At 45.4% G+C, this 71,093-nt stretch overlaps 3 protein-coding genes and 1 long non-coding RNA gene across 5 annotated transcripts; all 4 read left to right on the top strand.

The window, feature by feature from the left end:
- The first annotated feature begins 39,903 nt into the window (after positions 1–39,903).
- Positions 39,904–46,856, top strand: LOC120707743 (ABC transporter B family member 9-like). Of its 2 annotated transcripts, XM_039992741.1 has the most exons (12): positions 39,904–40,235; positions 41,034–41,088; positions 41,570–41,745; positions 41,836–42,057; positions 42,168–42,406; positions 42,494–43,019; positions 43,112–43,385; positions 43,487–44,126; positions 44,223–44,451; positions 45,178–45,444; positions 45,527–45,790; positions 45,887–46,856. In XM_039992741.1, exons 1-12 carry the CDS (start codon positions 39,954–39,956, stop codon positions 46,529–46,531), a joined length of 3,819 nt encoding a protein of 1,272 aa, XP_039848675.1. In that variant the 5' UTR covers positions 39,904–39,953; the 3' UTR covers positions 46,532–46,856. The 2 variants fall into 2 exon arrangements, with proteins under 2 accessions (XP_039848675.1, XP_039848676.1); XM_039992742.1 differs by having other exon boundaries at positions 43,487–44,451.
- Positions 46,857–55,562: 8,706 nt separating this feature from the next.
- LOC120710151 (geraniol 8-hydroxylase-like) lies at positions 55,563–64,325 on the top strand. Its single transcript, XM_039995814.1, has 4 exons — positions 55,563–55,695; positions 58,238–58,357; positions 62,733–63,616; positions 63,687–64,325. The coding sequence occupies exons 1-4, from the start codon at positions 55,563–55,565 to the stop codon at positions 64,323–64,325; spliced, it is 1,776 nt and encodes a 591-aa protein (XP_039851748.1).
- Positions 59,519–62,637, top strand: LOC120707742. Its single transcript, XR_005689080.1, has 3 exons — positions 59,519–60,959; positions 62,217–62,259; positions 62,366–62,637. It is a non-coding gene; the product is annotated as an uncharacterized LOC120707742 (long non-coding RNA).
- A 4,025-nt stretch (positions 64,326–68,350) lies between the features above and the next one.
- On the top strand, positions 68,351–70,879 carry LOC120710702 (probable methyltransferase TCM_000336). Its single transcript, XM_039996297.1, has 4 exons — positions 68,351–68,412; positions 69,370–69,522; positions 69,606–70,274; positions 70,376–70,879. The coding sequence occupies exons 2-4, from the start codon at positions 69,406–69,408 to the stop codon at positions 70,709–70,711; spliced, it is 1,122 nt and encodes a 373-aa protein (XP_039852231.1). The 5' UTR covers positions 68,351–68,412; positions 69,370–69,405; the 3' UTR covers positions 70,712–70,879.
- The last annotated feature ends 214 nt before the right edge of the window (positions 70,880–71,093 follow it).

Here is a 71,093-nt window from a genome sequence, read left to right as displayed (position 1 = left end):
GTCAGAGGAGCAGCGAGGATAATCATATCATGGGCGTTTAAAAACTCATTCAATATTACTCCACAACTCTTACCTTTAGCCGGCAACTCGAATATCGACAACACTTTCTTTTCTTGCCATCCTTGGAGGTTTTTCTCTCTTTTTTTATTTAAGAAACAAAATACCCTACAACAATGGTTAGACCAAAAATTCTTGCACAAGTCCTTTCATGTCTCTCAATATAAGTGGCTATCCTATTTTTATTTGCAAGCTCTCATCTCCCGAAAGTCTCTCAAGTATAAAGTGGGGCTATAGGTGAGGCTTAGCAAAGTTTATACATATATTGTCAAATTAAGAAAACCTTCTAATGATTGCTTACCTTCCGTGCCAATGATCATGAGAGTTTCTTAATAATGTAAAGGGTTCAAGGGTAAGAAGATTTAGAATGGTGGACATGTGCAAAGGCATAAAAAGATTGACTTCAAGGCACAAGCATCGTCCTCGTTGTCGGATTGCACATGGTTGGAATTGAGGATATTGCTCTCAAACAATAAGGTGATATCTCTTTGCACTTCTCCAATCATAGAATCCCTTCATTTATTTGTTTCTTCTCATACATTTTTTTTCTTTCTTTCTTTCTCCCGAATTTTCTTTCTCTTCTCTGAACCTTTTCATAGGACACTTTCTATAAAACATAAATAGGCAAATCTCCAAAGTGGCTCCCTAAATTTTTAGAGCCCGAACCGAGACCAGAGAGGCCTAGGCCGGCCGGCTCAATTGGTGTAGGCCGGCCGGCCTGGGGCTTTCCCAGGTCGGATTCGGTCCATCTTTTGAATACTCCTTCCTTTCTTCATCCCAAAATTATGTTTTATACAAATCATGCGCAGAAACAGAACGTATCCTCATAATTGGGTTGTGGTCAAGGAAGACGATAATAAACAAGATAATCTCGGGTTCGGGTTTTGGAATCCGGTAGATCTCATGAGTTGTTCCAATGAGGAATTCTTATTACCGAATATTGACGTGGCTAGCAATTCAGAGATGAAAAATACGGACATGATCATTGCTCGAAATTAAAACTCCCAAGAGAAAGAAATCCTAACTCAACTCAATGTACATCCAATACTTATGGTGGAACGAATATAGCTTTTGGATGATAGGATTTTTACTCTCAACTTGCCAAGAACTTGATCAACCTTATGTTTGTAGGGGTTTTATTATTTTTATGAAATTAAAGTCCTCCAAATCATGCCTTACTCGCAAGCGTAATCAAAACCAAGCGCTAGATCAAAGCTCAAGTGTGGGTATTAACATGGACGAATAATCTACTAAGCTCCACAAATACGAAATAATTTTCATGACAACGCTCGTGAACAATTGCTTTAAAGAAAATAAATTAAAACTCAATGCATAAATAAAATTGCACGATCCAACAAAAACAAAGACTCTTTTTATTTTGATTTCATGACTCAACACTAATTTAAGACTCACTCTCACACATGCGAAAAATAAAGCACACAACGCTAGACTATGACTCTCACACATGCGAAAAATAAAGCACACTCACACGACGAACTTTCGAGTAAACAAAGACCAAAATTCAATCTACGAGTCGTCACACCTTCCCCCCCATGCTTAGATTATGTGGCGTCCTCGTCGCAATGATATAAAAGACAGGTGTGACGCTCGTCGGTGTTCTCAATGGCACCTCGGGCAATTGCATCTTGGACGCCCTCCTCCTTGCTTTTGTAGATTTCCGACCATCCCGAATAACTTCCTTATGTTGTGGAGAAGGAAGTTGTAATCTCTTTCGGCCAAGCTCTCGATGTCGTCCATCCTTCTATCCATTGCCATAATTCGATCATGGCACCTATCAATGGTGGCATGGAGGTCTACGATTTCATTACGGCACTTGTCACAGCACCCGGAGTGATGCCCGCCGCGGTTGGGGCTGTCATCTTCGGGCTCGTCGTCGTCCTTCTTCTTCTTGCCGCTATCACCTCCGGAGGGGTCGTCTTCTTCCCTTCTCTCCTCTTCGGGCCACCCCGGCCAATCATCATCGTAGTCACGACCAGTGGCACCCCATGAACTGGGGCTCATGATGCTCCCCCAATCACTGTCTCCAGCATAGTCCTTCGGCTCTGGGGTGTGCTCGATGTAGTTCTTTCTTTTAACTCCGAGGAGGCGCAAGGAACGCCTAGGTGCGGGTGGCTTTTTGTCTTGTCGCTTCTCGCCTTCGTCTTCATCGCTGTTGATGACGATGACCACCCTTTGGGCTTGAGCTAGCTTCTCATTGCACCATTAAAGGCCCTTCCCTCCGACGCTCATCCCTGCCTAAGTATTGAATTTCTTCGGAGGGGCTTTCGCTTCACATCGCTTTGCTTCGACAAGGAGGGGCTGCGCACCGGTTTCCGAGATGGGGCTAGGTGTCTTTGGCGTGGGGGTGTCAGGCGTCCAACCCCTCTCCTCGATCTCCATTGCTGCAATCATGGCTCTTGCGCTCGCTGGACCGGCCATTGTCGAAGTCTCTCACGAGGTGGTGGTGTAGATTGAAAAGTATGAGAGAATATATCTAACCCGTGCCTCTATTTATATCCCGAAAAGACATGGACGAGAAGTCCAAAATATCTTCGGTTTTGGCATGCGTAATCTATAAGGCACAGGTTTGAAATTTCCTTATCTCGCACCTACCAAAAATCGAGACCAAAATGCACACGAAGTGGCTTAGGCCGGCCGGCCTAGGGGTGTTGGGCCGGCCGGCCCAGGGGGTTTTTCAGCCCCCTGGACTCCAACTTTTTTCGAGGTGCACACCAATAAATTAGAAGTCTATGTTTTACTCAAAGTTCATCCAGAATAGAAATAAAACTATGAAAATAAAATCTAAAAGAGAATATTTACAAACTTACCTTGCTTAACATCATTAGGCTTGACGTTCCGGTTCCACATCCATGGTGTATATGTCGATGTAATGAAGGGGCACGACGTCGGGCTCCAAGAATACCTTTAGTCGCTGTCCGTTCACCACATATTGGTCGCCTTTCGCATCCATGATTGTCACCGCTCCTGTGGGTGAAACTGAGTGTACGACGTATGGTCCATCCCATTTGCTTTGTAATTTTCCTTTGCAAAGAGTTTGAATCTTGAATTGTAGAGTAGGACCTTGTCTCCTTCTTTGAATTCCTTGTTTTGTAATCGTTTGTCGTACCATCTCTTCATCCTTTCTTTGTAAATTGATGCACTATTGTACGCTTTCAATCTTAACTCCTCCAATTCGTTTATTTGGATTATCCTTTTAATCCCAGCGGATTCCGCATCAAAGTTCATTTCCTTCATTGCCCAATATGCCTTATGTTCTAGCTCAACCGGCAAGTGGCATGTTTTTCCATAAACAAATTGATAAGGAGTCATACCAATCGGGGTTTTATGTGCCGTACGATATGCCCATAGTGCATCATCTAGTCTCTTTGACCAATCTTTTCCTCCTTTTACCACGGTCTTCTTTAAAATGTCCTTCAATTGCTTGTTCGAAGTTTCCGCTTGTCCGTTTGTTTGGGGATGATAAGCCGTGGACACTCTATGTTCAATTCCCAATTTCTTCAAGCATTTACAAAAGTCTTTGCCCGTGAAGTGTGTTTCTCCATCGCTTATCAAGATTCTTGGGACGCCATATCGAGGGAAGATTACCGATTTAATCATGTTTATGGACTCCTCCGTTGATGCCTTCCGACATGGCATAGCTTCAACCCACTTTGAAACATAGTCCACCATCACCAATATATGCTCAAATCCATGTGAGTTCACGAATGGTCCCATGAAATCGATTCCCCAGACATCAAATAGATCTATTTGCAAATTGTAGTTCAATGGCATGGCATTCCTTTGCGAGATATTCCCCACTCTTTGGCATTCCGGACAAGTCGAAACAAATCTTTTCGCGTCTTCATGCATCTCGGGCCAATAGAATCCACTAGCCCATACCTTAGCTTGAGTTCTAAAGTGCCCATAATGTCATCCATATCCCGACGAGTGACACTTTCTTAGAACTTCTTCACGTTCCTCCCTCGGTACGCATCTTCTTAGGACCCCATCTTCTCCATATCTATATAAGTATGGTGGATCCCAATAGTATTTTTTTCTTTCCGCGATCACTCTTTTCTTTGCATTCTTGTCCAAGTGATCCAAGGGCATCCCTTTTATTGCCCTTATTATTTCATTCATCCAACTATCTTTGTCGAGAATTCTATATAGGTGATCATCTCTCATTTGATCCTCGATAGGTTCTTTTTCATCATCTCCATGGTTCATCCTTGATAGGTGGTCGGCCACAACATTTTCTGCCCCTTTCTTGTCCCTTATCTCCACATCGAATTCTTGTAGCAATAGGATCCATCGAATCAAGCATGGTTTAGCATCTTTCTTGGACAAGAGATACTTGATTGCCGCATGGTCGGTATAAACTATCACCTTTGAATTTACTATGTATGATATGAATTTTTCGAAGGCGAATACCACGGCAAGCAATTCTTTCTCCGTTGTTGCATAATTAAATTGGGCTTCATTGAGAGTCTTGCTTGCGTAGTAGATAGCATTTACCTTTCCCTCTTTCCTTTGTCCAAGAACGGCTCCTACGGCGTAGTCGCTTGCATCACACATGATTTCAAAAGGTAGATTCCAATCCGGAGGTTGCATGATAGGAGCACTTATGAGGGATTGCTTGAGTGTTCGAAATGCGTGAAGACAATCACTATCGAAGATGTATTCCACATCTTTTTGGAGAAGTTGTGTCAATGACTTGGTGATTTTTGAAAAATCCTTTATGAACCTCCTATAAAATCCGGCATGACCGAGGAAGCTCCTCAAAGACTTGATGTCCATAGGTGGTGGCAACTTCTCCACGGTTTCTATTTTTGCTCTGTCCACCTCTATCCCTCTCTCGGAGATAACATGACCGAGAACAATTCCTTCTTTCACCATGAAATGACACTTCTCCCAATTAAGCACAAGATCAACCTCTCCACATCTTTTAAGAACTTTCTCCAAATTTCCTAAGCAATTATCAAAGCTAGTACCATGCACCGAGAAATTATCCATGAATACCTCCATAATCTCTTCTATGAAATCTGAAAATATAGCCATCATGCACCTTTGAAAAGAAGCGGGCGCATTGCACAATCCAAAAGGCATCCTTCGATATGCAAAAGTTCCGTACGGGCAAGTAAATGTGGTCTTATGTTGATCATCCGAATGAATAGGTATCTGGAAGAATCCCGAGTATCCATCAAGGTAACAAAAGTGTGAATGCTTTGCCAACCTTTCTAGCATCTCGTCGATGAATGGTAGTGGAAAATGATCTTTCCTCGTTGCCTTATTCAATTTTCTATAATTGATGCACATCCTCCATCCCGTGATGGTTCTTTGCGGTATCAATTGCTCCTTCTCATTTTTCACAACCGTGAGTCCTCCTTTCTTCGGAACGCAATGCACGGGGCTTACCCATTCACAATGTGGCACGGGGTATATTATTCCGGCATTCAACAATTTGATAACCTCCTTCTTCACCACATCACACATAGCATGGCTCAACCTTCTTTGATGCTCTACGACCGGCTTGTATTGCTCCTCGAGTTGTATACGATGTGTGCAAAAAGCGGGGCTAATACCTTTCAAGTCGTTGATCGAGTAGCCGATCACCTTTTTGTGCTTCTTCAATAAATTCAGCAACTTCTCCATCTCTTCCGGGCTCAATTCGTCGCTAATAATCACCGGAAAAGTCTTGCCATCTCCCAAAAATTCATATTTCAATCCCTTGGGGAGTGGCTTCATCTCAACGTCGGGCGCACCATCCTCTTCTTGATCTAACTCTCCAATGTCTTCAAATTTTTCTTCCTCCAAATTCCCGTATTGCGGCTTCAACTCTTCCACTGTTTCCACTAGTTCTCCGTCTTGATCGTCTTGAGCGTCTCCATTCTCCAAAGCGCGTTGGAGAGGATTCCTGAAAGAATCGATGGAACAAATGCTCTCTTCCTCTTCGTTATCAAGAGGTAGAGGTGAAGCAAAAGACGGTTTTGAATGAAATTCGAATGAGCGCTTCTCTCCAACATCTAGAACAACATTTACTGATTTGAGAAAGGGTTTTCCAAGGATTATGCCTTCATGCTCATCATCACTAGTATTAATCACAAAAAAGTCGGTAGGAATTTTTTTACCCGCTATGGCAACATTTAGATTTCTAAGCACTCCTAGCGGTTTGATTAATCTACCATCTCCCATGATCAATTTAATAATTGTGGCATCTAGGTTTGATGTTTCGTTAAAAAGCTCAACATAAACTTTGGAACTCATCACACTAACATGGGCGCCAACGTCACATAAAACATTGCAACATTTTATTCCTTCTATTATGCAATCAACACGAGGTGTGGGTGATGGGTTACCTTCGCCTTGATCGCTTCCAATCGCATATACTTGGGCTATGTGCGCATGGGGTGACGATTCCGAGTTCACTCGTAGGGTCCTTTTGATCTCCAGCACTTCGTCCAAGTCAATCTCTTCCTCTTTTTATTCAAAAAGTTTCTGAATAATATCACCGGCCGATTCCTTGCCAAATGTATATCCCGTGTGATTATCTGGCGGGAAGTCTTCTGCTATCACTTTCGCCATTCCTCGTTGATTTGGATGCGGTCTTGCTTTGTCGAACAATCTTCCGAAGTCAATTGGTATCCAATCCATTTGCTCGAATTCCCTTAGCGATTTGGCGGTGCCCATGGTTCTTCCTTTCTTTTCCGGGTCGTCTTTCGTTGCACTCCGGATTGATGCTTCTTCATCGTGGTTTGTCTCTATGACTTTCCCATGCTTCGGTTGTTCTTCTCTCACTTCCCATGTCTCTTTTCTGAAAATTCCAGCAAGCACCCGCACTTGAGATTCTTCCTCGGAGCTTGCCGAACATCGTTTTTCCCAATCTCTTCGCATGGCCGCACCCTTGCTGATTTTTTGTAGGAGTTGGGCGGCTTCCGTGAGTGTTTTCTCCATAAGATCTCCTCCTGCACACATTTGAACAAACTGCATGCACTCGGGGGTTAGGGAAAAGTAAAAGGTATGCAAGAGTACTTCACCGGAAAATCCGAGCTTCGGTCCTTGTTCAATCAATCCATTGAATCTATCCCATGCTTGATCTATCCCTTCTTCTTCTCCTTGCGCGAAGTTGATCACTTTCTTCCGAATATGTTGAACCTTGCTTAATGGAAAGAACCGCTCACAAAATTTCTTCATCAAGTCATCCCAATTTCCTTTTACCTCGAAGGATGCAAGTGCAAACCATCTTCTCGCTTCTTCCGCAAGTGAGTATGGGAAAAGATTCCATCTAAACCAAGCTAACGGAACTCCGTCTTGTTGTATCGTGTTGCATAGCATTGTGAACCACTTGATATGTCTATATGGGTTGTCCGTCTCATCTCCTCTAAAGGGGTTTGCCGCCGCCATCTTGATGATTTGAGGCTTGATCTCGTACTTGGTGGCTCGCAACACCGAATCTGATTTTTGCATGTCGAAGTCCTCCGATCGCGGGCTTGCATAATCCCTTAGTGATTTTTCTCCTTCCTCCATGTGTTGAATGAGATGGCCCATCTAGACAATCAAAACAAAAACAAGAAAACAAAAAAAATTTAGGGAAAAAGGTTAGGTGTTAGTAACCAACAAAATTAATACAAAGTTAAACGTAACAAAATAGCTTGTTCCCCGGCAATGGCGCCAGAAAAGCTTGTTGACGCTTCTTAAAGCGCCAATTTACGTACCGCAAGCACACGGATGGTGTAGCTTTTCCCTTAGAGTATTCCCCCAAGGTTTATCAATCCACGGAACAAGTATATTACTATGCTTAACTAAGCACTAATAATGTTGGTAAAAGATCTATATTGAGTGACTGAGTATGAAATAGATCTAATCTAACCAATCTAATCTAATCTAGACTAGTGAGCAACGATAGATGTGTGCACAAGATATGAAGAGCATTTTCCATAGGGTCTAGGATCACTAGAGATGTAATCGCCAAGCAACGAAGAACGGATATAATCTACCAAAGGTGTGTTCCAAGATCAAAACCTTTCCCTCCAGCATACTGTCACTACACGAGGATAATCGGTAACGAATCAACAAGAACACGATAGTTGATGTAATCTAAGTAAACCATGCAAGAGCAAAGCAAACCCAAAGCCAAGTCGCGAACTATTAGGCATCAAAACATCATCAACAAGAATTGTGATAGATCAATCTCATAAAGGATTCGGCAATTACAACTCAAGATCTCCTTACAACCCCATGAACAAACGAGGACTTTACCCCATGAAGCTAAGCGAAGCGTAGTCGATCATGGTGACGAAATCTCCGGCAAGGGATGGATCCCTTGCTGTCCTCCAACTTGCAGCGGCGCCGAGGGACGATGAGGCCTCCGGTGTCGCCTTTCTCTTGTGTCTAACTCGAATGTAACTCTGGATGCTCTTTCTCTGCGATCTCTGCGATCTCCCTGGATGCTCCTCTTTGACGGCAGCTTCAGGGTATTTATAGGCAGATATAGTCGGCGGTTTTGGTAAAACACAGATTAGGGTTGACGCATACTTCACGCTGAAGAAAACCGAGATCGATTGGACTCCGAAAATTGCTAGGCCGGCCGGCCCAAGGACTCTAGGCCGGCCAGCCTGGGCCCTTTCTGGTCCCTTTTGGTCCCATCTTTTGCGTGTTGAATCTTCCTCTTATTCCTCATCTTAGCCCAGTTGTAACTATGCGTCAAAACATCTCCGAAATTGTCCAATTTCCTGTCAAAATGCAACATGCTCCAAAATCCAGGACAAAATCAAAAACGGTCAAGTTCGGGTGCCAAGTGGTGGGTTAGTTCATGAATCATCCCGAAGAATTTACCAAAACAACTCCTAATTGTATAATAAAATGGGTACTTAAAGAGCGCCAACAGGCAGTTGCTATTGCCGGTCCTTATCTGATGAAGGAACGTGATTCTTTTGAAGCTATTTACTCCGAGAGGATCAGGGTGAACCGGAGTTTTCTGAAGATGGGCATTGTGTATGGCCCCTGCGAAGCTCCTCATGAGAGGAAAATGGGGGCAAATACTTCTGCGCCCTCCGTGAGGTTGTCCGAAGGTCCGACCGCCAAAAGGCCAAGAAGGCCGAGGCCGTTGTTGCTCAGTCTGCGAAGGCTCCGAAAGTAGTCGCTGAGAAACCTTCGCACACCTCCATGATCAAGCCTGCTGCGGGTGCGGTGAAAGAGTCAAGGGGGAAGGTATCTTTCCTTGCGGTTACTCTTTTCATATTGCTAGAGAGGATTTGGGTAGCGATGCTTTTATGCGGGAGCTTCGCGCTACGGAGAGTAGCGTTCCCTGGCGCTCACGCACTGGTGAAAGGGTTCACCTTTATCTTGATCAATTTGGTTCGTTCCGTGCAGAGCCAGACACTATAGGTGCTGTCTTGACGGCAGTGCAAAAGGGGGTCAAATCTTCCCTTCGGGTTGTGAATCTTCTGAACGAGGAAAGTGACGAGGAAGCACCTTCGGTTCTCGCGAAGAATCAGCCTGAGAGAGGGGTGGAGCACCCCCCCCCCCAGCTCTTGCTTGAAGAGTTGTCATCCCCAGAGAAGGATGATGACATGGAGAGGGGGAAGGAGGTTCCCACTGGAAGATCCAAGGGTGCTGACGGGAAGGATGATTTCATGGGAGCCCCGAGTGATTCGATTGCTTTACAGACCGGTGAAGATGACAAAGCCCAAGGGACCGCGGGGGTTGACGGCCATTTGATTGAAGCGAAAGATCGGTTTTCTGAACTAGATACCTTCTCGATCTCTAGACGCCTTGCTTTCCAAGGGCCTGACATTGACCCTTATCTTCAGTACCCCCTTCAAGTAGATGTTGCAAGCGTGATGAAGGAGGTCGGGGATTTGCTGGGACTGGAGCCTTTGCAGGCTGAGACTGTTGGAGTCGTGTCGAGGAACCATCCTGCTCTCCTCGGGGACGTCGAGAATTTTGATGCTGAGGGTACGGCGCTCTGGCCTTATTTTCTTTTAGATCTTGTGTTTTGTGCAGTTTTGTCATGTGTTTTGGTCTGTGTAGGTTTTATGAAGAGTTTGGGAGTTTACGGGCCCGGAAATCTTGGCGGGATCACGGCGTCATTATGCGTGAAGGTTCGTGCTGTTTGTTCTTGAGTTGTCTTTGATTGGCGGTGTTGGTTTTGAGCCTAGTTTTCTTTCAGGCTTTGCTTGCCAGTCGTGCAGCTATGGGTAGTGCGAGGAAGGATGAGCAAGATTTTCTGGTTCACTCTGCTGAGAAGGCTCGCCTGATGGAGCGGATTAGCACTTTGGAGAAAGAAAATGAAGCCTTGGAGAACCTTCGTGGTTCTTTGACGTCGGAGAACGAGCTCTTGAAGGGGAGGGTATCGGAACAGGAAGAGACCATTGCGAAGATGCAGGAGAAAATAAGCCTTGACGAAGGTGTTCTTGAGAAACTTCGAAGTGTGGTAGAGAAAGATGCTGCGAAGGTTATTAACCTTCAAACGGAGGTTCGCCAACTCAAGCCGATGTTGAGAGAAAAAATGACAAGATCTCAGAGCTTGAGAAGGAGGTTGAGGAGGACCACGCGATGTGGGAGCCCGCCTCGCAGGACATCTTAAGCAAGAGCGCGGCCATCCGCGAGGAATACCGCAAGGCTTTGGCATCTTTCGGTGCTGAGCCCTCGCCTTTCCCGGAGGACTCCGAAGGTGGCGCGTCAGGGCTGCTCGATTGGCTATTGGGTGAGTTCGAGGATCTAGGTTAGATTTTGGCTAGCATGTCGGACAACACTACAGTCATGACTTGTGAAAGCGTCATGGCAGTCTTGGCTTGCGAAGGTTGTCGAGAGCTAGAAACAATTGGCGCGCGGGACTATGCCTTTCCAGATTATGCTGAGCTTGAGGATGAGATTGCGAAGGTTCAGACTGTTAAAAAGGCTTTCCTTCATAAATTTTGGAAGCTTTCTGGTCGGCAAGTGGTTCAGGAGGCTGCGCGACGGAGACTAGAAGAGGTTTGTTTTTCCTTTTCCCTTCTGCCTTCCTTTGGGGAATAAGTTTTTTTTAACTTGGATATGCTGTTGACTGTTTCGATCCTTCTTCGCAGGCAAGGCATGCTCGCGAAGCCGCGAAGGGTGTTGTGGAGGAGGGTGCTCGTCTTGAGGACATCGCGGGAGGGTCCGTGGCTGGCAGGGGCTCCGGGGCTCCAACCGAGAGTGATGCTTCTCAGGTTTAGAGCCACGACAACTTTGGTTAGGGGGTTTTGTGTGGTGGGGGGAGATCCGGCCTTGTATAGTAACTCACTCGTTGTTTCTTGATTAGGCAATCGTGCCTGCCAACCATGCTCTTTATGCTCGACCGCTGCATATCCATGGCGGAGGTGTTATTGTGAGTGGGACGGATTGGGAACGCTTTAGTTTTGCTAATCCAGGTGCTAGTGTCGCTGAATTCTTGAGGTGGTCTGATGGGAGCCTCGGGTAGCACTTGAATTCGTGGATGCCTGACTTTATATTGGATCCGATTCATCCTTTGAGATGGCTTTAGTTTATATGTGTTCCATCCTTCGTGGTGGCTCTTGTTTTGGAACTGTTCCATCCTTCGAGATGGCTTTTGTTTTAGAACTGTTCCATCCTTCGAGGTGGCTTAGCTTTGGAATTATTCCATCCTTCGAGGTGGCATTGCAGATCTCCGGAGGGATAAGAGCTTTTTATTTTAAAAGCGCCTCCCCCCTCCCAAGCTCTTGTTTCTCCGGAGGTTGGGTATTTTTTGAAAGCATCCCCATCCTTTCTTTGAAAGGTTGTGCCGGGGTTTCTTTGTTTTGATGTGACGAAGTCTTTGGGAGGAAGGCTACAATATTGTGCGAAAGCGTCTCCCCCTCCCTTGCAGTCTTGCTCTGAAGACTTTGGTAGTGTGTACTTCGTTTTAGCCGAAGGCTTCTTGGCTGTGACTCATTTTTGGGATCGTCGGTATCTTGGCATCCTAGTGTCTGAGACGCACTTTCATTTTTGGCCGAAGGTTTTCTGGCTTCGACTCATGTTTTGAGTGGATAGCCCCTTGGCTTGTTTAGTATGCACTTTAATTTTTAGCCAAAGGTTTCTTGGCTTCGACTCGTGTTTCAAGTCGACAGCCCCTTGGCTTTCTTAATGTATAGCGTACACTTTGATTTGTAGCCGAAGGTTTCTTGGCTTTGACTCGTGTTTCGAGTCGACAGCCCCTTGGCTTTCTTAGTGTATAGCATACACTTTAATTTGTAGCCGAAGGTTTCTTGGCTTCGACTCGTGTTTCGAGTCGACAGCCCCTTGGCTTTCTTAATGTATAGCATACACTTTAATTTGTAGCCGAAGGTTTCTTGGCTTCGTGTTTCGAGTCGACAGCCCCTTGGCTTTCTTAGTGTATAGCATACACTTTAATTTGTAGTCGAAGATTTCTTGGCTTCGACTCGAGTTTCGAGTCGACAGCCCCTTGGCTTTCTTAGTGTATAGCATAGACTTTAATTTGTAGCCGAAGGTTTCTTGGCTTCGACTCGAGTTTCGAGTCGACAGCCCCTTGGCTTTCTTAGTGTATAGCATACACTTTAATTTGTAGCCGAAGGTTTCTTTGCTTCGACTCGAGTTTCGAGTCGACAGCCCCTTGGCTTTCTTAGTGTATAGCATACACTTTAATTTGTAGCCGAAGGTTTCTTGGCTTCGACTCGTGTTTCGAGTCGACAGCCCCTTGTCTTTCTTAGTGTATAGCATACACTTTAAGATAAGTATGTACAGCTTGTTACGGTTACGAGTTGTACTGACTTAGTTATTTTCAGCCTTGGTGCAAATGTGAAGGTCGATGTTTGCGACCCTGTGGTTGATTTGACATGAGATATTTTCCTGAAGGGAATTATTCATATATTTTGGGGAATTTACATAGGAACCGCCTCATCAAAAACCTCACCTCCGAATTGGAGTTCCCTTTCGTGAGGAAAAGAGTACGGTCCTAGACTCAAAAGAAAGGGAAAATGACGCGAAGGTATGAGCGTGCTTATTTGCCGCTCATCCTTTTACAACTTTTACTCTAGACATGATACTTTTTGAGACTGTCAGCATTCCAGGAATGCTGCAGCTCGTTTCCTTCGATGTCCGCCAAGTGGTAAGATCCTGGCCTGTTGGAGTATAACACAATGTAAGGTCCATCCCACTTGGATTGAAGCTTGCCGATAGTTTCGGCGTTTGGCTTTCTTCTTAGAACCCAGTCTCCTTCGGCGATTTCTCTGTTGACTACTTTTTTGTTTCGCCATTTCCTTGTTTCTTCTTGGTATGCTTCTAAATTTTCCGAAGCTTGCAGGATGTCGAGTTCTGTGAGATCTGCTTCTATCGAAGGTTCGATGTTGTTTAGAACTCTGGCACTTTTGTGTTTGAGTTCTTCTGGGCTCATGGCCTCGGCTCCATACAACAATCTGAATGGGGTAAATTTTGTTGCTCTGCATTCAGTTGTGTTGTGGGACCAGATGACCTTTGGTAGTTCGTCTGCCCATTTACCCTTTTTCAGTCCGAATAGGCATTTTTTGATGGCGTTGAAAATTAAGCCGTTGGCTCTTTCCACGGCACCATTGGACTGAGGGTGATAAACTGATGCGAACATGACCTTTGTTCCTACCGAGTGGCAGAATTCTCTGAACAGTTGAGAATCGAATTGCTTTCCGTTATCAACGGTTAGTTCTTTTGGTACTCCGAACCTGCAGATTACGTTTTGCCAGAAAAATTTTCTGACGGCTTCGGAACTAATGTTCACTAGTGGTTTTGCCTCTATCCATTTTGTGAAGTATTCCACTGCAACCACAACGTATTTGTAGTTGCCTTGAGCTGTTGGTAGGGGACCGACCAAGTCCATGCCCCATCTTTGGAGTGGCCACGCCGGAGGTATAAGTTGTATTGGTTGCGAAGGTCTATTTGATTTAGGTGCCATCATTTGGTATCCTTCACAGGTTTTGACTATCTGCTCGGCATCTTTCAATGCAGATGGCCAAAAGAAACCATGCCTGAAGGCTTTGGCGACTAGAGGTCTTATGCCAATGTGTGATCCGCAAAGTCCGGAGTGTATTTCCTTCAATAGTTCCTGGACTTCGGCCGTTGTTATGCACTTGAGCCAGGGGGCAACCACTCCAGACTTGTAGAGTTCACCTTCGGACAAGGTGTAGCTTCTTGCCCTTTGGAACATTCGTTTTCCTTCCTTTTCATCTGTAGGCTCGAAGTGTCCCCGAAGGTATGCCGTGATTGGTGATCGCCAATCTTCGCTTGCTATGACGTTGACTTGTTTTGCTTTTTCTTGTTTTGTGGAGGGTTTTGTGATTTTCTCGTAGAAAACGTCCGGAGGTAGTGGTTCTTTGCGAGCAGCGGCCTTTGCTAGCTTATCAGCTTCGTCGTTCTGGCTTCTTGGTATGTGATTGGTAGTGAAGCCTTTGAAATATTTTTCCATAGCTCTTACTGCATCTAGGTACATTTTCATTTCTGACTTCTTCGCTTCTGACTCTTTTTCCACGTGGTCGGTGATGACCTTTGAGTCGGATTTGATGACGAAGTTTGGATGACCCAAGGCCTTCATTTTCCTGAGGCCTAGCAGCAGTGCTTCGTACTGTGTGGTGTTGTTTGTGCAGGGGTCCGGATCACTGAATTTGAGGCGCGTGGCGTATCTTAGTTTCGAACCCGAAGGTGACTGAATGATTGCCGCGACGCCGACTCCTTCGTTACACCATGCACCATCACAGTGTACTGCCCAAGGTTCAATTGGGGCTTCTGTCTCGAAGGTTGGCGAGGTCCAATCCACCACGAAGTCTGCCAAGACCTGGGATTTAATGGCTGTTCTTTTCTCGAAGTCAATGTAATGTTCCAAAAGTTCCGAAGCCCACTTGCTTATTCTTGCCGAAGCTTCTCTATTATGGAAAAGGTCATGCAGTGGTTGGTCAGTAATTGCTACTATTTTATGACCTTCGAAGTAGTGTCTCAATTTTCTTGATTCCATGACAACGGCATAGGCAATTTTCTCTAGCTCAGAATAGAATAACTTTGAACCGGAGAGTGCCTCTGAGGCGAATTATACAGGCAGCTGTTTTTGCCGACCTTCGATTATTCTTTCCACCACCAGGGCTATGCTAACGGCTGTTTGTGAAGCAGATGTATAGAGCAGAAGAGTTTCTTCGGGGTTGGTGTAACATCTCAAAAATTTACCATGTTAAATCACGCGCTAAAATTTTTCTTTTCATCGTGAGCTCATTTAACCCTAACTTTAATTCCTTTCCCAGAAAATTCCGTTGTCCCGATCATCGTTCCATCTTTTCTTCTCCTTTTTCCGCCAACCGTACCCTCCCTCTCTTTCCTCGCCGCCGTCCCATCCCGCGTCGCGCGGCTGCCGGTCTTTTTCTTTTTCTTCTTTTTCCTTTTTCTTTTTCTTTTTCCCTCTCCCTCTATCTCCTTCCTCCCTCTCCCCTACCACGCGCGCCGAGCGCCGCTCGGCTCACCGCCTGCCCGCGCGCACGCCTCCCCTGGCCCACGCACCCCGCCCAGCCCGGCCGCCTGCCCACGTGCACGCGCCTCCCCCTGGGCCGTGCACATGCGCGCACGCGCCGCCGCTGCAGCCCTCTGCTCGCGCCGCGTGCGCCGCTCCCGCACTCACGCCAAGCCGCGCACGCCGCGCCGACCCCGTGCCGCGCACTCGCGCGCACCCTGCCACCCCACGCGCGTCGCTCCACGCGCGCGCGTCCACGCACACCGCGTGGCCGCACTGCCCGCCGCACCGCTCGTCGCTGCACTGCTCCACTGCAGCGCCAATGCACGCCCGCGCACGCCCCACCGCACCGGCCCCACCGCCATTAAAACCGGCCGCGACGCTCGCCGGCCGCCGCCACCACCACGCCCCTCCTCCACCGCCTTATCCCGCCTATAAAAGGCCTCCTCGCGCAGCCCGCAAGCACCACAAACCACCACCGCCGCCCTAGCTCCTCCCCTGCTTCCCTAATGCCGCCGCACCGAGCTACACCGCCGGCCTCCGCCTGCACCCGTGGAGCCGCCACCACAAGGCACCTCGGCCCGAGGTGAGGCCAGGAATCAGTTCCCCGCAGCTCCCTCTTCCTTTTCCCCTAGGTCCAACCGCCGCCTTGCCCCCAGGGCCGCCGGACCAGCGCCGCGGCGCCCTCCCCTGCCTTTCCTCTGTCCGTGGCGAGAGGAGGAAGAAAGGGGGGCGATTTTGCCCCCAGCCCCCTCCTTTCCCCGCCTATTTGGTTAAGAGCCCCCCCTTGTATGCCAGTTTTGCAGAAAGGCCCCCTCACTTTTATTTATTCAGGGAACTAGCCTCCACCATATACACTTAATATTAAATAGGCCCCTACACCTTTCTAGCATGCCCCAAATATTTCTAGAAATTACAACTAAGTCTTTTTCTATTCCAGAACTATTTACAAATGAGCCCCTGGATCCTTGTTTAACCCTAAACCCCTCTTCGGCCTATCATTTCATGCACCAAACAATCCCCGATCGACCTGAAACTTCATCACACCATTTCTAACATAGTTTTGGCCATGCCATTAGAAAACCTCACAAAAATATTACTCCTATCTCCATATCTTAATTGTTTCCGATTCGAGCTCAACGATAAAACTTTTATTTCTTTTCTTGATTGTGTGTTGGTTTGTATGCGTCGTAGATCACGGTGCGAAAGAGAGAGAACCCGTCGACGAGCAGTACTGTGAGCAAGCGAACAAGGGCCAGTTCCGCGACCCCGAGCCCGAAGGACAGTACTTCGACCAGGACCTCCCGGAAGGCTTCGAAGACGGCAAGTTCAATCTCATCCTTTGATGCATGTTTTGTCCTAATTTTTATAAACACAACCTATTGGCCTGTTTTATAAAATTGCATAGGTTTTGACTGCTGAAAACATGGTTGGATAGCCACCCCTTGATTTGTTATAACCATTCCTTGACCACCTAGATTAATGTATGAATGTGTTTGGATGTTAATCGCTGCTAGAACGCTTAGGACCTAAAACACAATACAATTTGTTTTATAAAAGGAAAATGTGTGAGTATGTGGGAAGGGAAAAATGTGAAATTTTCGAAAGATAAGTTTAGACGGGATGGATGGCACTTCTGTGTGATTTGCCGATTGGTGTGCTTGTACCTGTGTGGTAGAGCAAGGAAGGGAGATATCCATCTTGTCACAACTAAGGACCGAGTTGGTGTGTCATCTCACCTAACTCTATTACTGTGCAAACCACTCGACCATTGAATGGGCAACGGCTTAGCATAAACCCCACTGGTTAGTCTGATAGCCATCAGGAGAGCTGAGAGCAACGGGTGATCAAGGAGAAGGGATTAGCTCTGTGTGACTTATGCCCCGATTACAACCTCTGTGATAGGTCAATGACCCCTTGGTGGATCCCGTGATGGCTAGTCAGGTCTAGCTAAGGTGGGTAATGGCTTTGTTGGGATCTACACTGACACTACGGTGTTCGAGCTGTGGTACCCCGCTTGTGGGTAAAGTTGCACACCTCTGCAGAGTTAAAATCTATTCGAATAGCCGTGCCCACGGTACTGGGCGAGTTATGGTGTGGTCACATAACTAGTGTTTATTTTGGGATGGGTTGGCGTGAGTTGTTTTGGGAATGTGTCCGGCAGTTGTGCCGTGTGCTACGGTGGATGAGGAGTCCGGTAGCAGCTTAAAATTTGGGTCCTGTGTGGGCCAACATTATGTGTTATTCGGTACAAATAAAACTTTCTTTGAAAATCCTTTCTTTCAAATGAACCCTTGCATAAAAATCAGCTTTCCGCAAATTAAACCCTAGCCTTATCCTTGATTTATCCTGTGCATTATATTCTGTTTATACCCCTCCGTGGGTGTGGTTGGACTTGCTGAGTATGTTTGTACTCACCCCATTCTTAATTTTTACAGAGGAAGATCCAGACTTCATTACCGAATACGTCAAGTAGAGGTTCTGTCCTGCACCCAACCTTGCCTGTGGATAGGGTCACCCGCAGGAAGTTCCGTATGGCACAAGACTCTGATGACCCCCTCTTCATAGTTAATATCGTTGTGTGGGTGTTAGTTGCCATCCTCGCGATAGTGGCGCTTCACTGCACACTTCCGCGTAGAGTTGTACGGTGATGTACCATCTGATGTAATAAAAGTGTTATCAGCCTCCTGGGACTGATATTGTATCACTTTTAAGTCTTCTCTTATGAGGGGACACTTCAGTTGGGTGAGGTCATCTTGGTCAAGTTTTCTAAGTAATTCTTTAATTCTCTGAATGCTTTCTTCTGTTCTTCTCCCCACTCAAACTTACTGGAGTTTCGGAGAGTTATGAAGAATGAAGAGCTTCGGTCTGCTGATCAAGGGATAAATCTATTCAATGCTGCGATTCTGCCAGTCAGTTTCTGCACGTCTCTTACGGATTGTGGCTCTTCCATGTTTTGGAGTGCTCTAACTTTGTCTGGGTTTGCCTCTATGCTTTTTTTTGAAACAAGGCATCCGAGGACTTTGCCTTTGTCTATTCCAAAGACGCATTTTTCAGGATTCAAACTGAGGTTTGCCTTCCGAAGGTTCGCAAAGGTTTCGGCTAGGTCTGCCACTTGTTTTTTTCTTTCTGCATTAGTGACCACTATGTCGTCGATATAGGCCAACACATTTTTTTTGACTTGAGGGCCCAGAACTTTTGAGGACATTCGTGAGAATGACTGTCCGGCGTTTTTCAAACCTTCGGGCATCCTGACGAAACAGTAGGTTCCGAAAGGGGTTGTTTCACAGTAGGCTGCGAAGGTCGTTTGCTGACCAAGCGAAGACGTCCTTGTTTTTATTTAGGAACTCCAAGAGTTCGCACTCTTCTTCTGGCTCGAGGGTCGCACTGATTGTTACTTGCTGGTCTGGCAAGAGCTTGTCAAGTGGTACTTTTTTATACTTTGCACTCTTGTTGGAATGTTTCTTCTTTGTCCCTTTTTGGCTCTTTGAGTGGCGGGGGTTTTTTGTCAGCTTCGACCAAATGGACGTTTCTTTGTCCAGGAGCGACACCCCGCTCGATATCTCTGGCCAATTGTTGGTTACCTCGGACTATGATTACTCCTTTGATTGCAGGCATTTTCATGCACAGATAGAGCTGATGGACGATTGCCTCAAATTTGTTGATGAGGCCACGGCCGAAGATTGCATTGTATGGGTAATTCATTTCCACGACATCGAAGGTGATAGATTCGGTCCTTGGGTTTGAGAGATCCCCGAAGGATACCGGAAGGGTTATCTTTCCAAGGGCGTTCACTCATTTGCCCCCGAAGCCAATGAGCGGGATATCCGCTGGCTGCAGAAGGTTGCGATCGATGTTCATGCGGTCGAAGGTACTTGAAAAGATGATGTCTGCGGAGATTCCCGTGTCGACCATAATTTTTCCGATGGTCCAGCCTTGTATATTGGCTTCGATGACTAATGCATCTGTATGGGGAAAGCTGAGCAGGTTTACATCATCTTCAGAAAACACTATGGGAATGTGAGACCATTGCGTTTTCTGGACGGGTCCATCCACCATGATGGAATGAACTTGTCGAAAGTAGTTTCTTCTTTGTTTTTTGTTCTCGAATTCTAGGGATGACACTCCGGATATTGGCATTATCATGCCGAAGGTTGGTAGTGCTGCTGGCTGGGCATTTTGGTTAGTTTGGTTTTCTTGCTTGAGTGGGGGGCCTAGCGGAGGTGGGGGCAGCTCTTCTTGAGTTGCTTGAGCTGTGGGCGGGGGAGGCAGCCTTGGTTGGTTTTGCTGCGGGGGTTGCCAGTTGATGGGATATGGATTATAGCCCAAGGTTGGCACTGTTTGGAAAGGAGGGTTAAAAGTTGGTTGCGGAGGTTGGAATTGCAGTGTTTGATGGGCAAGCCAGCTGGTGTGTGCTACGAGTTTGGCATTCTTTTCAGCTTCCATTCTTTCAAGTGTCCTTTTCTTTTCGGGACACTGATTAGTTCTGTGGCTAGCATCTTCCCCATGAAAGTGACAGAACAATTTCTGCGGGCCCTGCGAAGGTCCGCGGCCTCGGCCTCCTCCTTTTTCTCAGCCCCTGTTGGACCTGCCCCTTTGATGGTGTTCTTTGGAGTTGTTGTTGTCTTGCTCCTTCGGAGGATGTGTGGGTGGTGGGATTATGTAAGGATCGAATTCTTCTGGTTGATCCGTATCTTGCGAAGGTTCAACAGGGAGTATGTACTGATTTTGCTGATTGGTGTTTGTTTGACTGTTTTGTTGCCAGCTCAGCTGTTGCCTCATTAACTTTCTTTGTTCGATCCTTCACTTGTGATCTGCTTCGGACTTTGCGTATTTCTCTACCTCCGCATACAATTCTGACAGACTTCTTGGTGGCTCTCTGTCGAGGTGGGATGCCAATTGGCTTGAGAGGAGACCTTCGATAAATTTGGCTATTGCGTCTTTCTCAGAGAAGTTTGGAGTTTGTGCTTTTTTCTGCACAAATCTCTAAACGTACTCGGGTAGTGGCTCTCTGTCCATCTATATGCAGCTGAATTGTTGTAAGGTGTTGATGGATAATTTTTTGAAGACTTGAAAGTCTTGCTTGAGTTTTTCCTTGAGCTGCACCCAACTTTGAATTGAGAGGGGTTGAATGTAGGAGTACCAGTTTGCAACTGGGCCTTCGCATACCATGACAAAGGACTTTGACATGATGGGATCATCTCCACCAGCTGAGGCGATTGTAGCTTCGTAAGTCATTATGAATTGTGCAGGATCGACTGATCCATCATATTTTGGGAGTTGGACTGGCTTGTAGCCGTATGGCCAGGATGTTCGCTGCAAGGCAATTGACAGCGGTGATGTTGAGTCGAATGGAGGGTTTGGTTGGAAATGTTAATCTTGATATATATGAGTTTTCTGGTGAAGGTCTTGACCTTCGTGATGTCTGGAATGTCCAGCGACTGTGTGGGTGTTTGAGGGCTCTTGCGGTTGCCCAACTTCTTCCTGCATTTTTTGGATTTCTGCTTGCATTTCTGCAACTTTGCGTTTTGCTTCAGCCAGCCTCTGAGCTTGCTCGGCTGCTCTCTTTCTGGTCGCCAGTTGATTGGCCAGGTGAGCTTTCTTCATTTCTAGGGCGCGAAGCTGAAGGTTGAGTTCATGGTGCACGTTTTGTTTAAGCTGGTTATCTTCAAGCTGGAAGAGGTTGTTTAGTGTTTCAGCCTCGGTTGTTGTTGTTGTTGCTGCTGCTGCTTTTTTGCCTGCTGCCGCAGCCTTTTTGGCCTCAATAGCATGTTCTGCTTGGATACGCTTTTCTTTCTCAGCCAGCTGGGCGGGGGTTGGTTCGATTGAAGGAGATTGTCCGATGGGGACTTCGTGAAGGTTTGAACCTTCGGCGTCAGAAGCGCCCTGGTTGGTGGTTTTCTTTCTTTGTGGGGCCATCGTAAGGTGATTTTCGAGCTAAGAACACGGGTGGGCGCATCTGTTGGGATCTTCGGCTCAATCACCAGACAGAGGAAGTAGACTTCAGACGAGGGTTAAAACGCAAAGAAACAAGTTGCACAATAGAAATTGCACTATAGTTCACACAAAATGTTCCAACCTGTACAATGTGGGGTGGGGGGTATTTATACCCCCAAACCTTATTACATCATACCAAAAATGCCCCTCCGGTCGCCACGAAGGTCAAGAGATTACATTAGGGGTATTTGGTAATTTCCCTAAGTCGGACAGTCCGACTTGGATACTCCTACTCGGATCACATATTTCTTGCCCTTCGGGAACCTTCGGTAGTGGTCTTCAGCAGGCTTCGTGTGGCGCCGCCTTCATCGTTCGCCACTCTTGAGTCGCCCGCTGCGCCCGAAGGTTCTTGTCATAACCTTCGAGAGTATGGCTCCGAGCGGACCTCGGAACCTTCGGGTTCCGTGATGTGCGGCAACCCTCAGTGACGACCTTTGACAAGCTTCGAGGGACTTTGCCTTTTTTATCCGTCACCTTCGCGCTGCCCGAAGCATCCCGAAGATTCAGGGCATCACCTTCAGACGCCAGACCTCAACGAGCTCTTCGATGCTTCGTCATCTTCGGTGAACCTTCGGGCATCCTTCGGGTCACGCCACCTTCGCGAGGGGGCGATTGCCCAACAGAAGTGACTCAGTATGACTGGCAGCTACTCTGTGCAAAGCTGGTTGGCTAGAACTACATGTGGGCCCCGTGTCAAGAGCCGGACTCTGGAAATAAAACCTCGTGTTCACACTATAAAATTTTATCCAAATTGACTGAAATTTGTTGGAGATGACTTAGTATGAGTGGCAGCTACTCTGTGCAAAGCTGGGTGGCTAGAACTACATGTGGGCCCCATGTGAAGAGTCGGACTCTGAAAATAAAACCCCGCATTCACACAATAAAATTTTATCAAAAGTGACTGAAATTTGTTGGAGATGACTCAGTATAACTGATAGCTACTCTGTGCAAAGCTAGGTGGCTAGAACCATATGTGGGCCCCATGTGAAGAGCTGTATTCTGGAAATAAAACCTCGCGTTCACACTCTAAAATTTTATCCAAATTAACTGAAATTTGTTGGAAATGACTCAGCATGACTGACAGCTACTCTGTGCAAAGCTGGGTGGCTAGAACTACATGTGGGCCCCACGTCAAGAGCCGGACCCTGGAAATAAAACCTCGCATTCACACTATAATTTTTTATCCAAATTGACTGAAATTTGTTGAAAATGACTCAGTATGACTGGCAGCTACTCTATGCAAAGCAGTGTGGCTAGATGTACATATGGGTCCTACATCAAGAGAAGAGCCATTAAATTTCTATATATAGTAGAATCTATAGGTTTTTATGGGTTACCCGCTTATAATGGAGCATGTTAGTTAAAGTTGAGAAATTAATATATTGGGTTGGATTGGGTATATCAATATATTACTTTTAGGTGGAGTTGGGTATGGTACGGATTTCAACCCAGTAGGAGGGCTAGTTTGTATGTACCAATCCTGTAGTACAAACCAATCGATTTCGAACAGGAATAGCAATATCAATCAGGGTTGTAGAGCGCCCCATCGTCGGCGACTCGACACGGACACACGACGAGCCCAGGATGATCTGAGCAGTGTCCTTCGATCTTGCGTTGGCCGGCCGGGATGCCCTTCACGCCCACAAGCACCCGAAATCTGAACGAGCCCGCCGACGCCGTGGACAGGCAAGACCACCGCTTCCAGCGAAGGGTAAATGGAGCATCCACCGGGGGACAGCAAAAGCAATTATCATCCATCTGACACAGTGGCATGCGGCGATGAAAGAAATCGGGTGCCCTAGCCTAAGAGGGGGAGGGGGTGAATTAGGCACTAATAAAAACTTAGACCTATGGCTCCAACTAGTTTGCACAAAACTTAAACTAAAACATGCTATCTAGATGTGCAACTAGGTTGTTCTAGTGTGAAACCCCTATCCCAAAAGAGTTTAGCAACCTATAGCCTTTTCTATCAAGAAACTATTCTATGAAAGTAAAGGCACACAAATTGCTAGTATGTAATGCGGAAGCTTAAAGAGCGGGATAGGAGATAGCAAACTCTTGACGCGGGTGTTTATCCTGTGGTTCGGTTAGCCACAAAGGCACACCTACATCCGCGTTGTTGTAGCACTCACTAAGAGTATTGCTACTCGGTCACCAAGTCTCTTCCGTGAACACAATCACGGTCACCTTGGCCCCGGGTTCCACTAAGGAGCTTCTCCACAAAGGATGGGGGTCTCCACGTCCCCTGCACAAAGATGTCGTCGCCGCTCCACACCAAGTCGGAGGGTCGATGACGTTGCCGGCGAGCTTCACGCTCCAAGGTACCGGCGCACCAAGCTCTTGTTTTGGTTCGCTAATGAACCACAGCACAAAGGCTTGAAGCCTTGCAATCTCACTCACTAAGAGCTAATACTTTACACAACACTCTCAAAGTGTGCTAAGGGATAAGGATATGATCTTGATGCTTTTGTATGGCTTGGAGATGTTCTTGGGTGTGTGTGGGATGTCCAGCAACTCCAGCAATCTTCAAATGGCCGGGGTGAGGCGTATATATAGGCCACCAAGTCTTATAGCCGTTGCTCCAACGGTTAGCTGAAAATTTGTGTATCACCGGAAGAACCGATGCCTCTGGCTGAGGTAGCATCGGTTCTTCCGGTTACTCATAACCCGAAGTAGCCATTGAACTTCTGACAGCTGACGCGGTGATCACCGGTTGAACCGATGCTTTGTACCGATGCATCACCGGTTCATCCGGTGCTTAAGAATCTTCTCCTGGGCGCTGACGTCATTGCACCGACAAAATACTCTGATGCACCGTCGGTTCAACCGGTGCTGAAGAAACTTCTCCTGGGCACTTGACATCGTCTCTGGAACATAGGACACCCAATGCACCGATGCCCCATTTTGACCCGTCGGTTCATCCGGTGCCCATAAGCTGACTTGGCTTTGATTCCCTTCTGCCATGGCGTCGGTTCTTCCGACAACCATCGGATGCGGAACCCCCGTAGGGGCGGCCCTTCAGGCCTTGCTATGCCTATCTTCTCTTTCTCTTTGTCATCACTTGAACCTAAAAGCCTGAGAATGGTCATCTTAACAATCATGTTAGTCCAAGTGTTGTGTTATCATTCGATCACCAAAATCACTCGAAATGGCATAAATAGTACCATATTCGTTACAGGCGAGCGGAGGCGGCGCGTGCGGCGAGATGCGGTTCGCGGCGCCGCGTGGTGCGTGGCGGCGGCCCCTCCTGCTCCCGCCCACGTGCTCCATCCCCCGCCTCCGGCCGATCCGGCAGCGAAAAAGCGAAACGGGCACCGACGTACCAGGTGGCCGCGGTGGAAGGAACAGCGAGAGGAGGGCGGAGGCGAGGCCGAGGCTAGGGATGAAAACAAAAATGGCAGTTATCGATTTTCAATGATTGTTTTGGATATTTTATTAACTTTTAAAGCTAAACGAAAATAACAATAATTATCAAAAAATGAAAACGAAAATGGTATAAAATATGAAAATAAAATTGAAAGTGATTTGAGCACCTTCCAATCATTTTCAAGAAATATCATATTTTTCAAAGATTCTAACAAATTTTACCAATAGAAATACCGTATTCACGTACAATACCAGCACACCCTGTTATCTATATTTTTAGAATGTCATGGCTATATTTTTAGAGAGTCATGACTCGTTATCCTAACCCTAAATCACAACATAACCACGTGAATTCATAGGACTATGTATAGTTTTATGGATGACGAGATTAATGTTAATATTTTAGTATTATGAAATAAGATACATGTCGTTGATGGACTAATACTTGGACTAATATCTTAACAATTAGTACTTGTGTATAAAATATGTCAAATCATATGGTCAGTGTTGTGCTCTATGAGTTGACATATTTATTTTTTTCAAAATATCATTTCGATGGGTTTCGATCATTTTTTATGTGTCCTCGACCGTATATTTTCGTTTCCGAAATTACCGCATTACCGATGTCGTTTTCATTTCTGATGAAAAAAATGTGAAAGTGAAAGTGGTGGAGCTTTTCGCCGATCGTTTCCAACCATTTTCATCCCTAGACCGAGAACGCGGGATAGTGCCTCCTCCGCTCCCCTAGCGGCGGAGCGGTTATGCGCGGACGGGTAAGCAACCATCTGGTGAGAAAAAAAAAAGTTTGTTTGGCAACATTCTCTAGTATGCAATTTGTATGGGTCTATCCTCCCTCAACCCTGACACGCAGGTCCAGCGTGAGGGGTACCGTGGGCCCGTCCCGATGCAAAAGATTTTCAATTATTTTTTATCTATATATAGTATAGATCCGAACTAAATCTACAATTTTAGTAGGAGGCCACAAGCAACCAGAATAGGAATAGAACTTTTTGTCCTCCCCTTCCTTCTTTACTCAGAGTCCGATTGTTCAATGACATATAGTAACAATAACGGTAACTCATAATGTTTGCCTTGGCACAATTATATACCCGTAGAATGGTAATTAAGAAATATGTTTTTTACTTTCACGAAATTACTTGGAAAATAAGACTAGAGAACTAAAATGAAAAACTTAAAAAAGAAAATAAGAATAAGAATAACTAGGGCTCGCTTATCACCCCGTCTGGTTGTATACAAAAACGTTGCGAAAGTGGTTATCACAGTCGGTTCAACATTTCAACTTTCAATGCCAGTTCCAACAGCCACTAGGATCAACTACATAATTACAAACCGGTAAGTCTATCACCACCAATATAAGCTCCAATGATAGTTGGTTTGCAAGCAAATTAAAGAATATATGTGTAGTAGTGTGCTAGGCTGGCGTGGTTACTGAATACCACTATTGATGATAAAAGTGGCATTAGGTCAGTCTCAGTGCAAGTTTCATGGACACAGTTATCTAGACTGAGAACTAGGTAACTGTGCCAGATGAGTTTCATGGTAGTGAAACTCTTCTCACATCCTATGAAACTCTATCATTCTCTCTTCTTGCCATGCTAGCAAAAGTGATGGTATTTAATATCATAAAACTCTCTATGAAACTTCCATTTAGACTGGCATTATCTGACACCAGGTGGCTTTGTCCGTATACGGACATTACGGCAGCACTAGCTTCCAATGAAATTTTTAATTCCCACGAGCAGGAGGAATCTTTAGCAAAGCAAACCACCAATATACCGGAAATGACTTGTCGTCATGACTCGTGAGCAGATGAGATTCGGCCCGTTTGCCCGGCGAAATATGCTCTTGCGAGGTCATTGTCGTTTATGTTAGACGTTGAATATATACAAAAAAAATCTATCTATACTACTATACAATATATCTATACAATACTCGGCTCGGAGGATATGATGCAGGAGTACGGGAGAACGGCGGGCGGGTTGACCTTGCCCTTGTGGGCTCGGCTCGGAGGATGCAGGAGGCGCCATGTCTCCCGTGTGCGGCGGTCACTGCTAGAAAACAGTCACCGCCAGAAAACAGGCCGTATATCCTGGCCAAAGGTAGCAGTTGCTTTTGCAACCGGTACTGATGCGTGAGTACCGGTTGCAAAAGCAGTTGCTATCTTTGGCCAGCGGCGATCAAAGATAAAGGGTTTGGTACCGGGTTAAAGCATTACCCGGTACCAAAATCCCAGTATAGGTATCGGTTAGTGCCACCAACTGGTACCAAAAGAACAAGGAGGAATAGATACCGATTGGTGGCACCAACCGGTGCCTAAAGGGCGGACAATGGCACCGGGTTTTGACATGACCCGGTGCTGCCATGTGCCCACAACAAAGGAACCGGTTGGTAACTTCAACCGGTGCATATGCCTGCTGTTTGGCGCCGGTTGTTGAGCACCAACCGGTGCACTTGAGCCACGCCTATAAATACCCCAACCCCTCCCCCATCCAAGCTGCCGTAAACTCACTGTTCATGGCAGCTGAGTGAGGGGAGGGGAGGCGAATTTTTGTTTTTTTTCAAATAAGGTTAGTTATTTTTTCCATAACTTAGTAATTAGTTTTTAGAAACAGTTATCACTTAATTTAGTTTATACATGTGATAATTATTTTTAGTTGTAGCATTTTATTGTAGTTATATGCGTTATCAATTTATTTGATATGTGAATACTATCAAATTATTGTATTTATATATTTTATCAATTTATTTGATAAGTGAATAGTATTTATTTATTATAGTTATATGCATTATCAATTATATATTTGAATTCCAATGAAATTTTTAATTCCCACGAGCAGGAGGAATCTTTAGCAAAGCAAACCACCAATATACCGGAAATGACTTGTCGTCATGACTCGTGAGCAGATGAGATTCGGCCCGTTTGCCCGGCGAAATATGCTCTTGCGAGGTCCTTGTCGTTTATGTTAGACGTTGAATATATACAAAAAAAATCTATCTATACTACTATACAATATATCTATACAATACTCGGCTCGGAGGATATGATGCAGGAGTACGGGAGAACGGCGGGCGGGTTGACCTTGCCCTTGTGGGCTCGGCTCGGAGGATGCAGGAGGCGCCATGTCTCCCGTGTGCGGGTTGCGGCGGTGTGGGTCGTCGTGGCTCGCAGCCCGCCAACACACCCCGAGGCGCGCTCCCCGTTTGACCTGCTGACATCGGCGCTGACGTCACGCGCCGCGATCCTAGCCTAAACAAGCGTCGCGTCGCGTCGCTGAAATCCAACTCGTGGCTACTCGAGGGCGTCAGGTAGTCGCTACGGAACCGGTAATTCGCGTGTGACTGAGAGTTCGCCGTGCGCAAATTATTAGACACACGACGAAGAAACCCTTTTCTGTGGACCAAATACAAAACACACGACCAAAATAAAGCACATGACGAAAGGAGGCTTCGCCGTGTGCCCTAAGCTAAGCACACGGCAAACCGATTTCTTTGCCGTGTGCCCCAGACCAGCACACGTCAAAGATAGCGCCACGTGGCCCGACGTTCATGGCCGGTCGACGCCGTCATATTTTGCCATGTGCCCCCGTTAGGCACACGGCGAATCAACTCATTGCCGTGTGCCATATCGAGGCACACGGCAAACATAACGCCACGTGGCCCGACGTTCCCGGCCGGTCGACGCCGTCATATTTTGTCGTGTGCCCCCGTTAGACACACGGCGAATCTACCTCTTTGTCGTGTTCCACTACCATGGCACACGGCAAAATAAATAAAATGCTACGAACTTACTAACAATCGAACTTGTGGCTTAGAATTTTATAAATTCCATAAAATCGAAACTTAGTCTGAAAATTATGAAATTTTTCAAGCGGTCATAATATCATGCAAGGAGGCTATAGTAAAATTTTGATTGCATTTCTCATTTTGTTGACAAACGCTGCTTAACAAACTTGAGTTTCTCCAAAAAGATCTATATAGTTTCTAAGATTGTAGTTACGTCTATACGCGTAATGATGTTCAAATTATAATTTGTGTTCCAAATTTTTTCTGTAGACAATAAACCACATGAAGTAGTTCATATTCAATTATGGCAATTTTTTGGACTTGTTTGCCTTTTTTGAATTTTTTAGTAATATTAGAATTTAGGTGAAAATAATGAAATTGAGCTATATATGCATAAAATAATGAAAATAATTCAGAGAAGCATTTCATATGCAATGTTTAGTGAGTTTGGTAATATTTTTCAACATACATTTCATTAAATTTAGTGAAACATGTTTTAAAAACAAATTAGTTGACTACATGAATTAACAGAAATTCATTTTCCAGTCTTTGCCGTGTGTCCAGGTTGTGGCACACGGCGAAGTTTATAGATTTGCCGTGTGCCATGTGGCACACGGCAAAAATGAATTTAAAAAAAACGAAAAAAAATCTTTGCCGTGTGTCCTAGATCGGACACACGGCGAACTCCCGCACACTTAGACAGCTCTCTCACTCTCTGGCTCACTCTCGCTCTCTCTCTCTCTCTCAGCTCTCTCTCACTCTCTCGCTCACTCCCTCACCACCGCCACGCCGGACGCCCCGCCCCACCGCCGCCACTGCACGCCGGCCCGGCCCTGCCCCGCCGGCGCCACCCCGCCCCGCCCCGCAGCGGCCCTGCCCCGGCGCCGCCCAGGCCCGGCGCCCCCCACCCCCCCTACCGCTGCATCGCCGCCCCACCGCACCCCGACGCGGCCTGGTAGCTGCTACGCCGCACTCCGACCCTTTTAAGGTGAATCCTATAAAATCACTTGCTACATTTGGAATATAAAAGAAAGAAGTTTACAATTTGGCTTGCAACTCATATAAGATCCTCATGATTGTTGATAATCAAATTGGCTTCATGCTTGAACTTCTAGGCTTAATATATCCGCAAAGAATCATTAGTTATTACTATATGGATCATGAAATTTAGGATTTCATACATTGATTTCCTCGTGTCATGGTGTAAACATTCTATTTGCCTGACAAACATCCATATGGAGAGTTGTAGCTTCTGATCAAGAGTTATCTGGGTTGAAAGTATTTAAGTATTTAAGTACAAACTACGAAGACAGTTATCTATCGCCACTTTGCTTAGTAACAAGGCAAATACAATTAAAGATGATCAATATAGTGGATGTGATTGAAATATAATTCAAGGATAGTGACTTACAATTTAGGTTTATATCTAAGTTCAATATCAAATTCTTTACTCCTGGGACCATTTGTGAGGCCAGCAAGCTCACGCTACCATTGTCTTTGGATGCTAAATCTAAATGGATTTCATACTGCTTGAGTAAGCATCGGGTGTTAATTTTTTTTGAGTCATACCATTGAAAATTTGACCTATACTTATGTTGTAATTGATGGAATTAGATTGGAACGAGGAGGAGAGAGGAGGACAAGGAAAAGGAGGCCACGTTGCGCACGTCGTCAAGCCCATAGGTGCGCGGCATAAGCAACCTCTCTTTCCGTGTTATGCATAAGCCCATAGGTGAGCGGCATAAGCCCATAGGTCACGTAACTTAGTTGTCTCCCGTTCGAAAGAGATACGGTACGAAATATGCAAATCTTTGCATATCTATATCCGTATCTGTTTCGAATTGTCCACGTCATTTGGATAGCCCAAGGGTGCGTAGATATGGTTAGTTTTCATGATCAACTCCGATCCGTGCCAGAGTTTCGGCATCACCTCCCTGATGTTCTCCGGATACACAATCTCCTTGACAGGACGTGTATTTGGAGAGCAGCGGGGAGGTGCTGTTGAAATTCTGTCTCGGCTAGGAGTGGATCATGGAAACCAACCATATCTACGCATCCTAGGGTGGGATTAGGATCTATCTTCACCTATTAGAGTTTGTTAGACATCGTGTATATGAAATCGATTTTAAAATTCCTCGCTCGTATGTTAAAGGATGGATGACCGTGAGTGGATGTACAAGGGCTGGCAGAGCGACCAAGAGTATATTGAGTTTGCTCTAAAAGTCGATGACTTCTTGAAAAAGGCATTTGATAGAGGACAGAGTAGAATGCCATGTCCATGCAGCAAGTGTCAAAATAGGATACATCAATCACAACTCACTATGGGTAAACACATTATCACAAATGGATTTGTGGAAAACTATACCTGGTGGATGTCCATGGTGAAGCCCATCGTGCGAGAGAAGAGGTCGTCAGACAACGCATCGATGATTATGATGCTGATGCCGGTTGCGTAGACATGTTAGCTGACTTTTATGAAGCACACTTCGAAGAAGGACCTAGAGAGGAACCGCCAGAGCCTAAGGCAAAGCAATATTACGACATGTTGTCTGCGGCACAAAAACCACTTCACGAGCATACCAATGTTTCTCAATTAGATGCTATTGCACGCGTACTGGCCCTTTAGTCTGAGTGTGGCATTAGTCGGGATGGCTTTGACAAAATGTTGACGGTTTATGGTAGTCTGCTTCCGGAAGGACACATTCTTCCAAAGAGCATGTACAAGGCACAAAAACTTCTTCGTAGTCTTAAGATGCCATATGAGAAGATACATGCTTGTCCGAAGGGATGCATGTTGTTTAGGAAAGAACATGCAGACGCAAACTACTGTACAAAATGTAAATCATCTCGGTGGCAGGAGGTAGACTCTGGTGATGGTCAAAACAAACAGCTCAAAATCCCCGTGAAAATCGTATGGTACCTTCCATTCATACCGAGAATCCAATGGCTGTTTATGACCGAGGAGTCAACACAACAGATGAGATGGCACAAAAACGGCAAACGCTACCGTCCTGAGAAGATGATACATCCATCCGATGGCGAAGCATGGAAACATTTTGACAGGCGTCACACAATGAAAGCTCTGGAGGCTCGAAATGTACGTGTTGCATTGGCAACAGATGGATTTAACCCTTATGAAATGACGGCTGCTCCGTACAATTGTTGGCCCGTGTTTGTTATCCCCCTGAACCTCCCCTCAGGAGTTATCTTTCAACGGCTGAATATATTCTTGTCGTTGATAATTCCTGGATATCCCGGGGATAATATGAGTGTGTATATGGAGCCTCTTATTGATGATTTGCTCCATGCTTGGGAGGAAAGTATATGGACATATGACCAAGCTACAAAGACAAACTTCAAAATGCGAGTGTGGTACATGTACTCCCTTCGTGACTTGCCAGCGTATGCGATATTCTGCGGCTGGTGTGTGCACAGGAAGTTCCCTTGCCCAGTATGCAAGGCAGCTATGAGGTTCATCTGGTTGGCGAAGGGTGGCAAGTATTCTTCATTCGACAAGCACCGACGATTCCTCCGACGTGACATCAAGAACTTTACGAAAGGTGTCGTGGTTGATGACCCTCCACCACAGATGATGTCAGGTGCTGCGGTCCATGAGTGGTTACAATCGCTGAGGGTTAAAGAAGGTGGTGGTTTTGTGGGTTATGGTGAAGAATATGCCTGGACTCAGAAGTCGGTCATGTGGAGGCTCCCCTACATGGATGATCTTCTTCTTCCTCATAACATTGATATGATGCACTCGGAAAAGAGTATTGATGAGGCACTCTGGGGTACAATCATGGACATTCTTGATAAAACAAAGGACAATGTTAAGGCCCGAGCGGATCAAGCTAGTTTATGCGATAGACCAAAACTGAATATTCCGCCACCCAAAGATGGTAAGAAATGGAAAAAGCCTCCAGCTGAATTCGTCCTGAAGAAGCACCAAAGGAAAGAAGTACTAGAATGGTTCCAAACTTTAATGTTCCCCGATGGGTATGCAGCGAATCTAAGGAGAGGGGTGAACTTATCTACTATGTGAATCAATGGGCTGAAAAGTCATGACTACCACATATGGATTTAGCGGCTTCTGTCGGTGATGGTTCGAGGCTATCTCCCTGATGTGCTAGTGGAGTTAAGCAATTTCTTCCGCCAGCTATGTGCTAAGAAGTTGTCTCGGACTGTGGTTAAACAAATGGAAAAATTGGCCCCTGTCTTGCTTTGTAAGTTGGAGAAATCTTTCCACCCGGCTTCTTCAATCCGATGCAGCATATGATTTTGCACCTCCCATATGAGGCACGGATGGGGGGCCTATTCAGGGCCATTGGTGCTACTCAATTGAGAGACAACAAAAGTGTCACACCCAGTTTTAAGGACAAAACCGAATGCATAACTATATGTATGCCAGGATAAAGTTTCATACATATAGTGACGTTATAAGTGAATAATCAGTAACAGTATCACGAAAAAGAGAAAAACAACAATTATAAGGACTATCAGAGTTATACATCTTATCCTGGAAACGAAGGCTTCAAACTTCACAGGCAATCGACTGGGGGTTGCGTACGCCTAGAACTCAGCAACATCTTCAATAAACTTCACCACAACTTTCTCCTTCTGAGCAGCAGTAAGCAAGGGTGAGTACACTTATGGTTGGTACTCAGCAAGGCCACAAGAAATAACCAGAAAATGATTTAATTCCATCTTTAAGTTTAATTAAGCATGTGAGGGTCCAAGCCACTCTTGACCGTGAGCACGGCTGACATATCAGTTTTACACTTTGCAGAGGTTGTACACTTTCACCACAATTCGCGTAAAAGTTCCAAAGATCTTTGAACCCAACCACGCATATGTGCTGATCAGGCACAATACCACACTTCTGAGGTGTGATTGCATAGGGATGCTACGAGGCCTTTAAAAAGATTCCCTAACCTATGACAATCCGCTAAGGTTTGAAGCCAAAGTGGTCATAACACTGTCCTAATGAGGTGGTACCTTGCCAAAGAACTATTAAACAATACCAATTGCCCCAAGAGGACCGAGCTATACCCCATCGATGCATCCCCTCTTGCCCTTTCGGTAAGACTGTCATAAGCTAGAGTCTCTAATTAATCAGACAAGACCAGAGCCATGTAGTATTGTGGTTGTACTGTTTTCTTGGGTGGTTCTCCATGTTCCAATTAAATCATAATACTCTCATAAATAAGCATAGATAGAAGGATGGTTAGGGTCACTTGACTTGCTCCAACAAAAATCTACTCTTACTGCCCCTTAGTTTTTGCTCACTTGGAACTCATGATCTTCAATCTTCAAACAACGATCCTTCTACTCGGAGCAATCTTCAGGCAAACATACAGAGCAAACAAAATAGATCTAAGAACAATACATCAAAACAAAAGAAAGGCTTTAAAAAAGTGTACTAAATGATAGGGATCGCTGCTACGGTCACGAGAGTGCAAGAAACACAGAAAACGGAGCTAGAACAGCAAATCTATGGGATAAACGGTGCTTCAAGGATCTAGTCGCGATTAACTATAGACGTGAAGGGCTAGCAAAAAGGATTTGCGAGACACAATAAAGTGTGTTCACAAAGGATAACAAGGTGATAAAGCTATTGCACACGTCACAAGGATCACGTGAGCGCAAGAATTGATGAAAACGGAACTAAAACAAAGAAGTTATAGCTAAAACAAGATTATAGGGGCTTATTCGTAAGAATTTTGGAAAGAACAGGGGCTCTGGGCGAAGAAACTGAGGACAAAAACATAAATAAACCCTAAACTCGGGGGCTAGCGTGCAAAACTCCAACTCCTGGACGGCGGGTTCTATTTTAGAAAAGTCTAGGGGTCAAAACATAAAATAAAGGGCTGTTTTGTAATTACTTTTGAACTGGAGAGGACCGCGGGTTGATTTCCTAGAAACTGGGGGTTTCTTTGTAAAACTTACTATGGTTGACCGGTATCTTGAGATTTGACTCGGGTCAGATCGGTTTTGGGCCATTGGATCAAAATCCTGCGGCTTGGGTCGGCTCAGGCGGTGCGTGCGGCACTGGGAGTCGCCGGCGGCGAAGCAGGGCGGTGAGTCGCCGGCGTAGGCCGTAAATGGCTGTCTGGGGCTCGATTTCGAGCGCGGCTTGCACGGGGAGGATGAGCGTGACTCCGCTAACTCATTTGGGCGCTCGGGAAGGCGACATGGGGGCCGGAACAGGGCTCTTGGTAGCGGACAGCGGAGCAAAAACTCCGGCGAGCTATTGCAGTGGCGAGAGGACATGAGAGAGAGGGAAAAATGAGCGAAGCGAGGCTTTGCCACATGGCAGAGCTTCAGGGACGCTCTAATGTCGAGTAGAGGCGGCGGAGTGGCGGAGTAGAGCCCGAGCTCGGCGGCTCTAATGGCGACAGCGGGGCTAGGGTTTGAGGGCAGAAGCAGAGCGAACTCGATGGGGGGTTCAAGAGGGGTCGAGCGGCCGCTACTTATAGGGCGGGCGGGAGCCACCTTGGCGTGTTCACCTTGGTGTGATCTGCAGAGTCCGTGCCAGACCTGGGGTAGGGGAAAGCCCCGACGGGTGAGCCCCGCGTGGCAGAGAGAGAAAGAGGAAGGAGGGTGAGATGACGGGCTGGGCCGAAGGAAAGGGAAACGAACTGGCGGAAAGGTTTTGGGCCGCAGAGAAGAAAAGGAAAAGGAGGGAGAGGGAGAAAGAGACTTGGGCCGGTTTCTAGGTTGGGCTGAAAGAGAAAAAGGGGAGCGAGAAAGGTTTTGCATTTTCTTTTGAAATAGATCCAAACATGTTCAATTCAAATTTAAATTCTAGAAAATTTAAACTCGAGTTGAACAAGCAATAAAACAATGCATTTCAGCATGAATGCAACACAAACAAAACAACCTCATTTAATTTTGAAGAGAAACCATTATATTTTTTTGTACTAAATTCTCTGTGAAGAAAATAAATGTTGGGGAAATTTTAAAATTATGATAAAATTGTTGTTTTATTTTTAATTTTAATCACATCCTAAAATTCAAAAATTTCAGGGTGTGACAAAAAGATCCTTCGAACCAAATGTAAAAATAAATACAAAATAGAAGCTTCCATTGCAGAAGCATACATTCTGGATGAGGTCTCCAACTACACAACAAAATACTATGGTGAAACCCTTCCAAGCGTGCATAATCCACCCACTCGTTACAATGAAGGCGAAAATGAAACGAACATCAGCCTCTTCAAAGGCTAACTTGGAAGTGCAAGTGGTGCGACTCCTAAGGCCTTGCTCAATGAAGAGTTGCGCACTATCATGATGTATGTGTTGACGAACCTAGTGGAAGTCGAGCCGTACATACAGTAAATTCTCAACAAACTATTTCCTCGAGTATTAACTATTCTGCATCCAACCCCTTTACCTCTCGATTATATAGGGAATTTACTCAATAATTCTAGAGTCGCCGAAGAGTTCCAACCCCGCAGGAAGTTGACACCCTTCTTAAGTACGGTATCACCTTACGATCGCCTTAAGAGTTCCAACTAACGATCGCCTTACGAGTTGGGACGTTGTGTACAAGGTATCACCACATGGTAAAGTACCTATTCCAAACAATGAGGATTACAACATAGACCCAAACACATATGATGGGGAGTTCTTTCAAGAAGATGGGCTTGAAGGGCATTTTGAGATAGACTTAACTGGAATGATCGAAATGGAAGTATACGATGATGAAATGGTTGATGATGAGGACGCTGGTGAGGAGGTTCGTAATGTGAAGGACCTAGAATTACTTGAGAGATTACAATTAGGCGATGACAATGAGGATGAAATTCCACCTTTAGAGCACGGACTTGAACTTCTTGACTTGCGTGATAGTGATGATGAGACATATGATCCAGCTAATCCAGATGAAGATGATTATTTCTAATACATGTATGATCCGTACTAATTGATTTATTAATGTTACTTTTTAATTATGTCGCATTTATTTTCTTTCTCTTTATAAGATCGTTTTGTATATATGTGCTGATTGGTTTACTATTATTAATTGCAGGTGATTGAAGAAAAATGCCGGGCGGCGGACTTCAACGATCGGTCGCCTCACTGTACAGAAGAATGATGCCACACTCGAATGCTGGTGAGGGCTCCGATAGGAGTTCCGGGTTGGGGCGAGGCAAGGGTCGAGGGAAGGGTGGACCCAAGAGGGGTCGAGGGAAGGGTGGAGGCAGAAGGCGTCGAGAGCCTTCGCCTATACCGCCGTCTCAGGAGGAGGAGGAGGAGGAGGAGGAGGAGGAGGTGGTGGAGCCTACCCAGGAGCAGGAGCAGGAGTGGCAGGCGGACGCGCAGGAGGAGGGGGGTCATCTAGTGCTGAGGAGGAGGACACAGCCGAGGATACCTCTACGCCGGTTGTCTGGTTGCGAGGTCCCTCGCGACTCCCAAATAGGCCGATACATGTTGCCTTGCGCCCGCTGATTCGACCGTGCGGGGATATGTAAGTAATTTGACATGTTATTACTACCTTTTCATTTCCTAACTCGAAAATCACGGTACAAACTAATATTTTCTCTTAATCACTTTTGCATGAGTTGGACTGTCCTCAGTGGCGGTGCTCACAAACGCAAGGTCAACAGCATCCTGGGTCTTTTGTGCAGGGAGCACTTCCCAGGCCTGGTCCACTATCAAGGACGGTACGAGCCTGCCTGGACGTGGGACCGCTACATCGCCGCCAACAACGATCAGTTGGATCGGAGCGGCAGAGCCTTTGAGAACAAGGCGGAGCGGGTAAAGGGCGAGCTCTGGGTGTGTTTTTCCCACCAAAAAATGGTGAATACATCACATTCATTCAACATTTTTTCAATGATGACATGATCCATCGTCTTTATATGCAGGATTTTTATAGGTGTGATGAGGGATACAAGGAGCGGGCGGCGATTGTGGCTCACAATCAATGCGTTAAACTCATCAAGGACATGCATTATGAGGCGCAAGTCCAGTGCGTCATCAACTTTTGTGCACTTTTCCTAAAGCAGAAGATCGGGAAGCCTGAGGCGAGAGAGTTGAAGCTGACCCGAGAGCAATACTTACAGGTAAGTTTAAATTTATTATAAGATTAAGAACATCGTTAAATATCTCTCTTCTTACATGTCATGCATTTGATCACGTGTAGGTACCTGCGTGGTGGTGTCGTAATGATACCGTGTGTTGGGAGCACATAGTGGACAAGTGGTTCGACCCGGAGTGGCAGGAGAAGCACGACGCTGGCCGTCAGCGGCGATTGCTGATGCCAGGTCCAGCGCACCATCAAGGCAGCCTCAACAACGACGAGTACAGGGCTAGATGGGTACACACTACACAGACTCATTTCTCTAATCTAACGTTCAATTCAGCATAATTTGTAATCAACTTCTTCCTTTTTCGCAGTCATCCTCACATGAAGGCCAGGAGTGCACCCCGTTCGTGGGATGGGCTCTGGCCTGCAAGGGCAAGGCGACATCCAACGTCACCTACAATCCTGACGACCTGCCCTCGGCGTACAGCAACCGGTCCGTCCACAGTCGTATCCAGGCGTACACAGAGATGGGAATACAGGTCCATGGGCCAGACTGGGATCCGAGGACCCAGCCCCTTGATGGAGAAGTCATTATGAGAGTGGGAGGAGGCAAGAAACATGGGCGCTACTATATTGGCGACGGCCTTGTAGACACGGCCAGCACTCCCACCCTCTCCCAGATTCGAGCGAAGAGCACGGCCAATAGCCCGGCCATACGCCCACGGCTGTCCGCGTCGCGGCTCCAAGTGCAGAAACTTCATGTTATTTCTTATTTATTCATAGTTCGTTCGTTTTATACATATATTTGCTTTACATTGTAACATTGTCATGAAATATTGTAGGACCAAATGCTAGCGCAACAGGCGGCGTACGAGGCGGCGCTGGCCGAAGAGAGGAGGATATGACAAGAGAATGAGCAGAAGCAGGCGGCCGAGATGGCCCAGATGTACAACTATATTCGAAGTCTTTCTGTCCAAATGGGTAATCCCATCCCAGCCATGCAAGTCCCTGTGGCTTCTGCTCCTACTACTCCTCCGGTGAGTATCTTGAAAACCCTTTAGTTTCTTTTGAAGTATTAGATACTTAAAGAACTTTAGACTTAGAGATTGTGACTTACATTACTCACTTAACGATTTAGGGGACCTACATATTTAGACTTGCTTAGATTTACTGTTTTACATTTTTTGCAGAATCTATCGGCGGCATCGAATACGCCAGAATTGTCGCCGGGCATCTCACCGACGCTATCCCCACAGCAGTTGTTCCCACCTCAGCTCGGCGTCCCACCACCGTTCGACGACCCACCGCAGCCATAAACTTGTTTATCTGTGCACTTATGGACTTGTAAACTTTGCATCGGACTTGTGGATTTGCATTGAACTTTTAAACTTTCTATTGCACTTGTGGATTTGCATTGGACTTGTACTTTGTATTGAACTTGTGAATTAGCAGCTTTGTATTGCACTTATGATGTTTGTTGTCATATATAATGACTTGCATGTTGTTTGTGAAATATGTATTGATATATGTTGGAGTGGGGTCCTTTAAAACTAAAAAAACAAAAAAAACAGGGTTTCTTCGGTCACTTTGCCGTGTGCCGTGGCCATGGCACACGGCAAAGTCAAGACTCAAAGTGACCATACTTCGCCGTATGCCCGAGGAGCGGCACACGGCGAAACCGCGAGCTTTGTCGTGTGTCCGCTGTCTCGACACATGGCGAAGCCTCGAGCTTTGTCGTGCGCCTTCTGTCCCGGCACACGGCGAAGTCTGGAGCTTCACCGTGTGTCCACGGCGCCGGTACACAGCGAAGAGCCGCCGACGCAGTCAACTGGCCGTGACAGCGTCTGCTCGCTTTTTTTCGCCGTGTGTCTATATATACACACGGCAAATAGTTTTGCTGTGTGTCCGACTTTTGGCACACGGCAAACACGGTCTTTGCCGTCCACGTGGCTGCCGTCGGCGGTTCGCCGTCGGCCACCGACGGCGAAGAGTTCGCCGTGTGCTTGGGAGGCTTCACCGTGTGCCGGTAGTGAGTGTACTGTCACCAGCATGCGGGCCCGCTGCTGGATTTTGCTGCTCAGCCAGAGTCAATGGAATGGACACGCCCCCCATTTTGCAACAGAGGTTGGGCAGGCTTTCTTGGCTACTGCCACCAACGGAGTTCCCATAAATACCCTTGCGAAGTTGGCGCAGGGAGCCGTAGGAACTAGGAAGCCGCCGCCCCAAAGGCAGGCGCGCGCACCTACACACACACCCAACCCAACCGCGAGGAATGGACGCCGCGGCAGCTCCGGGAGGCAGGGATGGCGAGGAGAAGAAGGAAGGAGCAGAGAAGAAGGGGAGCGGCGGCGGCGACGCCGGCGTCAAGAGGGTGTCGTTCACGGGGCTGTTCCGGTACGCCGACGGCACGGACGTCCTGCTGATGCTCCTCGGCACGGTGGGGGCGCTGGCCAACGGCGTCACGCAGCCCATCATGACGGTCATCTTCGGCCAGGTCATCAACGCCTTCGGTGGCGCCGTCGCCGTGGACGACGTCCTCCAACGCGTCAACAAGGTGAGCTAGCCGGAGCACCTCCGCCGCGCGCTACCTAGCTCGATCAGTGCTTGCCATTCTCCGTAACACAGGTCGCAGCCGCGCTGATGTCGAGTCCGGTCTCATGGCGGTCTGATCTGATCGAGATAAAAAGCTCTGTTCAATCCTGGCGTTTGTGCTTATACCGCCCCGGGAGAACGGCGGGGCGCGTATCTTGACTTTTGGCGCCATTAGCTCTCATGGTTTTTGTTCTCTATTCATCTATTTGTTCTCTATTCATCTATTAACTTCTTTCAAACATCTGTTAACTTCTTTCAAAACTTTCTGTCCTTTTCTTGTTCTTGAATCTTGAGCTAGATGGAATGACACTTCTTTAGAATTCAAAATGATTCCAGGACCCGTGTTTTGACAGGAACTTAATTAGTGATGTCCAATATCGACATGATGTCTTTTAATTCAACTGCAGAAAATGCTTTGCGTGCAAAATATTGCACTGCTCTTTCTCTATTCATGAAGTAAATTGTTCTCATCTGATCGGCTATGAGTTTGAACTAAGTTTTAGTATTTTCAGACCAAGGGATCAAACTTGCCACGTTTAAAAGCATGAAACAGAGTCTTCCGGGTTACTAGCTTAGTAAAACACCGTCAAATTTGTCGGCTGCATGTTCTTTGCCAGCAATTTTTTTATGGTTCCTGAATAAAATAAAATTATGGCCAAACTTTGATAAAATACTTAACTAAATTCATTTCCTTACATTATTTTTTTTGAGACACGAGTACATTTCTCACCCCTTCTGCTCCACCTTACTTTCTTTTCAGGCAGTTCTGAATTTTGTCTACCTGGGCATTGCAACAGCTATTGTTTCCTTTCTCCGTAAGTACTACGAGTAGACTTTGTTACCACTTTCAATCTTCATGTCCGCATCACAAGCTGTCGTTGCTACTGCTAACGATGGCCATCGATAGTAAAAGAGAATCTTGCATCACGTACAATGATAATAAGAGATGATAAGCTTAACAAAAAGGAAACTTGCCGTATATACCAGCTCGTGCTCATACCAATGTTTCAACTTTCAAACATGCAAGTTGCCATCACAGAGCAGAGTCCAACTTTCACTTTGTTATATACTTTCAAAGAAGGGTATAGAAAGTTTGTGCTTAGCAGTTCATAATAGTAGTTACATAACCAACGTGTTTTGAACTTCCACGGAAAGAGATACAAGAAAATTGTATGATTAAAACATTGCTTCATCAGCAAACAATCTGAAACAGAGTTCTACTACTTGTTAAAGGCATTTATATGGTGTTTTGCTTCATCAGCCAACACTGTTTCATCCATTGCGTTGTTTGTGCAGAGGTGTCATGCTGGACAATGACAGGAGAAAGACAGGCAACACGCATTCGATCTCTGTACCTCAAATCTGTCTTGAGGCAAGAAATAGCATTCTTTGATGTAGAAATGACAACTGGGCAAATTGTTTCAAGGATGTCTGGCGATACCGTGTTGGTTCAGGATGCCATTGGTGAGAAGGTAATAGGTCCCCGCTATGAAAATGAAGACTGCAAAATAAAACTTTCTGTATCGAAACTTCCATAATCTAACTCTTACAAAACTCTTCAGGTCGGCAAGTTCCAACAACTTATTGCTACCTTTGTAGGTGGCTTTGTAATAGCATTCGTAAAAGGATGGATTTTATCTCTTGTCATGTTAGCTTGCATACCTCCCATTGTCGTTGCTGGAGGAGTTGTCTCAAAAATGCTCTCTAGAATCTCTAGCAAGGGGCAAACATCATACGACGATGCAGGGAATGTAGTTGAACAGACGCTTGGGAACATTAAAACAGTGAGTTCAATGCACTAAGAGATTGAAATGTGACAAGTACAACAGAAATATCTACATTTTCAATGTGGCATGCACTCACCAGTTTTCTTGTGGCTACATCTGCAAAACAGGTGGTCTCCTTCAATGGTGAGAAGCAGGCTATTGCAACCTACAATAAACTCATACACAAGGCATATAAGGCAGCTGTTGAGGAAGGAATTACAAATGGTTTTGGCATGGGTTCTGTTTTCTTTATATTTTTCTCAAGCTATGGATTAGCCATATGGTGCGGCGGCAAGTTGATTCTTAGCAGAGGTTACTCTGGAGGAGACGTCATCAACATTTTGTTTGCTATAATGATTGGGGCAGCGTGAGTTTCTTTAAATCAAGATAAAGGAATTCTGACGATGATCCATGTTGCATGACTGGTGGTGTTGATTTCCAACTTTCTGTGCAGGTCTTTAGGTAATGCAACACCCTGCATGGCAGCCTTTGCAGAAGGACAATCTGCAGCATACAGATTGTTCGCAACAATCAAGAGGAAACCAGAAATTGACCCTGATGACCCAACTGGTAAGCAGTTAGAAGACGTCAAGGGTGATGTTGACCTAAAGAACGTGTACTTCAGCTACCCAGCAAGACCAGAGCAACTAATATTTGATGGATTCTCATTACATGTGTCTAGCGGCACTACAATGGCTATAGTTGGGGAGAGTGGAAGTGGCAAATCAACTGTGATAAGTCTTGTAGAGAGATTCTATGATCCACAGGCTGGTGAGGTTTTAATTGATGGGATTAACATTAAGAGTTTGCGACTTGATTGGATAAGAGGGAAGATCGGTCTTGTTAACCAAGAGCCATTGCTCTTTATGACATCTATCAAAGATAATATATCATATGGCAACGACGATGCAACAATTGAAGATATCAAAAGAGCAGCTCAGCTTGCTAATGCAGCAAATTTCATTGATAAATTGCCCAACGTATGCCACAAATCCAATGAATTAACTTCTATATATCATATACCTTATATTGTTAGCTCAGTGCTAATATCTTTTTGTTTCTCTCATATCAGGGCTATGACACAATGGTTGGCCAACGTGGTGCTCAGCTCTCTGGGGGCCAAAAGCAAAGGATCGCTATTGCAAGAGCAATAATTAAAGACCCCAGAATTCTTTTGTTAGATGAGGCGACTAGTGCATTGGATGTGGAGTCAGAGCGGATTGTCCAGGAAGCGCTTAATAGGATCATGGTGAATAAAACAACACTAGTGGTTGCACATCGTCTGAGTACTGTGTGGAATGCTGATTGCATATCAGTTGTTCAACAAGGGAAAATAGTCGAACAAGGTCAGGATCCCTTCCATTGATCATAGTTCATTTGCATTCAATGCATGCACACCATGTTTCAACTAAGCTATCAATTCCTTGCATCAACAAATATTTCACAGGTCCCCATGACGAATTGATAATGAATTCTGATGGTGCTTATTCTCAACTTATTCGTCTGCAAGAAAGCCAAGAAGAGGAAGATAAAAAATTAGATCAGCGCATGTCTGATCCAAGGTCTAAAAGTAGAAGCCTCTCACTGAAGCGATCAATAAGCAGAGGTTCTTTAGGAAACAGTAGTCGCCATTCTTTGTCGCTCCCATTTGGTATGCCTGGTTCAGTTGAGTTGCTTGAAGGAAATGATGCAAACAGGGGGAATCAGAAAGAGCAGGCTGATGATAGTGAGCCCCCTAAGAAAGCTCCTATGGGACGGCTAGCTGGTCTAAACAAGCCAGAGCTACCGATTCTTTTGTTAGGAGCACTAGCAGCTGGAGTTCATGGAACGCTTTTTCCAATGTTCGGTCTAATGCTTTCTAATGCCATCAAAACTTTCTATGAGTCACCTCATGAACTAAGAAAGCATTCAAGCTTTTGGGGTTCGATGTGTGTTGTGTTGGGTATTATATCGATAGTATCAGTACCAGTGGAGTATTTCTTATTTGGAGTAGCCGGGGGAAAGCTTATCGAGCGTATTCGTGCCTTGTCATTTCGGAGCATTGTGCACCAAGAAGTTGCTTGGTTTGATGATCCCAAAAACTCCAGGTTAACTACCATCATTGTGTTTAATGTATTATTTTCTTTATTTCTACTCAAGGTATTTCAAAATTGGTGTATTAATGGTCAAATTGTATCTTACAGTGGAGCGCTTGGTGCAAAGTTGTCAGTTGACGCTTTGAATGTCCGACAATTAGTGGGTGATAACTTGGCCTTGTTGACTCAGGTCACCTCAACACTAATCACTGGATTTGTCATTGCTTTTGTGGCAGACTGGAAGCTCACATTGATCATCCTCTGTGCAATGCCACTATCGGGTGCTCAAGGTTATGCACAAGTAAAGTTCTTGAAGGGCTTCAGTCAAGATGCCAAGGTAATATATGTAAAAAAAAGCCTTCCGGTTGTTCTTGTCATTTTGCAAAATATGAAATAACAACTGATCTTGGTGTTTCTTTAAAAAAAATCAGGCCAATACTTGAACCCATAAATTTATGACATATCATTGATGTTTTTGAATTACATAAGAACTAGGCGTATAGCCCGCACATTTGCGCGGCTAGTATTGAAAATTCAAAAATTTGCATATCGTTGTATCCTTACTTAAAGATTATACTATTTTTTTACCATACATCATCATGTTCATTATCGTAAATTATTTCTTATTGTTGATTAAAACAATTCAACTATGATCTACCTATAATAACAATTTGATTTGTTGAGCTTTAATAATATTATGCAGATAATTATTCTTATTTTCATTTTATTTTGATTGATTGTTGTTAGTTTTAGTTTTTATTAATAGTATATATTTGTAACTGATCCATAGCTAAATGGTATTTTATATTTAATTTTTTATAATGGTATTGGTGGGTGATTTTTAATTAGGCACAGGGGTATTTTAGGCTAATTTTTATCGTAATGGCGGTGGTGGGTAATTTTTATTTTTTTATTTTTCTTCGATTAACGTGAGAATTTCTAGGCCTTGAGAGCGAACGTGGAGGCTCCGTTTGTTGGTCAAATAATAAGATAATAGATAATGATCCCCTAGATATTATTTTTTCAATACATGCTAAAAGACAACGTATTTTTGTTTCTATAGATGTTGTATGAAGATGCAAATCAAGTGGCTACGGATGCAATCAGTAGTATCAGGACTGTAGCTTCTTTTTGTGCTAAGAAAAGAGTCATGACAATCTATGATCATAAATGTGAAGCTTCAAAGAATCAAGGGGTCAGAACAGGAATGGTTGGTGGCCTTGGTTTTGGTTTCTCATACATGATGATGTACCTTACATATGGTCTATGTTTCTATGTTGGAGGGCAATTCATACGTCATAACAAATCTAGTTTTGGAGACATTTTTAAGGTTAGAAAATGCATCATGTCAATAGTATTTTTTTTTCCCTTCAACTTCTTATTGAAGATTTGAGTTTAACACATGTATGCAGGTTTTCTTTGCACTGATGATGGCAACAATTGGCATATCTCAAACAAGTGCATTGGCTTCTGATTCTACAAAGGCAATGGATTCATCTATCTCCATATTTGCTTTATTGGACCGAAAGTCAAAAATCGATTCAAGCAGTGATGAAGGTTTGACATTAGATGAGGTCATGGGTGACATCGACTTCCAACATGTTAGCTTCAAGTATCCAAGCCGTCCGGATGTTCAAATCTTCAGTGATTTTACCCTGCGCGTTCCCTCTGGAAAGGTTAACCTGACATCTCTCTGCAATCCCATGTCTTGTAACAGTGATATAATCAGCTGCTTACTCGGTTACTCTTTGAACCTTGATGGTTTTATACAGACTGTAGCACTTGTCGGAGAGAGTGGCAGTGGAAAATCAACAGTAATTTCTTTGCTGGAACGATTCTACAATCCTGACTCTGGTACAATCTCATTGGATGGGGTAGAAATCAAGAGCCTAAAAGTCAATTGGCTAAGGGACCAAATGGGGCTGGTGGGCCAAGAGCCTGTGCTCTTCAACGACACAATCCGCGCCAACATAGCATACGGGAAGCATGGGGAGATCATTGAGGAGGAGCTCATCAAGGTCGCAAAAGCGGCCAATGCGCATGAGTTCATATCAAGCCTTCCCCAGGGGTATGACACTACCGTTGGAGAGAGAGGGGTTCAGCTATCCGGTGGCCAGAAGCAGCGAGTGGCCATTGCACGGGCAATACTAAAAGATCCTAGGATTCTTCTTCTTGATGAGGCAACAAGCGCCTTGGATACTGAGTCTGAGCGCATTGTGCAAGATGCCTTGGATAATGCTGTGATTGGGAGGACCACAATTATTGTGGCACACCGCCTCTCGACGATCAAAAGTGCGGATATTATTGCAGTTCTCAAGGATGGTGTGATAGTGGAGAAAGGAAGACATGATACATTGATGAACATCGAAGATGGTTTCTATGCTTCACTAGTTGAACTTCGTTCAGCTTCATCGTAGTATCTAGGTTAAGAATTTTGTTCTGATCGCTAGGCATTGTACATCTTCCTTGATTCTTCTCTGCATGGGCGACGCCACAGTCATTTTTCCTAGTGCAGGTGCACCAGGATCTGAGTGAAGATTTAAAGCTAATTAGTGGAGCAATTACTTGATGATTATAGAGTTGCTAGGAACATGATAAGGAGGTGCACCGGGGTTCTCTTTCATCTTGCCTCACCCCCTGCTTCTCTGTTTTTATAGTTCTTGTGTGCTTATGGGTTTATAGAAGAATTTCGAGGATAAGCTTCTCTTTGCATCACTGTAAGCATATGGTTGACATTTTGAACGGTGGACTTCTTGTAGATACGAAAAGTAGTGGCATTGTCAATATCAACTACTGATCCCGAAATACAAGGGACTACTTTCCTGTTTGTGTGTGTGTGTGTGTGTGTGTGTGTGTGTGTGTGTGTGTGTGTGTGTGTGTGTGTGTGTGTGTGTGTGTGTGTGTGTGTGTGTGTGGAGCGGGGGTGTAATTTGGATCCTGATCCTTGTGATTTACTACAAATCTGAACTAGAATTCGTAATAATTCAAGTGGCCTCTAAATTCAACATTAGAAGTACACCCGACACTTGGCCCTATGGCCAAACCTACATGGAGTAAATATAACGTTGAGTTAGAGGATGAAACTAATAATGGATTGCTGATCATAAATAATCCTGCAGAGAATTGAAAAAACATCACACACCCTCAGGAGGGGGTGACCTCTATTATATATTACCGTATGGCTTGGAGTACAAGTAAACTCAATACAAGGAAATACAACAATATATCTCTAATACCTGCTCGTAGTCGTAGGCGGAGCTAGGCGAAGACCGAGACTAGACCTAATGTCAGTGTACAACTGGACTGAAAGTCCCTTAGTCATAATATCTGCATACTGATAAGAGGAAGGGACATGCAAGACCCGAAATTCTCCCAAGGCCACCCTTCTTGCGAAAACAAAATGAATATCAATCTCTATGTGTTTCGTGCGACGATGGTGGACCAGATTAGCAGTCATATACATAGCACTAACATTGTCACAGTAGACAATGGTAGCTTTGGCGAGAGGAATATGATGCTCTTGAAGTATCTGGCACAGCCAACAACATTCAGCAACCACATATGCAACTACCCTGTATTCAGCCTCAACAATGGAGCGAGAGACTGTAGTCTGGCGTTTGGAGGACCAAGACACCAAATTGTCTCCAAGATAGACACAGTAACCTGAGGTTGAACGCCGAGAATCAGGACAACCAGCCCAATCGGCATCAGTGTACGCTGTAAGAGAGTCAACAGGGCCGACGCCTAAATGAAGTCCAACATCGAGAGTGCCCTTGACGTAGCGCAAAATCGGCTTGACGACTGCAAGATGTGGCTCTCGGCGATCATGCATAAACAAGCAGACTTGCTGAACAGCATATGCCAAATCAGGACGAGTAAGAGTGATATACTGTAGTGCACCAACAATACTCCTATACTCTGATGGATCTGCAACTGGAGAACCATCTATAGCGGACAGCTTTGACTTGCTATCGATAGGCGTCAAGGTAGAGTGACACTCGCTCATGCCGGCGCGCTGTAGCAGATTCGAAGCATACTGGCGCTGAGATAAAAATAGCCCATCTGAAGAACGGGTGACAGAAATCCCCAGAAATTGATGAAGAGCACCAAGATCAGTCATAGCAAACTCAGTGTGAAGTCGACCAATAACGGAATGAAGCAGGGCATCAGAAGAGGCTGTGAGTACAACGTCATCCACATATAACAGAAGATACGCCAGCTGATTGCCATCCTTGTAAATAAACAAGGAGGTGTCGGAAACTGAAGGAATAAAACCCAACTGTCGGATATATGTGGCGGAATGCTGGTACCATGCGCGAGGAGCCTATTTGAGACCATAAAGGGACTTCTGCAGAAGACAGACATAATCTGGATGTGCGGGATCAACAAAACCAGGAGGCTGCTGGCAATACACTATCTCATCAAGATGTCCATGAAGAAAAGCATTTTTCACATCAAGCTGATGAATCGGCCAATGACGAGAAGCTGCAATGCTAAGAACGATCCTAATAGTTGCAGGCTTAACCACATAACTGAAGGTCTCATCATAATCAATTCCATGCTGTTGTGAAAAAACCCGAACAACCCAACGAGCCTTGTGGCAAGCAAGAGAGCCATCTGAATGATGCTTATGTTTATAAATCCACTTGCCTGTGACCACATTGGCCCCTGATGGGTGAGGAACAAGATGCCAGGTTCCATTATCCATAAGAACTTGATATTCATCCGCCATGGCAGCTCGCAAATTAGAATCAGCAGGCGCACTCTGATAATTGGATAGAATCGGAGAAGCAAGATGTGTAGAAGATAAATTCTTGTAGCTATTGGGTTAAATAGTACCTGTCTAAAGGCGAGTCAGATGCCGCAAGGCAGGAGGCAGTGAAGAGCTGCGCATAGGCGGCTGGGGCACCACACAAAACAAGTCAGCTGGCACCACAAGAGTAGAGGGCTGCACTCGCACAGGTCCATGGATGGGGCGTCGGACTTGAGGTGGAGACGGAAATCAACAAGGTAGATCAGCAGGCTACTGCTGATGAGCAGGCTGCTGTGGTCGTTGAACGTAGACCTGACCAAAGCGACCAAGAGGGTCGACCTGGGCTGGTGCAGGAGCTGCTGCAAGGACGGATCCTGGCGGGGGTACGAAACCACACCCGCCGGGACTGGAAAAAGCCGATGGTTCCGGTGGGGGCACGTGACCACACCCACCAGAGGCGCCAGGAGGAACAGTAGGAGCTACTACTGCTGGCTTAGAAGCCGGCGCAGGTGGACAGGAGAAAGATGTCCCACCTGGAGTAGAAGAAGCTGAAGGACCGGATGGGGGAATGTGACCACACCCGTCCATACTTAAAGAATTCGAGGGCCTGGGTGGGGGTACAGAACCGCTCCCACCAGGCATCGAGGGCGGTTGCTCAACGTCTAAGAAAGACAGAGCTCCGCAGGAGGGCCACCAGCTGCATGATTAGTAAACAAAGGTGCAATATCCAAGTCTCTACCGAGTAGAAAATCATACGAGTTGGTGGGGGGAGGATGAGTCTCGCGAGCGAAGGGAAAGACGGACTCATCAAATACAACATGTCTAGATATGATGATCCGACGCGTGTAGAGGTTGAGACAATGATATCCCTTATGATCAGGAGGATATCCCAAAAAGACAGGCTATCGAACGCGGCGCGAGCTTGTGTAGAGAAGTGGCCTGCAGATTAGGATAACACAAGCAACCGAAGACAGCAAGTGATCATAAGTGGGATAGTAGTTATAAATGCAAAAATAGGGAATCATGTTTTGAATAGAAGAAGAGGAGCGTCGGTTGAGCAAGTAGGTGGCTGCAGCAAGTGCCTCAGCCCAATAATTGGGCGGCATGGAAACGTGGATGAGTAAGGTTCACACTGAATTGTTAAGTGTTTGAAGGATAAGTTCGGCCTTGCCATTCTGTGGGAAGGTATATTTGATCGTGATTGTATGACTTGGTTCTGCATGGATTCTTTATTTGATTGTAGTATGCCCTGTTCTTACCATATCTTGAGCTTTACAAAAGCCTTATCTTTAGTAGGGGAGACTGAAGGCATTTATTGCCCTAGTTAGGATGTCAAAAGTTGAGTTCTTTGAGAGAATCACTTTGAGGAACGTAGCCATGGTTTCAAAAATCTCTTTCAAAAATATCTCCAGATGGATTGCTGATCTATGAATGAGTGAGTTATTGCTCTATGAGTCATTCTAACTCTCAACAGCCCAAGACGAGGAGATGGCTAAAAGCCCCATGGATGAGTAAGGGACTAAGGCAAAGGTATGAAAGCCAACACATTCAAACTCATAGATGAATATCTTTTCTATAGACCATGACATGAAAGGCAAGTAAGACTCAAAGTAATTTTTTGATCAACAACTTGATTTGTCCTGCTTTGCTCGGGATGAGCAAAGGACAGCTTGGGGGATCTCGTTGATGCTCAGTAATAACCACCAATTCTAGGTATCAACTTGATCAGAAAATCATGAGAGTTTGCATTTCTTACACGCATTATCTATCAAATAAATCTCTAAACACACTTTACCCCTAGAGAATTGCAAGTTGTCTTTTTAAGCTAATTAATTTGCAGATTGCAAGCACACTTTGGTCCGAGATAAAATCATCGATAAAATCAAAGCACAGATTCAGGCTCAATTGGACCAAGTGTAGCCCAAGAACTCAAGTAAACCGGCTTAGGACTAGCCATACCTCGGTGTTTGGACAATGGGAGGCCTAGACAAGCTTACCAGAAGGAAGTTGGGGGCGGTTGGCACCTCTGGGTGGCCGGATGACCACCCTGGTCGGCCAACGGCCCAGTGGGCCCCACCGCCTTAGCTCAGCCACATGGAGGCATCTCATTGGCTCCCCATGTCGATTCTGCAAGGATTGGTAGCAGCTCACCCGTGGCTTCCTGCTATATAAATATGAAGGGAGGGGGTAAGAATAGAACACACACACACACACACACACACACACACACACACACACACTTCTCAAGTGAAGCTCAAATCACTCTTGCATTAGCTCTACAGGTTAGAGGAGTTTAGGTGAAGTCTAGTAGTCATCGAGTCTCCGGAGTTACTCAGGAGTTCTGGTATGGGTTCTTATCTAGTTCTCTTGTGTAATTCTTGGTCGTTTGTAATAGATTTACACTATGGTTACCGATATCTACTTAAACTATATTCTGAGTTATCAGACTTATAATTCGTGATCTGGTTGCGTTATCATTTAATTCTTGTGTTGTGTGATCGTCCTGTGCTTGCGATGGTTAACATATTAGCTTTAGAACTCTGACAACTGTTCCAGTATTCGTATGTTTGCTCTATTGTAATGTCTGTCCATCCGGAGGGTGGCGGCTCCGTGCGAGATGCTAGAATATCGCTTGCTAATGTAGACGCGGTGTCTAGACTAGGTAAGTGTTGCTAGATGTCGCCCTTTTTCACGGTTTGTAGAGGTAGCCAGCAGGTGGTCATAGCCGTGTCCGTGCCCAATAATCCTCCATGTTTGGATTGGGGGTAGGAGGTGCATAAAGCCGCATAGTTTGGTCGGGATCCTCCCGTCAAGCTATAGGAGCGGTCTCCCTGTTGTATAGTTCAATCTTCTGTTGATCTAACCCTAAGATAACATAGATATAGTTAGCCTAGTACCTTTGACTCGAGAACTAACTTCTTCATTTCTCCCTGCCTATAGAATATATTTACAGTTGAGTGTAGCTTGTGTGTGTCACACTACCTCCTATCCAATTATTTATCTTACCCCTGTTTATGCATTTGAATATCCAATCTAGATCAGTTCATTAACTAGCATATTTATTTCTATTCGCCACCTTCTCTGCAGAAATATAAATGAGACACCGGTATACTCCCGGATAAAATGCTACAGCAGAATTCCGTGCGCTTGCGGATTTATTCATGGTTCATGAAATACATGCCACCCCACCTTGCGTCTGCGGGAGTCATCGTTGGGCGATTAGCGGTGGCGTTGGTAGGCCAACAATGATGTATTCCGTCCTTAGGTTGGAAGTGTCACCTAAGGATACAGGTAGCAAGATTTTTCCAAGGGCATTGACCCTTTTCCCTCCGAAGCCAATGGGCGGGATATCTACTGCTTGGAGAAGATTGCGGTCGATATTCATACGATCGAAGGTGCTAGAGAAGATGATGTTGGCGAAGCTACCGATGTCAACTAGGATCTTCCCGATGGTCCAGCCTTGGATGTTTACTTCGATGACTAGAGCATCGATGTGTGGATAACTGATGAGGTCCACGTCCTCTTCTGAGAAGGTTCTTGGTGTATGGGACCACTGTGTTTTTTTGACTGGGCCCTCCACCAGTATGATGAGAACTTGTCTGAAATAGTTTCTCCATTATCTCTTGTTCTCAAAGTCAAGGGAGGAACCTCTGGAGATGGGCATGATCATTCTGAAGGTTGGGAGTGTCAAAAACTGATTGCCTTTAGGGTTTTGGCCCTCCTGTTTCGGGGGTGGTACTGGGGAGGTGGTGGTAATTCACCTTGTGGTGGCGCATGGGCTATTGGCTGCGAGGATCCTCTTTGGTTATTTGGTGGCGGAGGTTGCCAGTTGGCAGGGTATGGGCTGTAGCTAAATGCTGACACTGGTTGGAACGGTGGGTTGAAAGGTGGTAGAGAATGGTTTATGGTTGATTTGGTGCCGCAGACCAGCTAGTGTGGCCTACCATTTTGGCTTTTTTTTCTCGGCCTCCATTCTCTCGAGGGTTTTCTTCTTCTCGGGGCATTGATTAGCAGTGTGACCAGCGTCAGTTCCATGAAAATGGCAAAACAGTTTGTTGGGTTCATCCGAAGCTCCCTGGCCTCGTCCTTGACTCGATCTGCCCCCTTTGTAAGAGTATTGGGGGTTGTTGATGGTTCGCTCACCTGAAGGTTGGGCAGCAGGTGGGATTATTATGGGTCGGCAGTTATCTGAGAGTCTTGGTCCTGTTGAGGTTCCACAGAGAAGGTATACTGCTGGTTTTGTCTGGAGTTATTTTGGTTTTCTTGCTGTAAGTTTTGCTATTGTTGCATCATTTTCCTCTGCTCCACTCTTCTCATGTGGTCTGCATGAGATCTTGCGCATTTTTCAACTTCTGCGTACAGTTATGCAAGTGATCTGGGTGGCTCTTGTAACATCCCGGATTTTTTTTGGAATGTTAATAAGTCGAAAAAATGTGAATTTCAAAAGTTTTTGTTGTATGCTGTAATAAACTCATCTAAGTAGGACTTATGCCTTTCTAAAATTCCTAGTATTTACAAATTTCAAGTTAAAATAAGAAAATATTAATTGCTAGTGTGATTATATTTGGAGTTATTTGAATTTTATTTGGCTCTACCTTGTTTAATTGCATTCGAGTTGGATTTATTTTCCTGTGTGAAGGTTGTGTGGAATTTAAATTGAAGTGTGCCCTTCAATTTAATTTCAAAAGCTAACCTAGCACTAACCCGGCTCTAACCCCGACCCAAAATCGGTCCAGACCACGACCCATTGTTAAAGCCTACCCTAACCCAGAACCAGCTCATCCCAAAGCCCAGCAAAACCCTAAGCCTACCCTACCTTAGCTTTCAGCCCGGCCTACCCCGTGCACGTAGGCTTCAGCCCGCCAGCACGCGTGCTCCATCTGGACCATTACCCCAGCAGGCGCACCGCAGCCCAACCCGCATGTGGAAGCCAGCCCAACATATCCCCACGCCACCTCTTTTCCCTTGAGCCGCTTATAGGCGGGCCCTACCTGGCAGCCACCTTTTCCATGTTCTTCTTCCCCGTCGCTTTTCCCCAACGCCATCCGCTCTCCACCGCCTGCCGCGCGACGCCATCCGCCCCGCTTCACGACAAGGCACGGAGGTGCCCCCCAGTCAGCTAGCGCACACGCCAGCCTTGCCGCCCACGCACCTTGAGCCAACCCTAGAGTCGCGCTGAGCCGGCGGATCCACGCCACGCATCCTCGGTGCGGACAACGAGGATCCCCGCGCGTCCCATCACCTTGGTCATGTCCAACCCAAGCCATGGCTCTATAAAACCCGCTACCGCTACTCTCCGAACCCTAGAAGCCCTCGCCCTCTTTTCCCCTGCGACGCTGCCACAAATCGAAAGGGAAGAGGAGGAGGGGGAGGTGAATAATAGAGGAGGCATGGAGAGGAAGGATAAGCCGAGGAGGGGAAGAGGAAGAAGGAGGGAGGCCAGCTGCCACCGCCGCAGCTGAAGGTCGGTGCCGCCGCTGAAGGCCGGTGCCGCCGCCCCGCCAGGAAAGAAGCTTGTAGCCAACATCGCCAAGATGATGAGGAGGACGCATAGCCGCCGCCATGCCTAGCACTGCTGCGTCCGGAGCATGGGTGCCAAGGGAGGAGGAGCCCAAGAGCCACCATCGCCAAGGGGAGCCGCCGTCGCCAGGACTTTGATGCCACGCCACCGCTAGAGAACCTCGACGTCGCACTGTCTCCCCGATCGCTTCCAACGGCGACCCCGCGCTGCATGGCACCTCTCCAGCTCATCACGGCCAAGCCACACCACGACATCGCCCTCGTCGTCTTCAACCCAGTTCGGTAGGCCACCACTGATAACGTCCTTCATACCTGCTCGTGCTGCCGGCTAGAGTGCCGATGAGCCCTCAATGTAGCCTAGCCATAGGAATCTCCATCCCATGTTTCTTGTAGGAGCCGCCACGGCCGTCGTAACCTACACAGCCACGTCATAAACAATGCCAAGCCAAACCCCCGCGGCCTCACCGTGCTCTCATGCCACCTAAACCCCGGCTGGTCGAGCGCAAAGGCTAAGCCTGTGGCAAGGCCGTGCCTTGCACACGTCTCGCACACGCACACACAACCATGCTAAGCGCGGTCACCGCGTGCGAGGGCCGCAATGACGTGAGCGCATGAACCCACTGCTGGCGCTGAGCTCTTGTGGGCGTTCTGCCGAGCACACCACGTGCATCTGACCCACGGGCCAAAAGCTTCACCTTTGCCCTGCTCGAACCCAACCGTAGCCTCGCCTTAGCCCCGACCGTCGTGTGCACACGCATGCCGGTCAAAAATAGGGCTTTCCTAGCCCTTTGCATGATTGTGCTTCGTTGCCAACGTGCGTGGGCATGAGCCAACCCGCAACGTCACAGTCACAATGTGGAAATCCCATTTGGGCGCTTCACCAAGCACGTCGTTCGCCACACCACGGCTCACCATGCGCGGTCACCACCCCGACGCGAACGCAACGTCGCGTTCACTCACGTCCTTACGGTCTTGGGTCGAACACAACATGGGAACACTACATGCCCGCGCGCTCCCGAGCTATCTTGCCCTGACCTCGTCTTGGCATTCACTCATCTCGTCGCCGTCGATCCGTTGCGCCGCCATGGACAGGGAGCACCCACGTTTCGCGTGCGAGCGTGCACTGAAGCCCTGCATGAACCAAGACATCGCCACATTCGTGCATGGCCACGGCCATGCCGTCGCCCGCGGGCACGCCGCGTGTCTCACACCACCCGCACGCCTGCGCATCTGAACCCGGCTGCAAGGCCATGCCTTGTTCGCCGACGTTCACTGCCCAATGCCACCAGACCTTGGCCGGCAACACCTGTAACGGGTGCCGAATGCGGACCGCGTTGACGGAGACGCACTCGAACGAAGATGCTCGTCCCAGCAAGATTAAGGACTTGAGCTTGTGGACCTAGAAATGGAACTATGTCAAATGTGCACACCACTTATCCATTATGAGGTTGGACCTTGTCCGAGCTAGCTACGCACGGCACCATATCTGTAGGAGGATAATGTATCAGTGTTAGAGGGAGAGGGAAGGACTCTATGGCCCTAGATCTGGAGGATTTGTTTGGATCCCATTCTAGATTGCTTCACAGCCCCGGGCGACTTATCGCAGGAGGATGCACCCTAGACCGGGAGTAGGTTGGTGCCATAGCCGTTAGTTTCTTTAGACCGGTGCATCGGGGTCAGTCTCCCGGCTAGCATCGGGGCGAGTGGGTACAAGTGTACAACCCCTGCAAGGTGAAAACTATATGTATAGCCACATACTCGGTCATGTACTACTTTGAATCTGGCTATATATTTCTACCTCCCCCTAGACTACTTTTCTTGCTTGGATAGCAGCTGAGGTGCAGGGAGAGGGAGTTCCAGCACCAAAACAGGGATGTATTGTTTCGTAGTGGAAGATAGATACGACCGGGAGTCCGGGATGTTGGAATGGCCCGCGTCTAGGAGTTATGGATGACTTATATATACTTATTGCTGTTTGCATAGGAAAACCTAGCCTTTCCTTTCGCAATATTTGTTTCCTTTATGCATCCACCTTTACGCTGCATGCGGATGGTGATGTGAACCTATCCCGTCCTTGAGAATAGCCTGATAGATGCAGGATTCGAGCGGAGGATCAACCGAGATGACGAAGGATGAAGTTAAGGACTGCCCGAGCTACGCTCCGAGCTGCCTGTGAAGAAGAGCCCAGAAGATGGAGTCTGCTCAGAAGACTAGATATCATTTCCGCTTTCCGTTTGTTTTCCTTTAGCCCAAGAGGCATGTACTCTGATGTTTGTATTAGATAAACCCATGTACTGTTTTATCGCGAGTTATGTCTATGATATGTAATTGAAATGAGTTCTGTATGTGATCACTACTGATCCAGGGGCTATCACGATGATACAAAGAGTCGGGTTCTCCTTTCGAAAACCCGGTTCATTTCAGCTCTCTCAAGAGGTGAGAAGCCAATTGGCTTAGGAGTAAGCCGGCAATGCATTTGTCAATTTCCGCTTTCTCGGAGAAGTTGGGAGTTTGTGTCTTTTTCTGGACGAACCTCCGAAGGTAATCGAGTAAAGGTTCTCTGTCCATCTGGATGCATTGGAATTCCTCCAAGGAGGTTATGGTTGCTTTCTTGAAGACTTGAAAGCCTTGCTTCAACTTCTCTTTGAGATGGAACGAGCTTGTAATTGACAGTAGTGGAAGGTATGAATACCAGCTTGCAACTGGACCTTTGCATACCATGATGAAGGATTTTGCCATAATTGGGTCATCTCCGCCAGCAGAGGCAATTGTGGTCTTGTATGTCATGATGAACTGAGCTTGGTTGACAGATCCATCGTACGGTGGCAGCTGTGTGGGTTTGTAGCCAAGAGGCCATTGGGTTAGCTGCAGTGCCACTGAGAGTGGAGAGATTGGGTCAAATAGGGAATTTGGTAGGTATTGGTGGTTGGTTTGTTCTTGGTGGGTATGGTTTATGTCTGGTGCAGGTTGTGGGTTTCCGCCTGACGAGATGTTTCTGGTGGGACATGAGGTGAGGTTTGGCGATGGAATTCTTGTGTGTCTTCACAACCTTTTTGCAATTTTTCAACTTCAGCTTGCATTGTGGTCAGTTTGCGCTTAGCTTCGGCCAGCTTCTTGGCTTGGGTAACTGCTCTTTGCTTGGTTGCTAACATAGCATTAAGGTGTGCTTTCTCCCTTTCGATGGCCTTGAGCTTGAGAGCGGCTGCTGTGAGCTCATCCTATTGGTCTTGGGAAGGTGGGTCATCTTTGAACTCTTCTGAGTTGTTAAGTGCCGTTGCTGCTTTTTTTCTTTTCTAGTAATGCACGCTGAACTCTAGTGTGTTTCTCCTGCTCGGCATCTAGGCGAGGGTTGGCTCCGTCGGGGATGTGGCTTGCTCAACCAGGATGTCATGAAGGTTTGGAACCTTTGGGTGGTTTGTTCGGGTTGGTGGCTTTTCTTTTTGTGGAGGCATCGGGGGTTGTTTCTCGAGCTGAGAACACGGTGGGCACCTCTGTTGGGATCGAAGTTGTAGATCCCAAACAGAATGAGAAGGGCAACGAACGAAGGTAGAATGCAAGTGGAACAATAGCACAAACGTAATTGCACTATAATTTCAAAAAAAATCAACCCGTTACAATGTTGTGGGACAGGGAGGGCTATTTATACCCCCCCCCCCCACCCTATTACATCATTCCCTGAGTACGGGGTTAACCCTGCATCAGCGCCCGAAGGTTTCTTGTGGCACGGGGACCCGCCGTCCACAGTTAACCTTTGGATAAGTTTCCCCCACTTGTATCGATATTCCTGCACAACAAAGCCAAGTACTTTGGTAATTGGTTAACCCTCGTAAGATGTTCGGTTAACCTCCAGCCGAGGGACCTAACTTCAGGTACCGCCTCCTTCGCAAGGCGCAATCCCCAACAGCACTCACCCTCTCACTTGCAACTATGAAAGTTCTAGCTGCAACCCGTTCGCGTCCAGTTGCAACATGTTCGTGTCCAGTTGCAACTAGATTAGTCTGAGTTGCAACCGGCTCACGTCCAGTTGCAACTGATCCGCGTCCGGTTGCAACTGGGTCGGTCTGAATTGCAACTAATTCGCGCCCAGTTGCAATCAGTTCCGTCCAGTTGCAATCAGTCTATTATTCCAGTTGCAATCGATGTAATCTCTTGATTGCAATTGCAGAGACAGAGTGGGTGCACCTTGTATAGAGAATGCACCTTGTTACATTTTATCATCATCGTGTGTGTATATTTAGGACCAAATAATTGAATTAATTAATCATGAGATTAAAATAACAGATTTAGTGACGCCGATTGAAATTTGGTTAGTCGTCAATCAATGATGTGGTTCGTCTGATCTGTAACGGACGTCGATCATGTTCATGTGTTTATTTTGTTTTTGGGCCCACAACGAAAACCACATTAATCATCTGGGGCAGCTACCCGGTCATCATTTCCCCCACCCCACCAAACCCTTTCAGCTTCTTTTCACGGGCCCAGACCCCCACCCACCCCACTCTTGCATGTGAGAGGAGAGCAGGGGGCGGCGATGGTTCCTGGGCAGTGGCCAGATCGCCGGAGTCCCCATCGGCGACACCAACTAGTGTGAGGAGGAGGAGGAGGAGGAGGCGCTGTTTGCTGTAAGTTTCTTATCCGCAAGCGTTCCCTCTACGATTTTGTTAGGGTTTTCCCTAGATTTTCCTAGGATTTCTATTGTTTTTTGATTGGTACTCCATTTCATCGATGGAGGAGAGGGATTTGGAGGAGCACAGGACGATGTGTGTGTGTGTGTGTGTGTGTGTGTGTGTGTGTGTGTGTGTGTGTGTGTGTGTGTGTGTGTGTGTGTGTGTGTGTGTGTGTGTGTGTGTGTGTGTGTGTGTGTGTGTGATGGGCGGAGGTGGGGGGGGCTGTCCGCACGGTGCTTTTGCTTTGTGTAGGTTTAAGATATTTTTGGGATGGATTTTGATGTTTCTGTTTTGGGATTGGGGGAAGGTCTCTATCTGGAAGGGGGATTATGCCTGCATGCACTGGGCACGCGCAGATTCGGCGCTGGAGAAGTATGCACCCAAGCGGCGCAAGCTCAGGCGAGCAGGCTGCCGCAGGCCGCGCACTGATGTGGGCGACTCGAGCCAACGAGAGCTAGGTAGGACGGAGGAGCTGTGAGCCAGGCAAATGTTGTTTTTGTGTGCATGTGTGTGGGAGAGGGTTATCAAAAATAATCAGTTAGTTTTGTATCAATTCTGGTACTTTTTACTGCAAATTTCGTAGTATTTTCTACATCTGAATCAAATTTCATGGTGTATCTAGTATTGGACACATGTAATCTTTATAATAAAGTTAGAGCATGGTAGAAATGGATATTTCTGAGCAGTTGAATGTTATTTCGTTAGATCAATGCTACTAGGAAAATAAAATTTCCTATTGTATTTCCTTGTGCGGCAAGAAGAAAGATTACTCTCAATGATTTTTTTTATTTACAGCAAGTGATCTCGTTTCACATTCATTGCGCATCGACAAATAATACAACACATATCTTTTTGCTAATTAATAGTTGCTTTTATCTTTAATCCATTTATGCTTTTGCACTGTATGCTTTAGTTTTGGTCACCCTATAATTAGTGAAGCCACAAGTGTCCTATTGCTAATTAGTTTTTGTGTGTGTGTCACTGTAATTATTCCTACCTTTCCATGCTACAAAATAATGATTTAAATCAGTGATATTTTTGTCTGAACCAGTTTCTTTCTTCTGCTCCAAAAAATATCACTGTAATTGTTCCTACCTTCCATGCTACAAAATCATGATTTAATTAGCGATATTTTTTTAGATAAGAGAGTGAGATACATTTTCAACAGTTATTATATTTTATAACTTAATGTGGATAAAAGTGTTTGCCAATTTTTTAGAGAGGGTGAGATGCATATTGTTATCTGCAGGAGTTCAGTATGACTTTTTGCCCATTCTATTCTAAACTGTTTATACTGTTGGATGCCCATTCTATTTGATTTGAGTAGATCTATTTCCTTATTTGATTTGATTATAACTGCAAGCATTTGTTTGTTTTCAAAAAATTTAATCAATTTATTTTCTAGCTAAGGTAAATTTCTGGTGATATTTACTATATTACTTGTTTTACCTCAGTTCTCAGTTCTCATGTATATGCTGAAAACTCAGGTCTGGCCAGCTGATCTAAAGGTGAGCAGATCTAGATATGCGTGGGTTACGCCATCAGTCTTATTTTAGTTGATTTTTTGTCTATGTTGCTTTATGCCCTCTTTTCTAAACTGAGAGATTTTAAGTATGATATTAAATTTGATTTTTTGTGTTTATGCATTCTATCATGGACACTTATTCTAACACTCTACACTAGTTATCATTTATTTTTGCTGAAATTATAGTATATTTTTGCTCTTCGTAAAAGTTGATGTTTTGGACTTCAAGTACCAGCTTTTGTATAGCAGTCGAGATGTTGGTAATATCCATTCATTTGGGGTGAATTTTTGTATTCTCACTCATGTGTTTCTTAATTTTTTCCAAGGACCATCGTCCCCCCCCCCCCCACTAAACTGCGCTGCTAGTTGCATTCGCAAAGGTAGGAATGGAATGTGATGTACCCTTCCTGTTCGTCAATTATTTTATGTTGTAACTTTTTTGTTTATTTTGGAGTAATTTTTATTACACAATTTGTCAAATTATAACTTGGGTTTTCCTATTCAATTATTGATCTGTTCTTTTAGTTACAGTTCATAACTATATAAGTTACATTATACATTTTGATATACTCTTTAATTCTGACACTTATTCTATATTATAAATTTTGATATTGTTTTTGTCTTTACGTAATTTATCATGGACACTTATTCTAACAATCTACACTAGTTATATTTTACTTCTAAAACTAAATCATAATTTTCTCATGTAAAATAATGGTTGATCTATTGGTTGTGCGGGTGTAAACCTTTTTGCAGAGTGCTTTTCTTCTACATTTTTTTTTTGCCTTGGGGGATTTGACTGGAGTAGTGCGGTGGTATGGATTTGTAGCATATCAGCTAGCCTCTACCAAAAAAGTTCTATCATAATTTTTCTCCATTTCTTCTCTACATAGTAGCATAGTTGTCTGCTATATTTGTGTCATCTTATTTTTTTGGTTATCTTTGAACTATTCTGTCTCTATTTTCTCTCTCTTATTAATTGTTTTGATTAGTTCTCTTTCCCCCTATATATCGCTATGTGTTTCTTTGTACCAGTGAGCATAGCTGTAAGAATTTTTCTTGGTTTGAAAAATTTTAATCACTTTAGCTAAGCCAAATTTTCTGATGCTATTTTGACCATATTTACTTTGTTTTCTTCACTGCCTGGGTCGTTTTTTGTTTGTATTTCTATGGTTTCCTGTCTATTATGGTTTCTGCATGGCATTCTATATATCCCAGCTAAAATTAATTGAATTAAGTAATCTGTGATCCCACCTTATTACAATTAGTGGCCATGTCATTGTTTTGAGTTATACATTGTACCTTTTTTGACACGAGTAATCTGTGATCTCATCTGATTGAAAAGTTATAGTTTCTACTTTTTCATTAAGGGTAATATGATGCAGAATGTTGTAGAACTAGGGACATTACATGGCATTAACCAAAAGGTCAGGCAGTACCAGCATAGGGTGAATATCTAGTATTATAGTATCTAGCAAAAGTTTATTGTTAATTTATACCATACTTTGTCTTAGCTGTAAGTCAAATTATATAGCATACTTTTTTCTTAATTAGTGGCAAGTTATTATTTTTTCTAACATTTTGTTAAGACAGCACCACCATATGAGAACTTGCTCCATTTTTTTTTTGTTTTGTAGCTCCTGCTACAATCATAGCTTTTGCTCAAGAGCCATCATCAAGGTACAGAACTTGGATATTTTGTATAATATGTCAAAGCTAAATATTTCACATTATTCTAAAAACAAATTTTATTAAATATATCTATCATTTTCTGTTTTTTGTTTAGATGAGCAATCAGGACACGGAGGTAGCTGTGATGATGTCCAAGATGAGCCTGAAGAATTAGTTGAATCTGAGAGTTTACTGTAATAGATAGATGTGATGTGATGTCCAATATCACATATATCCAACAAACAAAAGGCCCATAGGGACAACAGAATTTTTTAAACGGGCCAAATGTAAATGTGTCTCACGGTCCATAGGTACAATAGAAAAATGATGTAATTTTTATTGGGCCAATAGTAAATAAGACACAGCCAACAGACGCGATGGACAAGACCCACACAGCCAACAGTAACAAAAGATAAGGCCCATAGCAAAAGACACAGCCAAAATCAAACAGCTAGCCGTACGGGCAATGGCACAAACACAAGCAAACCTTCTCTACGCAGCATTGCTTTTGCCGACGGTACTGTACCTCGCTGTCAACCGCCGCCGGCGCACCACCAGCCGCTTGCCGCCCGGCCCTAGGGGCGTCCCGCTCTTAGGAAGCCTCCCTTTCATCGACCGGAACCTGCACACCTACTTCGCCGGCCTCGCCGCGAAGCATGGGCCTGTCCTCTCCATCCGCCTCGGCTCCAAAGTGGAAATCGTGGTCACCTCCCCGGAGCTGGCCAGCGAGGTGCTCCGGGACAAGGACCCCATCTTCGCCAACCGAGTCATGCCGGAGGCCGGCAACGCCATCTCCTTTGGCGGCGAGAAGAACATCGTGGGCAACCCGGTCGGTCCCAAGTGGCGCCTGCTTCGTCGCGTTTGCGTGCACGACATGTTGAGCCCGGCGGGGCTCGATGGCGTGCACAGCCTCCGCAGGCGCGAGTTCAGGTCCACCCTGCGCTACCTCCACTCCAGGTCGGGAGAAGCGGTCGACATCGGCGCACAAATGTTCCTCAACACTATGAACGTGATCACGAGCACCATGTGGGGGGGCACCATTGGGAGCGACAGCGAGCGGGCTGCCATAGGGCATGAGTTCAGGGAGCTTGTCGCGGGGATCACTGAGCTGCTCGGCTCGCCCAACGTGTCCGACTTCTTCCCGGCGCTGGCGCCTTTCGACCTGCAGGGCGTCAACAGGAAGATGGGGAGATTCAGGGAGAAGTTCGACCTGATGTTCGCCAGGATCATACAGCAGCGAGTTGAGGCCCAGCAAGACGGGGGCGACACGGTTGCAGACTTCCTGGATACCATGCTCAAGATGGAGAGGGAAGGCGGCGACGGCAAAGCCTCCTTCACCATGAATAACGTCAAATCTCTCCTCCTGGTATGTACCATATATTTTTAGTAGTAGTGTGCACTGCTCCCATTGATTGTACATCGGTCAATTCGTGCAGGATATGGTAGTCGGCGGGACGGAGACCACGTCCAACACCGTGGAATGGGCCATGGCCGAGATGATGCAGAACCCTCAATCTCTGAAGAGAGCCCAGAACGAGCTCGACATGGTCGTCGGACGAGATGCCATCGTGGAGGAGTCCCACCTTTCTCAGCTCCACTACCTCCGCATGGTGGTCAAGGAAACGCTCCGGCTGCACCCGCCGCTTCCCCTCATGGTGCCGCACTGCCCGAGCACCGACTCCACTGTTGGCGGCTACCACATCCCCGAGGGCAGCCGCGTGTTCGTCAACGTATGGGCCATCCAGAGGAACCCCCTGGTCTGGAACGAGCCCCTTGAATTCAACCCGGAGAGGTTCGCCGGAGACGACGTCGACGGTCCCAAGTGGGACTTCACGGGCAACCAGTTTGACTACTTCCCATTCGGGTCCGGGAGGAGAATTTGTGCGGGAATCGCCATGGCGGATAAGATGACTTTGTACTCGCTAGCCATGCTGCTGCAAGGGTTCGACTGGAAGCTACCGGAGGGCACCCAGATTGACCTATCCGAGAAATTCGGGATTGTGATGAAGAAAGCCACACCCCTGGTGGCCATACCGACGCCAAGGTTGTCTAAGCCTGACTTGTACTATTCGTGAAGGCATCCTAATTTTCTAGGATTATTACTTCTCAATATATAGATATCGAAGTATATATGGAACACGTCTATCAGTAAGTGCTTTTTGTAATAAAAAAAGTCCTACCACATGTTCTCCATATGTTTTTAATCTCACTGTTTTTATTTATATGTCACATTAGATTTGTTCTAAGTCAAATTTGATCAATTTTGACAAAATTTATAGAAAAAATAATAATACCAAATTTGTCTCGTTCACTCTACCATAAAATATATATTAATGGTGTATATGTTGGTAAATATAGTTGTTGCTCTATTTTTCTATAGATTTGGTAAATTAAATTTAGCCAAATTGAACTTAGGATAAACCTAATACGACGTGTCAATAAAACGGAGGGAGTACCTTACTATTAATAATTGGAGGCTTTTTTGAAGCCTCCAGGTGATGCCACCTAGGATTCTTGAGGTGGACGGTCTAAAAAAATAGAGAAATCCTATAAATTCTCACAAAAATCAGAAACATCTGGCCATCAATTTGGCAACTCTAATCATAATAGTCATTGGATCTGTTATCTTTTTCTAATAAATTATCCACCTTTGCCATTATGAAAATAGACTAAAGTAACCCCCTACACATGTATCTAAATTACTCATCTATGCCATTATAAAAAATAATCTAAAGTAACCCCCTAATCTTCATGTAAATTATCCACTTATGCCATTATAAAATAATATCAAATAACCCCCTAAACTTTTGTGTATATTATCCAATGATATCGTAATAAAAAATTAAAATAAACTCCTAATATAACATCTTAAAGAGCATTAATATAAAATTCTAAATTACTATTTCTATCATTATTAATATATTATTTATGTTATTTTATTTATATAAAAATACTAACCATAATGTGTGTGTCACCATATATTCATGTATAAGAGAAGAGATAAGAATACCAATTTTCATGTTGTTCATATAGCTCAAACAAAATGTTCAATTAAATACATACCAAATATATATGGAGGTATGATGTAAAGTGAGAAAAATTGTTAGTTAATGATAAATATATATCTTTACTGTACTGAATTAGAATATTTAATTAATTAAAGAGAGCGTAAGATAGATAATTATTAGATATCTCTAACTGGCCCGTGCGGGAGCATGGGTTAGACTAGTTTAGATAAATATGAAAGAAGTTCATATTGCGGCTTAAAAATTGGATTTGGAAAGCGAAAGTTTTGACTAATATTTTAATCAAAATATATTCATATTTATTACACTATAAAAGTTGCATTAATAGGTTCATATTGAAGTGGTTTAAGATAAGGTTGATTTTGTAGTAATTGACAAAGCTAAAATATATGCTGAAATCTTAATTTGAAGAATTTTAATACCAAAATGTCTTAGAACATATTCAGCAGCCCCCAATAAACATCTCCCAATAACATACTATTAGGATATCTCAATACCACTTTCATGGATTATTAGGGAAGATGCTTTTACAATTCCTCAATAATCTCATCCCAATACAACTAACATATTAGGAGGTTAAAATTCTTCCTTTATTTAAGAGGAGTTGGAGTGAAATATTGGAACAACTCAATAATTATTAGTGGAATGAAGAGGTATTGAAAAACTGATGGAGCATATCTTTTTCTAATATTAATAATTTATTGGGAAAAGAATGACCGTTGGGATGCTCTTGTAGGGGTGACCAAAGGAGTATCAGTATGCACACATCATAAATACTCTAGACACTGCTATGAGTACTATTCGGCCCAATGGTATATTACGAGGTCTAACATGGTGACAGATTAATCCATTTCTTTCCACCTGCATGCATACACGCAGCACTAGGTCTATCTACATCCACCACCTAATTGGTAGGTACCTAATTTTAGCTAGGATGGATCCAAACGGGACTAGCTAATACGCAACTAGTTCTTCTAATTACTAGACTAACAATTATCCAACCCAGCTAATTCCAGCTAATCAGTTGGATCTGAACAGTGTCAAAAACCAGACGGGAACTGCCGGTTTCCGGATTTTTTTTCCGTTTCCGGTCCGGTCCGGGACGGTAAACCGGGTCCGGTTTTTTATATTTTATGTTTCTAAATCCAAAAATACAAAAGTCATTTTTTTGTGCTACTGTTCCGGTTTTGAACAGTAGCACCGGTTTTTGAAACCCTGGCTGGAAGGAGTCAAGGCTGAAGCAAATGACCCACTTAAAGTGGAGGCCGCACTTCGGGGGAAAGAATGGGAAAGACAATTTCACTATATTTCTTACCGGGAACGGGGCCTATCACAAGAATATTTTTTTATTGGGACAATAACTCTGAAAAGAGAGATTTCCTATCTTTTCTTTCAACTCAGGAGAAATACGGTCGGGCGGCACTAATTCGAATCCCTCGAGCAAAATAAGAACAGCACCCACATTCAATCCTCCCTTTTTACCATTAGCAAGAACTTGTTTCAGCTGCATATATGTATCAATGGGTAAACATCGAGATTTCTTGAGATGGAACTCTGTCAAAAAAAAACCATGATTACAATCTTCTGATTACTATGTCCGAATCATCTTGTGCTTGTTCCAGTGTCTTCTGGCTGCATGCATGTCTCTATAAGAGCAATATTTGCAGTTGGTTTGGGTGCAAGACTAACCTATATAAACACATATCACTTGGATTTGGATGAGTTGAACATATAAGTTTTTTTTAGGGGCAGTTGAACATATAAGTTGTGTTGTACGGAGTAGTACTTATGTTTGGCGCTTCCGACGCCAGCGGAGACAGCAAAGCCAGACAGCAAAGCCGGTCTCCGTAGAAACTATTGGCCGATCCATTCAAACATGGCATGGAGAAGAAACAGTTCTAGAGCAACGAAGAAGAAACAGTTCTAGAGCAACTCTAGCAACAACATCTAAATCAGATCCTCCAAATGTTAAATGGAGGTTACCTCTATTTTATAGATGCCTCCAAATTCACTCCAATTCCAACAATAATTCTCAATTCTAACTTATAATAAATGGCTTCCTAGAGACCTTCTAGGAATTAATGGAGGAGGTGTGGAGGAGGGGATTATTTGAAGACCTACCCAAAAGAATGGGTCTAGTAGAGCGTCTGCTAGAGTGCGCAACTTTTTAACTTAGCCAACTAAATTTGAGATAGGGCCATAGGGGGTTTAGAGCGCTGCTGGAGTTTTTCTGCTCCTAAACCTTGCCTGTATTTGCATATTTAAATATTAAGTAGTAGGTACAGCTTCCCTTAAAAAATCTGGTAGGTACCGCTGAACAGCGAATTATATTATGTAAAATGTAACCAACAATTCTTAATTATTACTACAATATTTTTTCAAGCATGATAGATGTCATCTGGAGCTGTCGCTTTTTAGTATATCAAGTGGCAAGCGCAAGAACTTGGAATCAATACAAATGAGATGCTCGGCCTAATTGAGACAAAAGGAGATGGGACTTCTACAGCGTACGACAAAACAGCCGGCCAACAATTATCAATATCTATAGATTATTCCCTCTGTTTAAAAAATATAAAATTAAAGTTCTTCATATTTCGGAAAAGTTGAAGTTTGCATATTTTCTACCAGTACTTGGTCACTATAGTATGGTTTTATATTGTATTGGTTTTGTAGTTTTTTTTTTTGCGGGTGTATTGGTTTTGTAGTTATACAAAATATTTTGTGAGGAAATGCTGGACATTGTGTAGACCATACCTCGATAGAATACGTTTTGAGTTTGTATATCCTTTAAATGTTCGAGTATACATCTTTCTGCCTGCAAAACATTTTTCTTGGTAGGAATTCTCTATTTGGTACAAAATTTCCAAATACCGCAGTACAAAAACGCAAACTGCTTTGACGTCATGGATGACGATCTCCATTGTTATTAGGTTCATTATATGACACTATAATTTCTTAATTCATGTCAAACACAAGTTGATCTACTAGTTTAATACTCCTCCAGGCGTAGCGATCCCCAGTTTGCCGTCCTATAAATAGATCTAGAGAGTCTACAGCAGTGAGGAGCACTACAGACTTCAACAAGGCGCTTGAAGTGGTTCCAATCAACCAAAGGTCATATATAGCGGATCTCAAGGTACGTGCAACCAGTGCTTAGCTCATGGCCCTGTTTGTATCTTTAGCTCTTGTGCTAATTTGATGACTAAAGTTTAGACATTGAATTAGCCCTCCAAAATTTAGCCTCTAGAGTTGTTTGAATCCATAGGCTAATTTAAGGACTAAAGCATACATTCCAATCATTGGATCTACCTTTCATGCATGGGAGGTGAGGAGAAAAGTGACTTTTTAGTGGGGCCCACGCAGAAATAGCCCTAATTTGTACCTCTTGGAGGGGCTAATTTTTTTAGGGGAGCTAATTCACTTTAGCCCCGGATAACCCCACGTGTTTGGATACTTTGGGGCTAAAAGGGACTAGAAGAGGAGGGGATAATTTTTAGCCCCTGGATCCAAACAGACATATTGCTCGGGTAGCCGTTACAGAATTTGCTAAAACAGTTCGCACACAATCACACTGTATTGGACCTAAAAAATAAATTGTGTGGTTTACAGAGGGTAAGTCCCACGGATGCTCTCGAGATGCATTGAGCAGTAGGTCCCTATTGAGCAGTGTAGTTTACAGAGGGTAAGTCGGGCGGATGGATGCATTCGAGACTATCGGTGGTCTACTCATATTTCATTTGATGCGAATCAACCCTTGAACTAACTAAACACTGTTTATCATCCCAACGTAGTTTAACAATAATTTAGTACCATCTAATGACTATTTAATTATGTGACACGATCATCTTACTAGTCTCAGCTTAGTAATTTAATATTGCCGAGTTATTAACGATATAAAGCCTAAAAAATTTAGTAAATTCTTTAAATTGGACACCCCATAAATAAATTTATGTGACACGATCATCTTACTAGTCTCAGCTTAGTATTTTGTATTTTCCTACTTTGTCCTTTTTATTGGCATTATATTGAAGACAACCTTGGCAGTTGTGTTAGAACCGTTTTATATTATTAATCGCATGATGACATGAAGCAGGCATCCAAATTAAACAAACAGGCCGCGCCGGCAACAATGTCTTCTCGGGTCCAACAATGCCCCGACAAACCCGCATCCATGAACGTGGAGGCCGTCCTCCACATGAAGGCCGGCCTCGGCGACAGCAGCTATGCACAGAACTCTTCGCTTCAGGTCGTCGATCAGCAAATAAATCAAAATCTTCAGATTTAATTCATTTATCGTCATGCAACGTTAACGTTTCCGGCGGCCTGTAGAAGAAAAGCACCGACACCTTGAAAAGCCTCGTCATCGACTCCGCAACTCGAGTGTACGAGACGCTACGGCCGGAGAGCTTCACCGTAGCTGACCTCGGGTGCGCCTCCGGGAGCAACGCGCTCGGCGTGGTGGAAGCCGTCGTCAGGAGCATCGGCGAGGTCTGCTGCGCCCGCGGATCTCCGCCGCCCGAGTTCTCGGTGCTCCTCAACGACCTCCCCACCAACGACTTCAACACTGTCTTCTCCTGCGCGCCGGAGGTCACCAGCAGGCTCAAGGCTGACGCCAAGGCCGTAGTCTTCCTTTCAGGCGTCCCGGGATCCTTCTACGGGAGGCTCTTCGTTAGCAGGAGCGTGCATTTGGTTTGCTCCTTCAACAGCCTGCACTGGCTCTCTCAGGTTCCTGCCGGTCTTCGTGACGAGACAAACACGCCACTTAACAAGGGGAAGATGTTCGTATCAAGCACGAGCCCTCCCGCCGTGCCGGCGGCCTACCGGCGGCAGTTCCAGAAAGACTTGAGCCTGTTCCTCAAGTCGCGCGCCGCTGAGGTCGTCCCCGGCGGCCGCATGGTTGTGTCGATGCTGTGCCGGGAAACCGAGGACTACACGGACGTGAAGGCGACCCAATTATGGGATCTCCTCTCCGACTCACTCGCCGCGCTGGTATCTCAGGTGAGTCCGCACCACTGCTCAACCAATCAAGCAATCGCTGGCAACAAATTAATAAATTGATCCATGCTTATTACTAAGTACTCGATTGCATTGCATTGCAGGGGCTGCTCGAGCAGGAGGTGGTGGACGCCTACGACGCCCCGTGCTACGCGCCGAGCGCACAGGAGATCCAGGAGGAAGTGACCAAGGAAGGCTCCTTCAGCCTGGACTACGTGCGGACGTACGAAGCCAACCTGAACAGCGCCGGGGACGCCAAGAGAAACGGCAGGACGCTGTCGATGGCGATCAGGGCCATCCAGGAGTCCATGCTCAGCCACCACTTCGGCGCCGGCATCGTCGACGCGCTGTTCGACAAGTATACCGAGCTCGTCACCGAGTCCATGGAGAAGGGGGTGGTCAAGAGCGTCCAGATAGGGGCCGTCCTGGTCAGGTTGTAGTATGTAGATATTGCTGGTACTACTTAACGATTCAGTCTGGCACATCACAGATTGATTGATGTTCTAAAAGGGAACATATCAGGTGCAAACCAACATCTTCATGTAAATTATGAAAACTTCAATCTGAGTCATTGGATCAACATCTAAGAGGTATGGGGGATTGAGTAATTTTACAATCTGGACCCACCCTTGAATTGGGTAATCACACTTTTGTAAATCCCCCCTCCCACCTCTCTGCGCATCTCTCCTTGGATGTTGATCTGATTGCCCAGATTGAAGTTTTTATAATTTGCACGGAGAGGTTGGTTTACACCTGATATATTCCCGTTCTAAAAATACCTACATCGTCGATCATCATTAAGTGCTTGGTGAAATCTGATTT

Source organism: Panicum virgatum, chromosome 5K (assembly GCF_016808335.1).
Source record: "Panicum virgatum strain AP13 chromosome 5K, P.virgatum_v5, whole genome shotgun sequence".
NCBI classification, from domain to species: domain Eukaryota; kingdom Viridiplantae; phylum Streptophyta; class Magnoliopsida; order Poales; family Poaceae; genus Panicum; species Panicum virgatum.
The sequence above is the reverse complement of the archived record's forward strand: the minus strand, read 5'-3'. Positions and strand labels throughout refer to the sequence as shown.

What these genes read in the sequence shown, in the direction of transcription:
- LOC120710702 (XM_039996297.1), top strand. Translation starts at nt 69,406, where the DNA reads ATGTCTTCTCGGGTCCAACAATGCCCCGACAAACCCGCATCCATGAAC. An exon ending in CACAGAACTCTTCGCTTCAG is followed by an intron (nt 69,523 to 69,605) that starts GTCGTCGATCAG and finishes GGCGGCCTGTAG; the next exon opens with AAGAAAAGCACCGACACCTT. An exon ending in TCGCCGCGCTGGTATCTCAG is followed by an intron (nt 70,275 to 70,375) that starts GTGAGTCCGCAC and finishes ATTGCATTGCAG; the next exon opens with GGGCTGCTCGAGCAGGAGGT.
- LOC120710151 (XM_039995814.1), top strand. Translation starts at nt 55,563, where the DNA reads ATGCCGTCGCCCGCGGGCACGCCGCGTGTCTCACACCACCCGCACGCC. An exon ending in TTCGCGTCCAGTTGCAACAT is followed by an intron (nt 58,358 to 62,732) that starts GTTCGTGTCCAG and finishes CACAAACACAAG; the next exon opens with CAAACCTTCTCTACGCAGCA. An exon ending in ACGTCAAATCTCTCCTCCTG is followed by an intron (nt 63,617 to 63,686) that starts GTATGTACCATA and finishes CAATTCGTGCAG; the next exon opens with GATATGGTAGTCGGCGGGAC.
- LOC120707743 (XM_039992742.1), top strand. Translation starts at nt 39,954, where the DNA reads ATGGACGCCGCGGCAGCTCCGGGAGGCAGGGATGGCGAGGAGAAGAAG. An exon ending in TCCTCCAACGCGTCAACAAG is followed by an intron (nt 40,236 to 41,033) that starts GTGAGCTAGCCG and finishes CTTTCTTTTCAG; the next exon opens with GCAGTTCTGAATTTTGTCTA. An exon ending in GTTTTGGAGACATTTTTAAG is followed by an intron (nt 45,445 to 45,526) that starts GTTAGAAAATGC and finishes ACATGTATGCAG; the next exon opens with GTTTTCTTTGCACTGATGAT.